General features: G+C 38.0%; 5 protein-coding genes across 7 annotated transcripts in view; 1 reads left to right on the top strand and 4 right to left on the bottom strand.

Annotated features, from left to right (window-relative positions):
• The window catches only part of LOC110837303 (uncharacterized), a 6,962-nt gene extending 4,550 nt beyond the window's left edge, over nucleotides 1-2,412 (bottom strand). Inside the window, exon 1 of the mRNA XM_022079261.2 lies at nucleotides 2,257-2,412. Within this exon, the coding sequence (XP_021934953.1) occupies nucleotides 2,257-2,268 (12 nt within the window). The 5' untranslated portion in view covers nucleotides 2,269-2,412. The remainder of the gene's footprint in view (nucleotides 1-2,256) is intronic.
• An 11,057-nt stretch (nucleotides 2,413-13,469) lies between these two features.
• On the bottom strand, nucleotides 13,470-32,952 carry LOC110835829 (uncharacterized). 3 transcript variants are annotated; one of them, XM_087346631.1, is made up of 4 exons: nucleotides 32,756-32,915; nucleotides 29,149-29,261; nucleotides 15,879-16,093; nucleotides 13,470-14,682 (listed from the first exon to the last, which is right to left on the bottom strand). In XM_087346631.1, exons 1-4 carry the CDS (start codon nucleotides 32,771-32,773, stop codon nucleotides 14,423-14,425), a joined length of 606 nt encoding a protein of 201 aa, XP_087202757.1. In that variant the 5' UTR covers nucleotides 32,774-32,915; the 3' UTR covers nucleotides 13,470-14,422. The 3 variants fall into 3 exon arrangements, with proteins under 3 accessions (XP_087202757.1, XP_087202756.1, XP_021934956.2); XM_087346630.1 differs by lacking the exons at nucleotides 13,470-14,682; nucleotides 15,879-16,093 and adding an exon at nucleotides 21,568-24,796 and having other exon boundaries at nucleotides 32,756-32,952; XM_022079264.2 differs by lacking the exons at nucleotides 13,470-14,682; nucleotides 15,879-16,093; nucleotides 29,149-29,261; nucleotides 32,756-32,915 and adding exons at nucleotides 21,568-24,796; nucleotides 25,834-26,158.
• A 5,097-nt stretch (nucleotides 32,953-38,049) lies between these two features.
• LOC110835839 (uncharacterized) lies at nucleotides 38,050-47,189 on the bottom strand. Its single transcript, XM_022076476.2, has 3 exons — nucleotides 46,947-47,189; nucleotides 42,729-42,830; nucleotides 38,050-40,841 (listed from the first exon to the last, which is right to left on the bottom strand). The coding sequence occupies exons 2-3, from the start codon at nucleotides 42,753-42,755 to the stop codon at nucleotides 39,771-39,773; spliced, it is 1,098 nt and encodes a 365-aa protein (XP_021932168.2). The 5' UTR covers nucleotides 42,756-42,830; nucleotides 46,947-47,189; the 3' UTR covers nucleotides 38,050-39,770.
• A 4,151-nt stretch (nucleotides 47,190-51,340) lies between these two features.
• On the top strand, nucleotides 51,341-55,861 carry LOC110835825 (uncharacterized). Its single transcript, XM_022076445.2, has 2 exons — nucleotides 51,341-51,501; nucleotides 55,062-55,861. The coding sequence occupies exons 1-2, from the start codon at nucleotides 51,493-51,495 to the stop codon at nucleotides 55,671-55,673; spliced, it is 621 nt and encodes a 206-aa protein (XP_021932137.1). The 5' UTR covers nucleotides 51,341-51,492; the 3' UTR covers nucleotides 55,674-55,861.
• A 535-nt stretch (nucleotides 55,862-56,396) lies between these two features.
• LOC110835824 (uncharacterized) lies at nucleotides 56,397-65,334 on the bottom strand. The gene is made up of 3 exons (XM_022076444.2): nucleotides 65,237-65,334; nucleotides 61,525-61,825; nucleotides 56,397-60,998 (listed from the first exon to the last, which is right to left on the bottom strand). Exons 1-3 carry the CDS (start codon nucleotides 65,252-65,254, stop codon nucleotides 58,432-58,434), a joined length of 2,886 nt encoding a protein of 961 aa, XP_021932136.1. The 5' UTR covers nucleotides 65,255-65,334; the 3' UTR covers nucleotides 56,397-58,431.
• Between the last annotated feature and the right edge of the window lie 6,755 nt (nucleotides 65,335-72,089).

Genomic DNA, 72,089 nt, shown 5'->3' with positions numbered 1-72,089 from the left:
GCAATGAACCTTTACAAATGATTTGTAAATGTTGCCAACGAGGTTTGTCAGTGGTAGCAGACGCAATGTGTATGCAAGACAGACGTTTTCATGCCTGTTACGTTAGTCTGACACTGTGAAGCCATCGGAAATTTTTAACGGTCGACTTCCGTCTGGAGACTTAAAAAGTATGAAATGTTTCTGGAACGGGAATTCTTTCCTATTATAGTGGAATTGTTTAAAAGAAACGGCGTTTTCTTCTGTTGAAGCTGTCTGTCTTTGGAATGTTACGCTGTGTAGCCTGGTAGAACAAGACTAACGTTTCAGAGGTGAAGATTTCCGTCTTCTGGGTTGTTGCGCTGTGTAGTCTGGTCGATGTTAACCAACGTTTCAGAGGTCATACTGCCCTTATGACGGAGGCAGTATGACCTCTGAAACGTTGGTAAACATCGACCAGACTACACAGCGCAACAACCCAGGAGACAGAAATCTTCATACTCTGATGACGGAGGCAGTATGACCTCTGAAACGTTGGTAAACATCGACCAGACTACACAGCGCAATAACCCAGAAGACAGAAATCTTCACACTCATCGCCCTGATGACGGAGGCAGTATGACCTCTGAAACGTTGGTTAACATCTACCAGACTACACAGCGCAACAACCCAGGAGACAGAAATCTTCATACTCTGATGACGGAGGCAGTATGACCTCTGAAACGTTGGTAAACATCGACCAGACTACACAGCGCAATAACCCAGAAGACAGAAATCTTCATACTCACCGCTGTGAGAACCTCAAGTCTTACGTTTCAGAGGTGCTTGCTGCCCCTATCGTCGCCCTGATAATGGAGGCAATAACATCTGTGAAAAGTTGGTAAATTTCTAACAGACTATGCCATATTCACACGCCATACGTCATCGTCAGAACGTACAATGTAACACTGAAGGGACGACATATTAAAGAAATAGGATATATAAAGTGTATTTGTCTGGTCCAAGATAAGGTTTTTGTCAGTATCGCAATGAAGCTTGGGGTTATATAAAAGTGAAGAATTTGTAGACTAGGTGAGCGACGATTAGCTTTTCAAGAAAGGCTGTTCTGCATGGATAATGGATGCACGGAATCACTAAGATTATAGCTATCTAGCAACAAATATTCAATATATCTATCTGGCCTTAAGAACAGTTTTGCCGTATTACACAATTGGGATTTCCTATGCGTGAGTTCACTTCATACACAGTTCTTACTGATTAAAATTTCGATTTTAAATTCGGACAAAACTTTTCTTTTGGCTGCAAATACAGCCTTCTTTCTCTTGGTCAGTCATTGTTTATTCAATATGACCACTTCAGAAGCCAAAATATTTTAGTTTATAAATGGGCCAATGGATACAAATGCACCATAAAACCTTAATGTATGCATCCAAATGACAGTGTTTGTCATGTCTTAGAATTGCTTAAACTTTAAAATTATTTGTTGATATAGGGGACAGGATATTTAAATTATGATACGATGATCACATTCAATACATCTGAAGTGTCTTAAAGAGAAAGGCAAAGTATGTGTAACCGTGTAACTTTTTACACGATATGAAACTTAGTTGGGCTGACTAGTATTAATATTGACACTATTTTTAAAATAATATTGTTTTTATTTTTATAGTAACGAAATTTTACAGGACTTTATGAAAAAAGGTCTGTTAAAAATTTTAGCTTGTTACTGAATACGATTTTATAAATACATTCGTCCGTTATCTAGACATAAAAATAGATTTTATAAATAAGAAATTATTTTTAAATTTCTAGTCTGACAACAAAATTTTGTTTTAGGTTTTTAAAATAATTATTTGAAGAATGGTTACTTAATTTCGTGATTTTTATTGGATCTTGTATGATTCGGCTAAAAGTCCTTCACCACCATTTTTATACGACTTTTCTGAATACGAAATAAATTAATAATGCCAATTATGGGTTCAGGTTTCTGTATTTGTTTTAATGTACTATGTTTATTGAAATAACCATACATTATCTTTCTCTCCTAATTAAAAATCCACTTTTCGAAAAATCTGAAACAGACACTGAGTTTAAAATAGTATACCTTCAAATGCAAATCTCACGTCATCTTGCATTCAGAGCGCCCTCTATGCAAGACTAAACAGAGAACAGTAGCAGAATGGGGATAAAAGGTTTTGACATAATATCTTGACATCTTACGAATCTTGCCAGTAAAGATTGGTGAAGATGATGATGGATAATTAGTAGAAGTTCACTCACCTGCCGCTTCATGTTGCTAGTGTTGTAGTATCTGATGGAATGCTGAGATTCACTCGTTGCAGCTCCGCTTATAAACTCCCCAGGTTTGATCACAATGGCCTGAATATTTCAACTTCGGCAACACATACTCGTAAGAAGATGAAGCAGTTGATGGAGAAACGTGTTCCATGGTGGGGTCTACTGAAGGAGAGGGAGTCAGGTAATAATAAAGAAACAAAAGGATGGAAGCCATCCAGGACGGACATACGTTCCGGGCATGGCATTGACACAGCTCTCAGCTCTCCCACCCGCCTTCAGCCATGTGCTTGGCGTCTTTCGTTTCGCCTTCATGCTTCGTCACAGTGAGCTTCGGGGATCTATTTCAAAGCCCACGGAATTGATTGGTGTCGCTTAAAGAACACGACCGTAAATCTTAGAGAAGACACGTTCTGAATGCAGTTTATCCAGTGATCAAATATGATCTCTACTATGATGAATGTAAGTTGAAATATCTTGAATAATAAACAGTAAAACAAATAAGACGTAATTGTAATTACACTAAAGTTTTGAAAGAAGAATATCTGACTAATAGACCAAGCACTGTAATGCGCTAGACATACATTTTTTGGTAGCCAAGACAGACGAGTATTGATGCGAGGACCATACAGAATTTCGAGTCTGTGCGTGTTTTAATGCATGTGTTGTGTCTGCATAAACACTCGTACATTGTGCAGTTTTATGTTATTTAAGTACTTTTTTAAGATTTCCGTTCGGAACTCATTTCTCGTCGATAAACCAATTGCAAAAAGCTGAAGAAAGTGAAGACAGAGAATGCGAAGAAGAAAGGAATGAGGAAAAGAAGATATATCAATTGAAAGTTTTTGTTTTCCGTATTTATCTCCTTACCTTCCCTGATCAAAGCTTAAAAATCTGTACTCCTCCCCCAATATTGTCAGGGTCATTAAGTCAAGAAGAATGAGATGGGCGGGTCATGTGGCACGCACGGATGGGGCAAGATGTGTTCACCGAGTATTGGTTGGGAAGTCTGAGGGGAAGAGACCTCTGGGGAGACCTAGACATAGATGGGAGGATAATATCAGGTGGGTTATATCGGAATTAGGAGTTGAAGGAGACTGAATTACGGTGGAGGGCTTTGGTTAATTCGGCGATGAACATTCGGGTTCCGTAAGCCATCTAGTTAGTTAGTTACCTGCCTTGATCGATGAATGGCTACTCGACAAAAACTGACTTCTTTTTTATGGCCTGGGGTTGAAAGCGGTAGGCCCAACCTGCAGAATGAAATCTGGAGAGGTTCGATTAAACGCTACTAATTCGAAGACACGTAGCTATAGCACGGCAAAATTGAAGCTGCTCTTGACAGAAACTCTTCTGAGAAGGCTGAGGAATGTTGTTTGTGTGAATGGCCCATAGAATTAACCGCTTCCAGATTCTGACGACATTGCTACCGTTGTGTTCGGTCGTAACACGGGTGCGGTTAGAACGTTAACAAAAAATGTTTATTTTATAACTAATTATGAGTGATTTATTTCTCAGTGTCTAACCGCATCTCTCTAAATTGCATTACGAAAGTCTTTGACCTAGAAGGTTTATTTTATAATCATATTTCCGGATCTTTTAAATGTCCTTCAGTTGGTTTGGGAGGTTTAATACCTGTTCCGCCATCCATTCTATACATTCTTGTTCTTGTACATGCGTTTTTACCGCCAAATGTCACATCCTCACGAACCGTAACTAGTCACAGATTTTCGGAAGATATACGCAGGTCTACGTGTGCGAATGTATACATGCATTAGCAAAAGCGCCACATTTTTGCAAGGGATTTTCTATAATTAAACTTTAATAACATTTTCGTGTCTTGTATTCTTGATTTTTAAAACAGAAGTCTTGTATCAAACGCAATACCAAAGTTAGAAGCAGCAAAACTGGTTTTGTTTCCCCATACATGAGAGACGGAGACGTCACTTATTGACTTATCATTCTAAATCGATTGGTTTACGGCACATGTGGTCGACACAGGCAGGCTCTAAATTTTATTTTAAACTGACAACTTAAGAAACTAATTAAATCATAAAAATTACTCAAGAGATGTTGACTGCAAAGTTTGTTACGTTGAGAACTTCCAACTAATTTTAATTATAATCTTATAGTCCAATTCGAGATTTGTTTGTTTGCTCATCATCAAAAGTTCACCAACGAAATATGTCTATAATTTTATTTTACCAACAAACAACTTATTTGAGTATTTTTGTTGTGAAACAAAATTCTTTCTCATAAATTTAAGCTACAGCACTAAACAAATTTCTTTTGTATTTGCTGCCAGTCTTCAGGTTTATCTGAATATGACGTAGATTATGTGGCATTCGACAAATTTATGCGAGTTCATTATTAAATGACAAACATTAGGGCCGAATGGTCTAATGTCGTGTTTTCTTTGCAATAAAGACTGAATGTTGAAGTATTGTGTAGATAAGTTTTGGCTTCAGAGAATTAAATATCCACAACATTAAAATGTTTCAAATCACAGTTATAGATTCTGATTCATCGCCCTGATGACGGAGGCAGTATGACCTCTGAAACGTTGGTTAACATCGACCAGACTACACAGCGCAACAACCCAGAAGACGGTAATCTTCAGATTCTGATTAGATTATATTTTATTTGTATCCAGTTTTTTCTGTGAACCATTTCTAAGAAAAATGACAAAGTTTGATTTGAGACTCTTGAAAATTTGGGAGATGACAGACTCATTGGATCGATACTGTCCAAAATTATATATACCCAACAACGTTCAGTGTTGTACCCCAGTACTAAATCCTCAAAATCCGTTAAGTGGTTTCGTAAGTAAAGTGTTCTGTCGGTCAGATATTCTTTTAATATGTGTTTATATTATGCCTTTTATATTATACGATAGAAACTGCCAGTGTCTGAAATTAATTTATTCTTGTAAAATCCCCCAACCCCTTTAGTTTATCCAATGGTAACCCCAACCGTCAACTTAAGGCAGTGACATAGGTTTTATTTTACGTTGGCTTCTATCAAATATCGTGGGTTGTACTCTGAAGTAATCACGTTTTTAGCCGTTACTGCATTAATACTTTAATGGCATCTTTTTATCTCGTGTCCCTTCTGTCAAGAAAATGGTAATATAAACTATTCGTGTTACTGATATTGCTTTCAGAAATAATGTCATAAGAATCCACACTACAAGGAAGTCTTTTTGATATTGGTAATAGATTACAAACGTGCTTTATAATTGATTGGTGTGCCTGTCTACCCTTCTGTGTTAATTTAGATGCATGCATATAGCAGATGTTAAGCAACAACGAATTCTGATCGAATTTCACGTCGGAAATTTTGTTCTAAAATTACGGAAACTGTGAAAGTCTAAATCAATTCCTGTTTGGTTAGCAACCACCAAATATGGCCTGTGACCGGATTGAATTTGCCACTTGTACCAAAACTCGCAGTGAAATATTCAGGACGTGAAGTGATAAACTTCACATGCTCCAGCAATAGCCGTGGTCTCCATTGGAGGCGACAGACCAATCAACTGGCTACGCGTTCGATGGCCCCTGTAAGTAACCAGGGATCTCCCATCCCACGATAGCAATTACATCCCACCAGGACGCCGGCGACCCTATCTCCAAATTTGTACAGTCTTGCCCAAAACTTTCCTGGCATGAACCGTACACCGCACTACATGTTAAGATGTCAGGTTGTCTGGAACATGGAGTGAGGTTCAGGAAGATCGAATAAACTACAGCCAAGGAGGATGAATGGGAATACAAATTCTGTTTATCATAAACATGTTGCTCTTTATGATGATTTTGATAGTTTGTAGTGGAATATTGGTCCGTTTCTTCTTGAGAAGCGTTAAATATTCTTCTTAAACCGCTATAGTAAGTACAGCTACTGAACAGTACACCCTGTTTAACTTTCGTTAATTTCGCAATGCCCATGTAAGGTATTAACAAATTTATTGTCTTAATAATATGACTGAGCTCAAGTAAATTTGGTTCATAATTCCGCTGTTACTTTTGTGTGAATGGTAATCCAAAATAAATAATTTCACAAGTATTGGAGACTCCCAACCCAGTTTTCTCAATTTATAAGGACATGCGATCATGTCTTCGCCAGTAACATCTAATTCAGTGAATTCTGTGAAGCTCCGTATGCCAGCAGAGGCCAACTGGTGTTTGAGACTTTTAATTTTCGGCCATCAATAATACCAACATAGCGGCGGTGCAATCTTCTGTTGTGGGGGCGACACTAGCGAAATAACCGAACTGCATACCAGTGTCATCAAAGTAAACGTTATTGTGAATGATGAATTTGAAAGGATGTCGAAGGAAGCGGTTGTAGTCTATTTTAGGGTTCTATCAAAGCATTGGCCAGGAGGGACTGAGTAAGCCATGAATAAAACCAGGATATCTAGCATATGGACCGAGAATCGAGTCTGCGACCTCTGTGTTAACGAAAGAAGAGACCTGAGTCTTCAGGCATACAAGCATATTCAATAAAGGAATCAACAGAACGATACTGGCATTAACTTCCTCCTCGATGCAGTACTCTGACAACTGGATACTGGGAACGAACCGTTCTTCAAGTGTCTGACCAATGCGGGTCCCAACTTTTCGTTGGCTTGATCTATTGACATTTGGTAGGATTCCTTGGACGAGGGATAGGCCCGTCGCAAGGCCTCTACCTGTACACAGGACAACGCGGACAAATATCCATGGCTTGAGTGGGATTCGAACCCACGGTCCCAGTGACCAAGCGGCACAAGGCCCACTCTGACAAAGGTGGGCGGATTACATGTGACCGAGAAATCCCCCATATTAGCTGATGCTGTTCGTTAATATTTATTCTAAATTTTTGCGTTCAATGCACGAAGTGGACACTTACATGGGATTAAAATGCTAAATGAATTTAGATGAAGTTTGGTATTTGGGAGTACAGACTGAACGTTTCTCAGCAGTAAAAAACATAGCTAAATAAAGTAAAAAAAATATAAGAAGAAATTATGTGTTGTTCGGTCGGGCCTAGCTTGATCTTCATATTTCTTACATGCATCAGGGACTGGATGGGTGAATAGGTTTTTGAAACCCACATTTCAGCAGCTTAAGATGAGTAGTAACATAAAAGTAATTACATCGCTTGCGTTCAGACGACTTCTTCTGTAAAACCATCAACGTCTACAGTTTTGTAATGATTGTAAAACTTTGTCCAAGACAAGTAAATGTATTTCTTAAGTGAATGAACTATAAATACATTACAAACTTGATTTTTAATAGGTTGCTTCAAATTCCAGTTCGATTGTCAAGTTTTTAACTTAAACCTGTTCCTGAACTCGATCACTGTACAGTTTCAGTATTAACTTACTTTGTACTCAGCTATTATACTCATTATTTTGCGGTTGGCTGTTTGTTGCTGCAGATGAAGATTGCTTTTTCCACACTTTGAATATTAATTAATTGACCTATTTTAGTACTGTATTGTTGTACACATTGTTTGGATCTGTTGATATACTGTTGATATGAATCGCCCTGATGACGGAGGCAGTATGACCTCTGAAACGTTGGTTAACATCGACCAGACTACACAGCGCAACAACCCAGAAGACAGAAATCTTCATACTCATCGCCCTGATGACGGAGGCAGTATGACCTCTGAAACGTTGGTTAACATCGACCAGACTACACAGCGCAACAACCCAGAAGACAGAAATCTTCATATTCATCGCCCTAATGACGGAGGCAGTATGACCTCTGAAACGTTGGTAAACATCGACCAGACTTCACAGCGCAACAACCCAGAAGACAGAAATCTTCATATTCATCGCCCTAATGACGGAGGCAGTATGACCTCTGAAACGTTGGTAAACATCGACCAGACTACACAGCGCAACAACCCAGAAGACAGAAATCTTCATACTCATCGCCCTGATGACGGAGGCAGTATGACGTCTGAAACGTTGGTAAACATCTACCAGACTACACAGCGCAACAACCCAGAAGACAGAAATCTTCATACTCATCGCCCTGATGACGGAGGCAGTATGACCTCTGAAACGTTGGTAAACATCGACCAGACTACACAGCGCAACAACCCAGAAGACAGAAATCTTCATATTCATCGCCCTAATGACGGAGGCAGTATGACCTCTGAAACGTTGGTTAACATCGACCAGACTACACAGCGCAACAACCCAGAAGACAGAAATCTTCATATTCATCGCCCTAATGACGGAGGCAGTATGACCTCTGAAACGTTGATAAACATCGACCAGACTACACAGCGCAACAACCCAGAAGACAGAAATCTTCATACTCATCGCCCTGATGACGGAGGCAGTATGACCTCTGAAACGTTGGTAAACATCGACCAGACTGCACAGTGCAACAACCCAGAAGACAGAAATCTTCATACTCATCGCCCTGATGACGGAGGCAGTATGACCTCTGAAACGTTGGTAAACATCGACCAGACTACACCGCGCAACAACCCAGAAGACAGATATCTTCATCGCCCTGATGACGGAGGCAGTATGACCTCTGAAACGTTGGTTAACATCGACCAGACTACACAGCGCAACAACCCAGAAGACGGAAATCCTCAGATAGAAGATATCTGGACAGGTGGTTTAAAGTTTAGTTGTCATGACTACAAATAGCGACTTTTGTGCCAATACGAATGCAACAGCCTATTGTAGGTGGAGTAATGGAGATTAGATATGTCGACAGTATCAAAGATATGTGAGGAGTACTCCTCCTACTAAGTTGGGGTGTTGCCAGCAAGTGTCGCGCAGTATACTTATACAGAATGAATAATGCACGCAATTACACGCCTAAAGGAATACGATGTATAAGATAAGGCGTTATTATTACTCTTCATGTGTCAGATTATTCAGTGCTCTTTACATTTGTAATTATTATTCTCTCTCTCCATTACTTACTCGCTTGTCATTAAATAAAGTGGAAAGGTGCAATCCATTATACAGAGATTTTCCAGATTCTTCATAGCAATTTGTTTTGCACCTCAATGACATCAATGATGATAAGTCATTAAAGATGCAAACTTGCTTCGATAGTTTATCGCACTGCAGGTATCACGTTGTGTAGGCAAGAAATTATTATCTCTTGTGTACGGTACGTAAGTCATATCTAACACGAAGAATTTAAACTAAGGAAATCTTAAATATGTCTATAGGTTCAATTCTGTGTATGATGTTTAATTTTTTTACTTAAATGGTATGAGACTGAACTTCAGTAGATCCATTAGTTTGGTATAGAACGTAATTGAACTTACTTTTAGTGTCAACCACCAATAGACTACCAACTTAATTCTAAACCCGCTGAGTACTTAAGAAATTGAGATATAAGGACGGTCAGAGAGCCATATTATCCCAATTATGCATTAATGTTAAGAATTTGATACAAAGGCATAATATGGGCCTGTATTTTGATTCGATTAGACTGAAATGTTACTACACTGCATAAATCCAGAAAAATAAATTACTTATATTTCATGAGATGGTAAAGTTGCGTCATATTGTGATATAATAAATATATATTATTTAAATCTTGTCCGTCTAATCACAATACATTCTTATTAAATAATAAAATATTACAATGATGGTCTAATGTAAATCGAATATTTCGATAAAGAATATCATTTAATATTTTAAATGTTAATTATTGTAATATTTTAATATTTAATAAGAATTTATTGTGATTAGACGGGCAAGATTTAAATAATATATACTTATATTTCGTTAAATATGTGCTGTTTTTTAAGATGGCTCAGATAGAAGTTTCAGATCATACTTATGTCTATATTTTACGTCGTAGTCCTGTATAAATTTGTACATTGAATTGTTTTTAGATGTTCTTCGTGGTTGTTTGAGAACGCGGATTTATGGTACCTCTGGGAAGCATCTATTATACCACAGTTTGAGAACCGTGTGAGTGGACAGTGGAGAGATATACCGTTGTTGCGCAACGATGTCATCGTGGATCGCGTTAGTGCAAGAATGGACTGAGGCACATGAATTTACTCCGGTCACACAAGTGCTTGATGTGGGGTGAAGACCACATTTGGATTGTTAGTGTTCTTCAAGGTGTACACCTTTCGACACTTGTTGAGAATAATGACGAAATATCAATATGTATTAATGCAAAGTAGGGTTATGTTGGGCCGATAGGACGGTAATAAGATTCTGCATAGAAGTCTAGTATTGCCGTTAATAACGCCATATCGAAATTCGGCGGGTGGTTTCTGTGGTGGAATCTTGCGGGCAGACAGAGTCTTCCTGTTGTGTATTTGTGCTCAGAGTACGCCGGTTTGGCCGCTACACACGGAACTCTCTGGGTGTCTATTATCCGGTACATTTATTCCAGGATTCGTAATTATCGTGAGCACAGAGAAAAAGCGACGTACTTAATTGAATTTCTCTTCAAGCATTTTCCGACTCCGCCCACGCGAATAGAATACCAACGGCCATAACTGTTATGCAACAGTGCAGGAATCCCTCCACATGCCAGTGTCTCCTTGGTTATGTCACCGACCTCGAAAATTCTGTACCCCGGTTGCAGCCATTGAAGTGAGTAAGAACTGTTTGTTGCCAATAGGTTTCGGTTACGATGATCCATGTTGAAATGAACATGCCACAACTCTGTGGGTCTCCAGTCGCTTGAGTATCTAATGTTCAATGTGAGTGAATACTTAAAATGGATAAAATGTTTGGTTTGTGAGACAACAATACTGCAGAGCCTTTGTGTATTTCTTATATATTTGTAAGGAAGAGAATATAACATAATTTATTTTGTACTGAATGATGAAATGCATTTTTCAGTTTATACTTGTCTTTATTTCATCACGAATTACAATTTTTGTGGTCAGATTTTATGTTTTAACGGCGGTGTTTTGATTTAATTACTGTTAATTGTAGTTTCATGACACCAGGTAATTTCAGCCTATGTAATTTGTATTTCTTGTCCAACATATGCTATAAATATCGTGAGACACGATTTATGTAATTACATTTAATTACACAAAATCGTCTTCTTTTTGTGCGTAGTTATTAGTTAATAATATGATGTTTGAAGTTTTTTCGACAAGGGGAAGTGTATTTACTTTACATCCTGAAGCATCTTGTTTCCGTGGGCTACGGTCCTTATTACCCTGTGTGTTCTTTTACGTTCGTGACACTTAAATTGATTTATAGGTATTTAAAGGGTCAATGTACCAATGCCCTGATTGCTATTTAGCTACATGCGACAGAAATGAACAGGATATAAGTATATTTTTTTACGTATGTATGGAAAAACTTTTCAAAATATTTCCAATTAGCTGTTTTTCAGCAGAATTCTTTATCTTTCGATATGCAAAAAGAATTTTCGATACAACGACCACACGCCAAGTAGAACGAATGTTTCTAAAGCTGACAGAACACTTTTCCCCTCCTATCATCATTCCTTTTCCATTGTTTCTGCTATTTATCCCCTTCCTATCAAATACGTCGTTACAGAAGGACAGTAATACAAATGTAAGACCTGTACTTGTTACATTATTTTAACGTCCTCGGGGGTGTCCGCTTCTATTTAAATAATGTACTAGTAAGCATGAGTGAGCCGGGATAGCTCAGTCAGTATAGTGACTAGCTACGGGCTGGACGACCGGGGTTCGATCCCCGACGAGGGCAGAAGATTTTTCCTCTAGACTCTGCGTCCAGACCGGCTCTGGGGCCCACTCAGCCTCCTCTACAATGGGTACCGGGGTCCTTTCCCGGGGGTAAAGCCGGCCGGGGCGTGATGCTGACCACTCACCCCATCTAGTGCCGAGGTCAAGGAAGAGAGGAGCTATACCTCCACTCACCCCAAACGCCTACATGGCGTATAGTGGGACAAACTTTACTTTTACTAGTAAGCATGAAGTCGTGAAACTATGGTCTATATAACACAGGTAACAAGATTATGTGAATCGTTACAATTAAAACATAGAATATTAAAAAGTAATGAATGTACCCTTTCTTAGGATAGAGTTTATTTTAAAAGACTGCATTAAAATTGCTACTCGATGTGATATCATACATCCTTATGCATTAACGTCGATTTCAGTATGCTATGTTGTGATTATACTTACCACTTTGACAATATTTATCATGTTTATTGTCATTTATATGAAAACTGGACGCTCATATACGCGTTATCTCTCTTGTAAGATAGTGTAACTTCTAACATCTGTATCACCGGTGACAGCATATATATTATTTTTTAAAACTTGTCAGGATCGTTATTTTAAAATCGTCATAGATTTCTGACGTTTCAAACCATACGCCATCAATTTAACTACAGCTCATGTAATGAGCTTACTCCTCACACGTTACATCATCCGCTATTAACATAACAACCAATGTATAAGTGCACCGTTGATGCAGTGCATGAAAAGTTGAAAATAAATTATGACGGTGGCAACTTTGGTAGCAAGGAATGCAAATGAGACTGATGACGTCTATGTTAGGATCTGGTGGGATTCTGGTATCAGTATCTGTGCTTTTGCCATAAATCTGGCTTTAATCGCAGCAAAGATGTTTTCAAATTCAATTTATACATGCATTTCATAAATATTGTGCTTTAAATGTGATTTGCAAAAATAATGACGCAATAAAGTGTTTTACTGTCCAACGCTAAAAAGTTTCATTCCCGTCAACTTTGACCAATGAAAGGCTGTTGCTGGTTACAAAAGAAAATCACTCTTTGACGGACTTGTCTCGTTTTTCTTACAATCTGTGTGATGCAGCTTCGTAAAAATAGAGGCCAATACTTGGATGCACATGCGAACATACAAACCTTTGAATTTTTCTCCGTTTTAAGAACTTTTAGTATAAATATATCCCTCCCGCTCCTCTGATCCGCTCGCCTCTTACTTCTAACGGGCATGGAACGCACTGTTTCGTCCCGGCTACTGTGGATTATTTGCATGTTTAGATTTCTTTCAGGAGCGCATGAGCAGGAATTTGGTGGGACTGTCGGAATGTGCGCAGAGGCAATTGATAAGTAGCGGCCAACTCCGTCCAGATTTCAGACCAATTTTAATGTATTACTTTATTTAATGCTGGTTGGTCCTGAAATATTTGTTAAAATCAGGGTTTAGGTATCGTTTATTGTTTCAAACCACTAAATAAAATAGCGAAACATATCAGTCTCTTAATATTGGAGGTAGCTTATAATCTGTAATTTTTACTGAACATCATGATCCATAATACATTGTGTACATTTCATTAAACTTACCACATAATATAAATCGAGGCACTGTATTAATAACTAAGTGTTTATTATTTTCTCTCTGTTATTCGATTTTGCTTGAAACTCCGACTACAGTGGAGAGCAAATACTGTGACATAATTTAAAGTTTTGTCATAGAGTACAGGACGATATGAAATCATTTCAAAAACATTTTCTGTGTAAATCTAGGTTTTCTTGTTGGTTCAAGGTTAGGTAGATATTTTGAAATAAATAAGATAATTTGCATTGTGCAATGTTGAAAATTGCTACACGTTTTCATTTGCGGAAATTATCACGTCTGTCGCCCGCAGTACGTCGCAATTACAAGCTGGGGAAGTGCGTATAAGGGCCCATTTTTCAGTCTGTTTCTTGTTTCCGAGGACTGTCTTTTGTGAATCCACTTTTGCAATAAACTGTTTAAAAATAATTGAGGAAACCATTTATTACGGTAAAAGAAAGATTAACACTGAACAGAAGTTCATATGGAGAATGTTCAGTGAACAAATATTTCGTCCCTGAACAAAAAACAAAAATGACAAAACTTATTCCAAATCCAATATTTGTTGGTTTACATCAAGACAGGTAATGGAATTTATATGAAAAAATTAACATGCGAGGTTAGTGAAGCATTGCATGTAAGTTTTATAACAATTGTGCGTGTACCGTCTGTCATTATGACGCCTTAATTTAAACTTCAGAGATCTGAAATCGTTAGTCCTTTTTGTCGGGAAACTCGAAATGCTTTCCTAGTAATAAGCAATGGAATACATCAGCACGGGCTGGTGACTGTACTGGATGGAGTTCAGAGCCGTCTGGGGCTGGAACCTGACGTGACGTGGTAAGTTCCTCGCTGTAGGAACAACACCATACTTGGTAGCCGACTACCTTTGCTGACCGACAGCTACGTATGTTTCTTCAGCCACCCTCATGTGTGCAGCGCCTGCGGTCTGTTGGCCTGATACCTGCGGCCCGGGGCCCAACACAGTGTCTGGAGGCACCCCGGCGATGGCTATAGCTATTGGGCGAGAGATGGCCAGTCCACCTGGTCCTACCACGGCAGTTCCGGTAGGTTTAGACGCTGCCACCCCTCCTATTCCTGCGATGGACAAACCCACTGGACGGACTTCTGCAACTGATGCATCTGAAAACAGGATTAATGAGTCCAGACATATATAAAGTCCGCTCGGAGAGTAACTGTCGTCTTCATAGTACCAGTATACTTCTTACCAGCCTATCATTTGCATTAATAAACGATAGATGAAGTAATTCTTTTCAAAGGGTTGCGAAACTTAACGACTTTACCAGCCCTTGAATTTCTCCTCCCCTCATTTTCTTCCTCGCCCTTTGTGTTTTGTTACCATATTATCGTTTATTGGCTGCACTCTTTCATTATATTGTAATCTTTTCAACAGTAGCATATTACTGACTTTAAGTTTCACACTTATTTCAATACTTAATTTTGCCTAACCGTGTGTATGTATCTAAGTGTGTCAGTGTTTCCATTTCTCTGGCTTTTGTTATTTTTTTCTCATATCGCAACATGTCACATCTGGCGTAACCAGCATTTGCATAATTTAAGATAGGTCTATATTCACTTCGTAATTATTTTAGCAAAGTTTATTTAAATTATCTACCTTTATAAGTACAAATGTTTACCTCCATTTGTTCGTATATCTCTCGCCTTTTGGGATTATTAAAATTCCTAAATATTTGCATACTTTTTTATATTTGTCTGTTATGTAAAATAGCTTACATTTTACTTACTCCAGTTAAAGGTAAATATTTTCCTTTTGATTTGTGATTTAAGTAAGTAAAGATTTCTTTGTAAACAAATTTATAATCTTTAATATGTAAGCAACCCTCAATAAGAATTTGTGGGCGGATCTATGTTCTAGTTGTGCACCGGATTATCCACGTCCAGATCCAAAGATCGTTGGTTGTCGCTGTCAGTCAGAAAGTTAAATAAGTTATAATTTGCACATCCGACAAATTCTTTTAGATTCTACAAAGAATTACCTTAATTAAGGTTGTATATTTCTTTAAGACCTATTACCGTATTCTGCAATATTTCAGGATCCTACAGTAGACAATGTATCGTCCGCAAATTATAAATTCGCACAGACGTCATTATTAATGCCAGTAAATTAAGAAGGGCAAGTCTCTTGTGACATAATGTTAGAACCAAGTTTCATGCAAATCCGATTATCGATTAAAACATTATTAGGGAGTGCAGACACTTGGACATCACAATACTATATGCGACAAAATAAGGAAAGTAGGCTATTAAGAGTTTGGCATCGAACACAATGAAATGCTTCTCAGGACATGTGACCGTACCTGGCGGAGGCAGCTGAATGGTGATACCGTCGTCTTCCACGGTCCCACTGCCACCCCCTTGTTCATCCTCCTCACCGGGGTTGCTGTATGGTCGTTGCTTCAGAACAGGCCTGATGCCCAGTGTGGGATGGTACACCAGAACGTTACCCTCGGCTCCACCGTAGTACCGCATGTTGAGTACTTCCCCGTCGAGTGGGGCCACTCTGTGCTCCGGCCTGAAAACAAACCGACAGTTAGGACGTCGGCTTCTTTATTTTTGGGACGCTTTTCTCACTGTAAAAGTTATAGTTCGTTCTTGCTTAATTGAATTACTGTCTTTCAACTTCAGAGGTTGTGACTGGTCTATGGGGTTTTTGAAGACGATGTTTCAACTTTAGATTTTATATAGCATGAGGCGATTCGTTAGCTTCACACTACGGCCACGTTTTGCATTTGACAAGTGTCCGGGAGGGTCCCACAGATGGTTTGGACTTGGTATAGAAAAGACCTGCTAGGAATCGAGCTGTCTCATTATGAAATGAACTCATACAATTCATTTGCCAGTTGTTAGAATATTTTGAATATAAAATTTCAACATATCTCCTGTTTCCCTAGTAATCTATTATAGCTTGACAATTTATAAGGGTCCTTATAATGAGTTAAAGCGTTTATTACTATAAAATTCGTCTATATTTCCTATGAAATGTTTTTCAAGCGTCTTTTATTATGACTTGCCACAATTGCATGTTCTTAATGAAGTAACAGAAACACTTTTAATAACGAAATCTATCACTGGATACTGTGCTTAGCCACTGCAGTCCATTTAAAAAATGTAAAGCCTAAAATATATTTTAATGTCATTCTCACATCTCTTTTGTGTCTAAGACGTTACTTTCCAAGAGATTTTCCCAGCCAAATTATGTGTGCATATGTTTCCGTTTTCCTGATATATTTCCTCCACAGCATAAACTTCCTAATTTGCCTTCCTGAAGACTAGCTTGTAAAAGTTTATTTTGTACACAGAAGTGGATTTTTAAACACATTTTTTTCGAATTAGCAGAAAGGTAGATGATGAAACAATTTCTCTTGCCTTGGTATGAAGATACTTGGGGAAATTATTTCACGTGCGAAAGTTATGTAGTGCTGAATGGTAAGACCACTTAGTGGTCTAGATGTTTCTAAAAGTGCCATCGTGTGGCGTTTCGAGGCTGCTCTTTCATTAACCTGGATAAACTAAACAAAATAAAAAAAATTGTCATGCGAACCGAATACAAGTCTATATTTTTACATTAACACCAGTTTATTTTGTAAACACAGGAAGAAAAATTGTCTGTCGAAGTTCTAAATAACTGCTTGATAGACTAGAAGTTGAGAATCGGCAATATACAAACGTTTAGGCATTTCTTTAATTTGTATTATGAAGCGAGGTTGATGCCAGTGAAAGTTTTGTCGCTAAATGATGACGCAACTATCTGTCGTGAAGCTTGTCTCGAATTTTGAATTATTTCCCAGAAATCTGGCAATGAGTGGAGAGTGAGCGAGCCAAGTCGCCACCCATCGGTCACCTGTGCGTTCGCTGTCACGTTTATCGACGGCCTGCAAAAGTCATTTCTGAGACGGACTATGTCCATTTCCTAGGAATGACAATTTTCTGTTCATCCGTTGTAAGACACATATTTTTCAAATGCGTTCTCCGCCATTTCGTGTACCTCATTTGAGTTCGTGTTCACTTACTGCGTGTAGAAGTTTAGAAATGGATACAAAATTTAAATCGGAACCCGGAAAAGAGACCTAGGTGTTGATGGGAGGGTAATATGCTACTGATTTGTTTAGTCAACAATTGTTTTTGTTAATATTTTAATGTTTTCCGTCAAATCACAATTTTAATAAGATAATAAAATATAAAATATTTAAAATATAATTTCACGTTCCGCATCGAATGATTGTTTTTGCAGTAAGTGAACATCGAGAATAGTAACTGATGCGTGAAATCAATAATAATTACTCTTAGACGTAGCTAATCATACAAGCAGTCAGTGCATTATGTAAAATATAAACATCGTAGTTTTTACTTCAAACATTCTTAGGTTTAGTTTAAACTTATCAAAATTCATAGATAAAGTTAATATCTCTAGGTTTTTGACCAATAGGATATATTCGCTGCAGTTTATCTATGCAACTGCAGGTGCATATGAAATAAATAATACATATATAGGCCTGCATACATATTAAAAGTCATGCGGAATAGAGATCGCAAAGAAAACATTAGGGAAATATGTGTACTCAAATTCGGAGTGTAGCTTTTTACACTTGTTACCTGTCATTGCACCATCGTACTGCCTGACTTATGAGAAAAGCATAACTGATCACTGTCTGACTTTGCTATCTAAAGATGACTCAGCTATGAAGTCTTGCTATTGGAGGATTTAGTGTTGGACTTGTGACAGTGAAACGTTTTGTTGAAGATTTCTGTCTTCTGGGTTGTTGCGCTGTGTAGTCTGGTCAATGTTTACCGACGTTTCAGAGGTCATACTGCCTCCATCATCAGGGCGATGAGTATGAAGATTTCTGTCTTCTGGGTTGTTGCGCTGTGTAGTCTGGTCGATGTTAACCAACGTTTCAGAGGTCTTACTGCCTCCGTCATCAGGGCGATGTGTATGAAGATTTCTGTCTTCTGGGTTGTTGCGCTGTGTAGTCTGGTTGATGTTTACCAACGTTTCAGAGGTCTTACTGCCTCCATCATCAGGGCGATGAAGATTTCTGTCTTCTGGGTTGTTGCGCTGTGTAGTCTGGTCGATGTTAACCAACGTTTCAGAGGTCATACTGCCTCCGTCATCAGAGTATGAAGATTTCTGTCTCCTGGGTTGTTGCGCTGTGTAGTCTGGTCGATGTTTACCAACGTTTCAGAGGTCATACTGCCTCCGTCATCAGGGCGATGAATTCATCGCCCTGATGACGGAGGCAGTTAACAATGAAATTTCATGAGAGTCCGAGAGGCGTAGCTAACTCGACAGAATTACATAAAGTTTAAAATGGTCAAAACATTGCGTGTAGTTTTCTATGAGAAAATGCCATTTATATGAATGCTTGTTAAATATTTAGCGTGCTAATTGGTACGGATTGAGATGACTGAATAGAGTTGAGTGTGTTAAGGTAGGTTCTGTGCGTGACTAACGAAAAATCCATAGATTGATACTTTATTACCATATTTGTGCATATTTAGGAACTACGGTACATTGTGTCCCGAACCCAACAAGAATTATTTCACCAGGGGTGTAACTATATCAACAGAAAATAAAACTGAATCAGGGTCATGTCTAGAGGAAAATGCATGCAACGTGGTGATAAATGTAATGCCATTTCTGTTTTCAGAAGAGAGTAAATCCGTTATGGAAGGTAAAGTGAAACTTTTCTTCACATTGCAACGACAGTTTTCGCTTGCATTTTCGCTGCAGCAAGACCCATTTATTCAGCCTAGATACACCCCTGAATATCCCTCAGTATTCTTCAAATTGTACTACGATAATCTAATTCTGTCCAAGGTCTGAGAAATTTAATTAAACTTAAAGACTGGTTATTCTTTTCCCCAGTTAAGTCTGTCAAACTAACAATTTTTCTTTTTTCTGAGAGCGACGATCTTCGAGGTGTGTGATGACGAGATCAGAATGGGCATCTGCAAAGCCTCCAGGTCCAACAACAGCGACGGCATATGGATCGAAGTGAATGTTCACTTCCTGGCCTTTCTTCACAACCGCGTGTGATATTGGCGCTGCAATAGCAATGCCTTTGGCACCTGCTACTGCCTTAGCGGCAGGTTGCAGAACTAACGTTGTCGGCTTCTTTGGTAGATTTGTATTTCCGTCGTCTTCGCCGTTTTCCGATTCAGATTCTACGGCTCTCTGTTCTTCACCGGCCTGTACGTTCGTAACTGTTATTGGTTTCGTGTCGAAACTTTTTCCATTAACGTTAAGGGTCACTTCAGTGAGAAGCTGAGAAGTTATTTTGGGTGCTACAGCTGGATCTATGTGGTTCTGAATTTCTGTAGGTGACATTATTTCCATCTTATTCTTGAGTATCCCTCCGAGGTTATCAGTTTCCGTATCTCGGTTTGGTGATGGTCCACTTTGCAAAGCTGCAGAGTTCTGAACGGAGTTATTTTCCTCCAAAGCACTCTGCATGAGATGAAGCTTTCCATATGGAAGAGAATTTAATAATGGTCGTGTATTGTACATGCCAGGAGTTATCGCAAGTCCTGTACCCCTGTCTTTAATCTTCTTAATGGTTGGTTTAAGCGAAGATAATCTTCCGTTGAATATCATGAAAATATTTGAAGCAGGTGGAGACATCTTGATCAACGGGAGACCAGAACTGAAAGATGGGTGTTCGGTTAGGTAGCTGTTAGGTCCGAGACGATGACCGTCGGCTGGTAAGTGATCGAACCATGAATTAGGAAGGTGCAGTGAGAGTGGTGTAGTCGCATGGCGTAGAAATGGCGAGATGTCGCGATGCATGTACTGAGGGGTGAAGGTGGATGTCAGGTAGGCCCACTGGTGCGGCGAGTAGTCGAACCTATGCAGAATACACAACTCTTACTGGGAACTCAAGCACGATGAAATCAGGTTATAAGTGACGCTTTTAAACTGAAGAGCGTACTTATTATATACGAGTAGCAGTATTTGGAAATAACTTATGTTTTCATGGCTTCTGTTTCTGTTTACATGGACCATAAATTTCTTCTTTGTGTTCAGGAGAGCCGGCCAGTTGATGATAGCATGAAGAAAGTGAATCTATTCAACAACTTCACATAACCGCCCCAAGACCCATTTTAGTATTTTCCGCGCATGTTGTATTTAAACAAATTTTGGTATACTTTTATGATAGTGAATAAGTTCTGTTGTTGAATATCCACAAACAGTTTACTTTAACAGGTCTCTTAAATACCAAGTAAATCCAGACCATAAAATCAAATTTCTCTGGCCGATATATCATGTGTGTAGTATGAGGTGAGAAATGTGTTCATATTTAACATTCTGAAGTTATAATCCCACATTTTAAAATGGTTTTGTCCTGTTTTGTGGTTAAATGGCGCCAAAAATAAGACGTGCAACTGAGTTTTCATGCTTTAAGGGACAAAACTAGTTTATAAATAATATTAAAAAATATAATAATTATCTCCAAGGCAGCAAATCGTATTATTAAAATGTGAGCAGGCTTATATTCATTATCTGTAGGATAAGTTTTGTTCTTTATTCTAAAAATCTAACGGAACCTATAAATATAGACTGTCAGTTTCCTGCGTTTTTATGGGGAGAAAATAGGTGGTATACAGTCACCACTGACGTAGGCGTATGAATGGTTGATTCATAAAATGTTTATAATGTTAATGAACAAACAAATTGATAGTCCCTGTGCCCACTTGAGGTTACCTTCGGTTCCGGGATGCATTGATGCGTTAGCGATAATTATGAAAGGCAGAGAGATTTATGCCAAATAGATCGCGTTATGCATTTAGCGAATGTGGTTGCCGAGCTGCAAAGAATGTGTTACTTTGTAGTGCAGCTCATACGGACACCAAACAACTGGTTATCTGACAAAAGTTAAAACATAGGGATTGCATATTATAAGATGGAAAATGTCAACAAACATAGTCATAATTCTCATCCGACTGTAATTCAGCTTAGATACATAAGAAATAAGAAGAAATGCACTGTTTTACTGTAAATGTAGGCATTTTTATTAATAAATACTCTTGCGATGTTACAACGTTGATAAATGCAGCTGCACGAATGAAACAGATGTGAGCCAACTTACAGCCGTCAACAAAGCTTGCTACATAAATAAATAAAACTGTGAAATAATACAGACTATCGCGGAAGTTTTGTTCAGTTACAAGGCAACTCTACCAAACATCTTGTGGCTTATTTTTGGTTTAAGCCGATTTTCGAGTCTTCATTTATTCGTTTTAGTACCCAGACACAGCGTTCATTCTTAGGAACAGTGCTTATTAAAACACGACATACCCGCATATATGCTGTTTGTTCCTCGGGTATCTTGATGGTCTGCGTGGCATAATTATACGTTTAAATTCATTTTCTATGTTATTACAAAGAAATTTTAAATTCAAACATCCCAATAGCATCGCAGAACCCAGGTTTATAATTTAAACGTGCCCTTTAAGGAAGAAGCCTACAATTTTTGTCATTGAATCTATAAAATATGTTTTCTGGAAAAAATTGTGAAACTGTAAAAATATATTTCATTTTACGCGTATACACATTATAAGGGTCTCCCTTCGTGTATTTAACCACAATTTAAATTGAAGTATGCAACTATATTATGTTATATTATATTCGAAGACGGTCAGGCGAGAAGTCGGTAAAGCAGCTTCGGTTTCATGTCAGTAGTTTAGAAATGTTTCCACTTTTCATGCTCACTTACACGCCACTGATTGCTCCATGTAAAGAAAGAAATTCCTTTGTTTAAAATAAAAATGAATTTATCCTATGCCTATAAAGGCGCAGAGGTTACGTATAAGTAAAACCAGACGAATTATACACTTCCGAGAGCCCCAAATTGAAGTTAAATTTGTCTCTCTGTCTAAGAGTCACGACTTGGCCCATAGGTGAACGTGGAGGTATTTCTCCACGTTTTCCACGCCTCGCCATGCCGAAACGAACTAATGTAATTAATATAACTAAGAAGTTTTATAGCGTTTTCTAGCAAATATAATTTGCTACGTTCGTTGTTAATTTAAATAAAAAATTAATTCTAATAAACGCCATACGTGTTGAGGGTATCTGCCACCACTTCGTTTCATAAATAAGAATATCCATATCGTATAATTCTGTTATCTAGCGGACAGCGTACGACACCACGTAAAAGCAACGTTGACCTTAGTTGCAGTACTCCTGCCATATGCTGCAGATATCAGTTACTCAGGAGGGTGGAAATAAACTACAGGTCCCGTCGCAAGAATTTTTCCACCTGGAGGTATGGTAAAGAATCTCGGTGTAGAACCTTCACTGTTGGAGTTGGTGGCAGTTACAGAGAGGTCGGCGCCAGCAGGCAGTCCGACTACTTTGCCGCCAGGACCGACCACAGCGAGTCCATTTGGACTCGTATAGGCAACTCCCCCGGGGCCCACAATGGCTGTGCCCCCAGATCCAGCGGTGGCGATACCTCCGGGTCCGGCTATGGAGACGCCGCCCTTCCTGACCATCAAGCGTGTGATGTACGGACCTGAATTTCCGTTTTTCTCGGTCTCCATTATGACCTCTGTATTTTGATCTTCGTCTTTATTCTTCCTTTCCTCATCTCCTCCTCTCTCACCACCATTCTCCTCTTTGTCTTCCCTTGTCACGTCGTCAGACATCTTCCTTTCCACTGCAAGTGGATTTCCGTTTTTCGAAACTTCACTCCAACCTCCGTTTTCCATAGTACGGACCATTCCTGCGGTCTCTTCATCCGATTTCGTTGTTGATTGGTCTTCATCAAACAACAAGGATCTGCTTCTCCCTTGTCTAAAGTTCTTTGTTCTTTTGCAAACGTCTGCCTCGGGACCATACTCGATCATATTCGTCAGCATATTATACATAGTGAGTAAAGGATCATTGATTATAATAGGGAAATAGCCTGCAAGAGGCCACTGTACTCTGGAAGACGGTTGAGGCCCATTGTAAATAAGTCTTGTGTTTGGAAGGTTGACAGGCGAGGAGACACCACGGAAGAGTGGTTGATTGAAGGACTGTTTGTAGGGAATAGTAGCCTCAGATGTGTAAGTACTTAATTGTGATGGGGCAGATGCGCCTGTAAAACCTGTGCTTGGGAAAGTGTGCATGACAGCTCGAATCGTTGGGTATAAAGTTAAGATAGTTACAGAACTTCTGCTATTTTCTGGATTACTTGAAGCCTGTGGTAATTCAGCAAGGTTTGAATCTACGAAATTTTGATTACCCTGTCCGTGAAGGAGGTCTACTCTTTGTGGCATGTTACCGGGAGAATCTGCGTGTGCTGGGTTGGTGAAAAACTGTGTGTTGGAAAGCGAACTAACTTGTTGCTGCTGTGCAGTTGCGTATTGCAATGGGTAATAGGCTGGGTTTGTTTCCTGAGTCTGGTACTGTTGATGAAGATAAGGGTTTGGGGGTATAATAGTTTGCTGGTGAGATATTTCGCGTCTGACGTTTTGTGGAGTGTTGACTTTGATCTCTGTTGATATTGTGTCCAGATTGTTGCTGTCTGTGCCCAGTTGTTGTCGCTTTGTGAGATGTGTGAGAATAGGATTATCGAAAGGATTTTTCAACTGTCCGGTGTTGCTGGATTGTAATGTCCTTACACCTGATATTTCAGTTTCGATATTACTTGTCTGAAAATCTGTCAGAATTGTGTCTTTCCTTTTACTTTTAAGCTCCGGTAAATGCTCCACTGTTGACAAAGTTTCTTTCTTGCTTACGTTATCTTCAGCATTCAGTGGTTTTACTTTGTCATTCGATTCACTGTTAATTTTTGGGGGAGCATCTTTGTTCTGTGTTTTGTCAAACTGCTGGTTTAGTTCTGTGTAATTATTGTTAAACCTGTCTTCAAAATTACCACCATGTACGGCGTTAGTTAATTTGATATGGTCATGCTCATTTCGAGCTACACTGAGCTCAGAGTTAAAATTGCTTGTTTGTGAGAGTGGACTCTGAAAATGCTCTTGCTTTTTATCATTGTTTGAATCTCCATGTTTGTTGAGATTGTGCGCTTTTGATATATCTGAGCTTCCCACTTCGTGTTCAACTTGTGTTGCCTTCAAACTGCCAATCTGAGCATTTGATTGTTCCCCAAACCGAACTAATGGTTCGTGTTGGTTGGCATCAGTGAATATGATATGGACAGGAATCTTATGTTCAGCATTTGCTCGGCTATCATCATATCTTTCAGAGATGATTCCAGGTGATGACCTGAAAATAAAAGAACTATTATGCCACAACGTCGCTTTTGAAATGTAACCTTTACTAAATTATAAGTATGAAAGAGTAGCGAATGAAATTGTAGAGTACAAATAACAAGCAAGTAAATGTTTTAAAATGATTCACCAATATATATTTTAATATATGAAACTTAAAAGTAGTTTTAAATACATTATGTCACATATGTTAAAAGCCACAAGTCTCGTTAAAATAAGCAGTGATATGTTATTAATTAGGACTGCCAAACGATTAAGCGACAGATTATTGTGCGAACGAGTTTTAAGGACATATAAATTATGTTGGTTTTGTTTTATTTTCCATTTTCCATAATGAACAGCCACAAATACTTGGTTTTTATTTTATAAATATTGCGGTCGAGCTTACATTCATCTGACACTATTGATAAACACCTAGCATAGGTATTTCTATCTGAGCGTTGAGCGGGTTTTCTAGAGAAATTATGAACACGAGTCATTAGTTTGGTGTGAATCGCTAGATAAATATTCAGCATTGCGGCTGTTATAGTGATCATTACACCAAGGATTCCAGCGTGTTCCTTTTCCAATTTTGGTAATAAATATGGAAAATTGTATCAAATTCGGGTAAGATTAAATGTATGAATTTTGATGAATGAAGATTTCGACAAATGTTATACCGGAACATTTATACGGGAGATTTCATTCGTTTTACGGGCTGGCACCTGAAAAACCTATATTTCATTCTTTAAGAGTGCAATGTTCCTTTCCTTAGAATACAGTTTTTTTTTTCGTTTATAGAAGGTATTTAATTTTTAACATGGTTTCTAACACAGACGTATTTTTATTGTATCACATATCGAAAATTTGTAAGCGAAAAACCGCGTTTGTGCGAAATAGATACGAATGCCCTGTTTCTGTAAAAATGTAATCGATTAATCGTGACAGCTCTAATTGCTATTTCATAATATTATCACAAATTAATATGTGAACGTGTTAATTTATTGATAAATGAATTGAGGGCATTGCTGATAATGTCTTATCTCCACTCACCTCTCGCTCATGGTTCCTTCAGAATCTAGAAATTTCTGCAATAGAGAAATTTCAACAAATAGTCTCTTCTTGTATCAGATTTTCTTTGGCGTCTGTGTTGTTTGCGTATTTAGGCTGCAACACCTTCAGTGATTGAGTTGAATATTACGGAGATGAGAATTGGGAACAAACACCAGTGTTGAAATACAATAAAATTAGGGCCAAAAATTTCGATATTGGCCCACTTAATCCTTTGTTGTTTTCCGTGCAAAATGGATTTCACGTTTGAAAATTTTTTCCACTCACAGGAATTGTAAACTATATTTCGCACTTTATAATTTTTGCATAATCTTCTCAAAAGTACGTGTAAGGCTCCTGTAACGAAAATCTATTTATAATTTGACACATAAGGGTTAATCTACGTTTTAAGAAATTAAAGTGGGATACTAACAGAATTTTCATCTTAGTCTTTAGATGTTGCACGGTGTCGAAATGATAAAAATAATTTCCGACACAACTGAGAAACTTGCTGCCTCCTTCGGGGTCAAATGCTTCGAAACCATAGACAGAGGCAGCAATAATTAAAATAAGTAGTTTTTGCCATTTTAACACGTTGCGTTACTTAGAAGATACTACAATTGTTAAGGTCCACCGTGAAAATCTCAAGTTTCTGAAACAGATCTTTGAACTTTGATTAAAATACTTTTGGAATAAAAATATGTTGTTTTATTGCCATGGTTAACATTTTGAAGTGCCGTGTCTGGCTACCTACGTAAATAACCCTAATACTTAATTTTATGGTGTTTACTAAAGCCCGCCATGAGCCAACTAAACTCACTTCCCAACTTCATCACATTTATCTCTTATATCAGTATTGATATTATTTTCACATCTGTGTTCATGCTTCTCTAGTGTCTCTCCTCTTTCGCTTTTCCTATAAAAATTCAATAAGCATTTCTCTTATCTCCCATTTGTGCTACATGTCCCGTCAATAAATTTAACTCTGACTTCACGACTTTTTATTCTTTGAGGAGTACATGTTATGAGGCTCCCTATTATGTGGTTTTAACGTTCTGTTGTTTGCTGTTTTATTACGTCCAAATGTCCTCTTCAGCAATTTGTTCTTAATCTGTTTTCTTCACTTAATATAAAACTTAATTAAGATTCACGCCCATACAAAATGGAATAGACATCCTCCAGACATGAAGAGTAGTAGCAGATATGTTGAATAAGCAGAGGGTGATCATTCAGCTTTAGGTGTTAGGTGTGAGACTAGCAAACACACTCCGCAGACATTAGTGTCACGAAATGCAGAGGGTCCTCGCTCGAACCGCGGCGGATGGATGTTATCTGTTTTACCTATAAATACATTGACTTGTAGGAACAAATTAAGTTTAAAGCATGACATTTAATTCGATGTTAATCTAAGATAGACAATTTTACCTTATGAAGATTTTCCATTACTTCATCTCTTAAGTACTAAAGTAGCACCTCGAGACGTGTCTTCGCCGTGTGTTAATATCGGTTGCCATGGCTTCGTATTTGTCAGTCACGAGTTGGCTGTTACTGTTATTCTTGGCAGGCTGAACATGTTTATTCCAAGAACTTTCCAACTTACTTATGTCTTCATTAGTAATCCAGCCGAATAAGGCTTTTCCCTTAGACAATGATATAACATTGCTATGCTCAGTCGTTTAGGAATGTGCATCCTATCTGTGATGCAGAGAGGAATAATGCACTGTTTTTTGCTCTCACACTGTATTACATAATGCCTTAATTTTTTTGCCCTAAATTCATTATAGGAATGTTAATTAATTAAATACGCAGACATGAAAGAGGTTTTAAGCGTTTTTCATTGATTGAATTCATCTAAACGCAGAGCATATCGACTTATATTTTATAAATTTTTCTGTATTCCTTACACAAATTAGTGATCTACTGGTATTTGTTTTTATTATTTACATTGGTATAAATTCTTACTACTTGATAGTTACTTGACATATCTTAAAATTTTTGCATCTTTGCAATGTTCTTTTGCGAGACAAGAAAGCTTATGCATGTTGATGTCGTCTTATAAGTCGTCAGATATCTTTGCATAAGTGCTTCATTTGTTTTTTTTTTATTTAACAGAAAGATAAACACAGGTATATTTAGGGTGCCATGTTGATGTTTCATATTCTACAAATTTCGCTTTAATGAAAGTTAGATGTACCACCACAGAGTCCGGCATAAAGTGACAGTAGAGTTGCTGTCACCTCAGAAATTCGCGCGATCCCGCGAGTGAAGGTGCAGCAGGCTTCATCGGAAGACTACAATAAAAAGAACATTGATTGGTTTATGAGGAAAGAGACATATAGACGTAGCCTTCTGTGCAAAACATATCGGTTTTGAGACCTGTCGGATCCAGCAAAATTGTTTTCTAAATATTATCATAGTTCGTTCTATCATTAAGCTGTAGGTGATAGAACTCGGTTTTCCGGAGATTAACTATGCTCTTTCCACTTTTTATCAATGCCATTATATTTTAGGTGGTCAGTAATTAAATATGTAATAGGAGAGACTGTCGTGTTCTGTTTTGTCTTGCTCCATTCTAGGAACCCGCTTTGTCGCTCAGGGAAAGGCTTACCACTAAGCTGTTCTGTTCTGAGTATATGCGGTCTTAGTGAACACAATATTTCTCTTTCATTCGTTGTTAATGCAGATTATTTGTGGCGTTTCGTTAATGGAATTTACACCCAGGTTAAAGTGGAGACTATATACAAATAGATGAATTTCGGAACACAAAGGGTAAAGAGGGTTAAGCCAGGTCTTACCATCCCAGCAGTTTTCTGATGGAATGAGGAACATCAGGTTAGCCTGTCTCTCGCAGTAGATTTACAGTCTGTAGTCTTGAATATGATAGAAATAGAATCAGTAACCCCTACATTGCACTTTTCAGTTTTGTGACTTTCAAAATGTGTATTTGAAGATTTGTATTAAAATTTAGTGTGAGACATGTATCCTTTCCGATTCTTTGATTGTCCTCTCATTCGACGCTATACAGCCTGAGCTACTGACAGCGTCGTTGAGTAAAAATAAATTATTTATTCGGATATATTCATACAAAATTAATAATTCGTGAAACTGGTCACTTTGCAGAGGACATCCGATTTTATCACTTCATAGCCGGAGATAATCGATTACAAAGTAAATTTGGTAAGAGACAGTCATTAACGAAGGCTCATAACTGTACCATCATCACGCAAAATACACTTCTCCTTGTTAATTATATTAGTGAATTACTAGTGCATGCAAATAGACAGGCAGAAACCAGCACTGGTTCGATATTCGACTTACTTAAATCCGTCGGCTGTTCGGGATTCTCGGCGTTCATTAGTGACATCAGGATCTGAGGGTCGACCCAGGACGCAGGTTCCCACCAACACCATCGCAACACCCGCTGCCAAAACCTGACATCAACACCACAGAGTTTAGAATTCATCTCTGAATTTGCAGGAAGAATGCATCATGTATTTAATGTTTTGACTGTAGGCAAACTTAAATCTCAAGTTTAATGCAAAGCGTTTGTCAAATGAAAGCATAATACAGAAGTCTTGCACGTCTTTCTACGAAACTACCGTTTTAATTTAAAATCCGTAAATATTCTCAATTTATTATCTAATTAGCATCTCATTAGACGACAATTAACTTATTAAACAGTTGCCTTTATACCAGATGAGACTGAATATTCCTTCTTAAATTTATCATTTCGGTAACAGGAGTTGCATTTAATTCTGTGAATTGTCTGCCTCTAATAAATATTGTTTTTGTAATAACCTAACAAAGTTTTTGTTGTAACTACTGTTCAGGATTAAGGATCTCCGTGTTTAAGGATGCCATGACGCCTGTTTTCTGCATAGCTGATCTAAAGTTCTGCTGCACTTGTACTGAAGTTTTATTGAAATTCTTGGCTTTTCCGACTCTGTCAAATCGTATCTTAAGACTTTCTGTCCACACTACATCCATAGTCTTTATTAAAATGCTAAAAACTATCTATGATATATCACGTACTACACACTTATAAATTATATTATATTGGCAGTGGTTGCAATGTGAAATTTCTTCCGAGACTTTTCGTATCTTATATTAGTATTATTATTCAGTGTTCTGTCTTACGACAGGTCCATTGCTCTGCCCAAAAAGAGCTCTCCAGTTTTCCCTATTCTCAGCGTATCTTATATAAAGTGAATAAAAATAATACACGCTTTTTTTCCAATATTTTTTCTTCTGTCAAACTCTTAATTGTTTGAGGTTGCAATTAGATCTACAGAAAGTCTGAGAAGGTGGGAAATTAATAGAAATTTACCTAAATTTGAGTGACGAATGTTAACCTCTGAGATACGGATATGGTCTAAATAGTTTTTCATTTATCTATCGTCTTTTATGGGTTAACCCGTGGTCCTATCGTGATACCAGTTAGGTGACCATGGGAAAAGTTGTTCAGAAAACTGTTTTTTTAAGTGAAAGACTGAGTTTCCTAGTTTCTTATTGTGTAGTTATGAGTACAGAAGACACATTTATCAGGGAGTTTGGAAACTGACGAAAATTATTTTGCCGTTGCTTAGCGACCAGCCTTGGTTTTCCTTTTTAGCAGTGACGAGATGTGAGTGACCGCTACTGACCGCCTGCTATGATTATTACGGGATGCTGTGGTACTGCTCTGTGCATTCCGTTACATGCCCCTCGCCCCGCGGGTTGTAATATTAACGTTTCCTTGAAGGGAATGACACGCGTTGAAACAAGAAATTCACAATAATAATTATCGTCGTTGATTTCATGGGACCGTTTTCAAATATGGACGGCAGACGCAAGTCGCAGGCCTCAGGTAAGGCGACTGTGAGGCTAAGTATCTAGCAATATAAAATGTTATGTTACAAAACGTTTATACAGAAACGAAGAACTGAAGAGTAGAAGAGATATTAGACAAATTTTGGAAAACGTTCATTATGTCACCTCCGTACCTCCGTCAGTCAGAAAACAATCTTTCCAAATAAACCGACATCTTTTCTGGTGGCTTGAGTCTGAAAGTGTTGTAATGTATTTCCATAGTAACCAGTAGTATATGCAAACAAGTAACAACAATAAATCGTTGTCGTACAATAAAGGAATTTCGAGCAAACAAGACGAATCTTTCTAAACGATATGTCACGTATGGAGCTTGGGAAGTGTTGATAAATTTGTCAAGTACATATATAGAGGTATATAGTGGGAACAGCTGCAGTGCTGTAAGAACAAGAATTTTACACTTTTGTTATGCTAATGGTTGTCATTACTTTCAGAGGTAGAGCTTATGAAAGGTTCATCGACTCTGAACAAACCAAGTATGCTGCAGCAGTGTCATAGCAATGCTCATTTCCCCACCCTAAAATCTGAGACATTTGCTAGAAGGAAGGCATAGCACGTCCCCAACTTAACGTCGAGAGGACTGAAACGATTGCTAGCTTATTGAAACAACGTAATGGGAAATCAATCACCCATTTTCCGGCTGTACGCTTTGTCAAACCGACGTTATATCGTTCACAAACGACGCGTATATTAATTTTGTAGTTAAGCGGACAGACTACACGGCGTAACAACCCAAAAGACACCAATCCTCATCTTAAGTGATATGTTTGTTCTATAGTCTGTAACACAATAAAAGTTAAATCTAGGCTGAGTCCAGTCATTTCACTTTCTAGCCTCTAGTCAGAATTGGGCGAAGTTTTGGCATCCTAGTCGGGTGTCACTGATCAGGTAGTTGTAATTATAAAAGAATTCCTGGCTGAGTTTTGATGCTGGGTCTGACGGGAAACTACCCTTCTTTAAAAGCCAGACTTAAATGAAAGAATACTCATTTAATGTTTATATCTGATTTTAAATAGTTTAATTACCTCCAAGTTAAATTTTTACTCTGATGATTATCGTAACGTCAGATCACGTTCTTAAGTGACTGATATTTTGCGACGCTATATCGTTAACCTTTTCCCTTTATATCGTAGCGGTTTATTGGGCATGAGCCCAGCTTCGTATTTGGTAGGTTCTGGGTTCGAATATTGATCCGGAGGTCTGTTATCCTGCTTGAAACTTTTTGTGGTTTTCTCAGTTCTTTGAAAAGAAAAGGATGCTGGGACATTGTTTTAAAAAGCATGCTATGATTGCGTCCTTCCATATTCTTTGCAATTAACCCTTTAAAGTCGAAGCTCATTCAAATAATAGGGTCTGTTTAAAAATCAAGTTCGTATCGCAAAGGAAACAGTGCATTTGCATTACAAAGATCAAGTAATTAATGCTGTTTAAGAAAGTGATTGCTGCTTACACCGAGAATAATACATAGCCCAGAAATACACTCTGCACAAAAATCAAAGTTGTTACATATTAAAGCATGTTGTACATAGTAACTGTTAATATTATGTCATCATTATTTCATTCGGAGATATGTAACCTATGCTGTTGATAAAATGTTAAGATAAACTAAGAATACTAAGAATCAACACTGTAATTATTCTGTGTTGTGAAATCATATGAACAAAGGAGATAACAGCCCCTAACAGTGCTACTAATACACAAGTAAGTAAAGTAAAGTTTGTCCCACTATACGCCATGTAGGCGTTTGGGGGGAGTGGAGGTATAGCTCCTCTGTTTCTTGACCTCGGAACTAGATGGGGGTGAGTGGTCAGCATCACGCCCCGGCCGGCTTTACCCCCGGGAAAGGACCCCGGTACCCACTGTAGAGGAGGCTGGGTGGGCCCCAGAGCCGGTCTGGACGTAGAGGCTAGAGGAAAAATCCTCTGCCCCCGTCGGGGATCGAACCCCGGTCGTCCAGCCCGTAGCTAGTCACTATACTGACTGAGCTATCCCGGCTCATACTAATACACAAGTACCATCAACAAAGCTAGCAACATATGATAGGAACATTGTCTCTTACCTTAGTACAGGAACCCATACTGCCAGACGTTCAAGTCTTCCTGGATGCCGGCGATGACGACTGTTTCTTACGTGTGAACGAACAGCCTTGGGTCGAGCGGATGATCCAGCAAGCCTTGGTGAAGATGTTATTATGTTGCATCAAGTACAGCAGTCAATGCCTTATAAAACCCGTTCTCTCTCTTCCTCTTGAAGTAAAAAAGAAACACTAACCAGGATGGCAAGGGGGAAGGGGGCAAATCTTCTTCTCTTTGAACACCCCACTCACCTTACGTTTTCTTCTTTTGTTCACGTTCTCTTTCTTTGCTATACATTTGCTTTATTCATATCTCTCTCGGCGCTCCTCGGACTGTAAAATGAAGTGGCAAATTTTGTGTCTTGCTTCATCTTAATGATGTATGTGAACATTTGTCTCTCTCGCTCTCATACATTTGTGACGAACCTTGACACTGCCAACAAACTGATAGGTTATTCACCTCCACGCCTTCATGTAAAACGCAGACACGGTGTTTCTCTGCAACACCTTGGCCAAATCAGGAGTCCGGTCGGATTAAGGTAATACACAGCTTCAGTTTCAAAATACGTTTATAATTATGAAGTTCAGTGTTAACGGAACACACGCGAGATGATTTATGTATCCTTGTGCCGGATTTACGTGTAAGCTGTATAAGCTATAGCCTCACAAAATACAGTATATTTTAATTTTAATAGAAGGTGAATTATAAAAACTTCAGTAATCTCCACGCGGAAGTGTAATCACTGTATATGTGGCGTGTTTGCGTGTTTAGTTTTGTAGTTGTACATCCTACATTTCTGAGAGACAGGTTGTTAACACCTTAAGATTAGAGGTGTCTCTTTTAAATGCTCATTTTGATGTTGGGATGAAACATAGAAGGCAAAATGCTAACTAAGTAACTCCCTGGTAGCAGAATCGGCAGGTCAACACCGACAACACCAAAGACCGCCACCGGACACGATCCTGAACCAACTCCATCCATTTGCCATCCTCACAGCCCACCCCCCTAAGATCCAACTTGATGTTATCCTCCCATATCCTTCTTGGTCTGCCCAGTGGTCGTTTTCCAGGATTATCCACCAAAATCCTGTATGCACCCCTTGCCTTCCCCTCATGCGTGCTACATGTCGAGCCCAGCCTCCTAGATTTCACTATCCTCTCTATGCTAGGTGACAGTTCAATTCACACAGCTCCTCGTTATGCAATATTATAAATTACCAACTTATTTCATCCCTCCTAGATCCAAATATTCTCCTGAGCAACTTGCTTTCACACACTTGTAATCTATTACGCCCACTTATTTAGTTTTGTCTACGTTTACTTAAATTAAAATTAAATTATTTGGTTATTCCGTCAAATCACAATGTATTTAAAATAAGATAATTAAAATAATTAAAATATCATTCTGTGTTCCATATCGAATAATCGATTATTCGATTATTCGATATGGAACACAGAATGATATTTTAATTATTGTAATTATCTTATTTTAAATACATTGTGATTTGACGGAATAACCAAATAATTTAATTTTAATTTAATAAATCACAATATGACGCAACTACATTATTCTACGTTTACTTCTAGGCCTATTTCCTTGCTAGCCTGTAGGAGAGCTTCTGCATCCCACCGGGATACTAGTTTCATCAGCATAGGCAAGTACCTGGTGCACTCCATTAAATTCGAGCCCTTCCTGATCCCCTCTGATCTTACTGATGACATGTTCTAGACCAAAATTAAAAAGTATTGGGGATAAAGCATCCCCCTCTTTGAGGCCATTGTGCACTGGGAAAGGATCCGACAGAAGATTATCTATACGAACTCTACCATACACATCTTAATTAACCTAACAAATTTCTTTAGTGTTCCAAACTCAATCAAAATGCCACACAGTACCTCTATTCTAACTGAGTCCTGTGCCTTCCTAAAGTCCACAGATACTTCCCGAATATGAGGCCTCAGTGCTAAACACTTGACCGCTAGTTTGATCCATCTTAACTAGTTTACGAACTTTTAAGTATTTCGAATCATGCTTCCGGTATGTTTCCGTCAGTAATAACTCTGCTAGTCAGTTATATGACGGATGTTGCCTAATATCTGCGTTAGTACGTATCGCTTTCACCTCATCAGTATTGATGACACAGAGTGCTCGACATCACTGAGTAAGCCGTCTTAACATTTAAATGGAACGCAGCAACAAGGGAAATATGGCTATGTTACACATCCGTTGGCAACGATTTCTTCGCCTACCGTGTTGTATTGTGGGATAGAAATCTCCACGTGACTTTTGTTTTACGCGGTGCATGTGTTCCTGCAAACTGATAGAAAACGCGTATAGCAAAAGCGCCTGTAATTAGAGTTGTATGCTTTCTAGGGCGTCTAAAATTCGCATGATCATAACCTGCTTTTATAAAGATTAATTTTAACTATTGCTACGCTGTAGTAAAATTTAAAGGAACCTCCATATGCATTTTACCTAGAAAAGTATATTTTAAGTTGATAGGAAGCCATGGCAGTACACGTTTCTGTCACTGGTTTTCCGAAACACCAAACGATGTGTACAATTTTTGTACGATGGGTGTCTTGTGAGAAATTTCATGAAGTTCAATAGAATTTTCATTTAAACTTTTCCACGCTACAAATGAAATACGTCGCCTTGAAACGGGTTTCTTCTGCCTTGATTGTCTAAACCTGTTGTCCCATATTTTGAAAATTTAAACTAACCATTTAAAACTCGTACAAATTTAATTTATAAAATATTGTATAAATAAAAAATAATATGCTTAATTTACATGAGTACGACCTATCTAATCATTGAAATTGTTCAAGGGGGATTGTAACTGACCGATAAACATAAACATTAAGTTATCCAAAGTAACTTTGATCGTAGATCCCCGGTAACGAATTTGTGTTTCTTATGGAGAACTAAGACATCCCATGGGAAAAAATACAAATGATCTTGCGTAAACCCAAATATGAACTCTATGTTTGCATCACGTCCAACTTTCGTTTCTTGCCCACCCATCACTACTCTGAGACACGATTCGTTTGGTGTATGAGCCGACAATTCGTGACCACTGAATCACTTGAAATGATATGCCACACTTCTTCTATGGACGATGTCCATATCTTCCTTTCATACAATGTTTATATTCTGGATTTATAACTCAGACTATTTGCCAACGTAAATTCATCTTACTGCAACTGACTTCCGACCTCCGCTTAAAAATTAAATATTAGATATTATAAAACAACTACGCGTTTACAACAGACTATGCAACTAGAATTTCAGTTTCGTGTACATATGTTTCAGTAATTAAGCATATCTTTTTTCTGGATCCTCTTTAAATTTCGACTTGTGTACGAAATTCATAAACCCAGCCGCAGTCAAGTTTTTCTAAGCGCACATGTCCCCGCCCCCCTCAAAATAAAATGACGTGCTGTAGGATTTGAGGTTTTCACGGCGGTGAGTCTGAAGATGGCTGTCTTCTGAATTGTTGAGCTCTGTACTCTGGTAGAAGTTTGTCGACTTTTCAGAGGTCCTTGCTGCCTCCATCATCAAGTCGATGGTCGCCCTGATGATGGAGGCAGCAAGGATCTCTGTAGCGTCGGTAAACTTCTACCAGACTTCACGGCGCAACAACCCAGAAGACAGCCATCTTCAACGGACATGCTGCTGGATCTCCAAATCGTGTTTAAACATCTGTCCCCCCATTTACCCCTATTTATATTCGTACCCCACTGTAAGAATTGTAGCTTCTTCTCCAGCCGTCACACATTGGGCCGTTTGACCTCCTCTGTTTCAGAATGTATTTTGAAATAACAAATCCTTAGTCAGATCGTAGATTCTGGGTTTGTCACTCTTTATGCTCAGAGTTATTTTGCACTTTTCTGAAAGCGTTCACTAACCTTAAAACAACCTTGATCGTGTACTTGGAGGACGTTGCTTCTTCAAGATGCTGGCCGCTGTCCGACCGTTTTTACCATGCTTTTCTTTTGTTTCTTAGTATGTTTTTTCTGCTGTGTTGGTAGCGTTCATTGGGCAGGTTAGAACATCCTGACACTTAACAGGTTGAACGAGAAACATAAAAACGGGTTTATGGTTTTGCAATTCAAAATTGGAAGTTGTGATACATTACAAATTAGAAAAAAATATGTATTTTATTTTGGGCGAGTTTCTCCTCAGTTCATATTTCTTGTGTAGAGCCGATCTTCTGTCTTCTTCCGTCCATGTGTACGTAAAATTAGTCTTATGTTATGCATTTCCGTGCCTTATTTAAAATCATGAACATGAAATACACGAAACTGTAATTAACCGGAAATATAATAAAAGTGTGTAAGTCCGTAATTTAAGAACAAAATATTATTACTGATTTAGGGCATGGATTTAAAAATGTCTATACACCTTAGCAAACGTATTACCTCGGTCTCATCTTTATTTATCAATTCTGTAATCATATTAAATATTATTATTCAAATTGTGTATAAACTTTGAAAAAACAACAACTAAATTTTGAGTGGTTTCTGAAAATTTATTTTCGTTTCGAGGTATTTTAACACTTACGCTCTTTCCCCGGGCAACGGCGAAATATAGGCTAATATATTCTTAAATGGCATGGAACTTGATGTCTGATAATAAGCAGAAAACAATTGATGGAGATGTCTCAGAAAAAAGTGCGGACAATATATTGATAATTAACGTAGGTTGTAAAAAATACACGTCATTAAACTTCATGATTTATACTTTTCGTCCCAACATTGTTGAGATGATAAAGTCAGGGATTTCAGCCATAAAGCCTCAAAAGGACAAGACTATTCGAAAGATGTACGTTTAGATGGGAGGATATTATTAAAGTGGACTTGTAATAATAAGATATGGGCTGAATTCAGCTAGCGTAGTTTAAGACCTTTGTAACCACAGTGATCCTTTCTTTGGGTCCCAAACAGGAGGTAATTTTTTGGCCAGCTGAGTATCGAAGTTTTAAGGAATAACTTACAAATTTTAGTTGGTTTGTTAGTTGGTTACACGGAATTGGTACGTGATATTGCTCTGTAATACATCCAGACTATTTTTCTGTAATTAATAAGTCAACAACAGTAATTACGACATTCTTGTTCCTAACGATTTTTATAACAGTGTAAAATTTTCGTACCATCGTTTTATCTTTATGTACTGCCAAAGACCCCTTAATCACCGCACATTTCTCTTTATTTCAGAAATGCTGGCTTAAGCCAATTAGACTTCAATTTGTAGCATGCAAAGTAAAGAATGCTGTGCATCAACATTAATAAAGTCAGTTTATTTCTGTAGAATTTTACAATTACCTTACAAGAATCTTGATCTTCCAAACTCGTTTCGTATGAAAACTAAACTTGCAGTCTCTCCGTTCTCTTGCAGGTGCGTCAGGATGTGTTTATTTATAGGAGTGATGTCAAATTTGACAGGAATTCGTGAGGGTAGTGTACGGAGTTCTGATGTCATGATATTTTTCTGGACATTAAAGCGCCATTTGTGCTGCGTCGTGTATCTGAAACCGCTTTCGTCATCGTAACCATGATTATATATTTTATTAAATTTTAATTACATAGATTGCTCATAATGTCCTGCAACATTATACTCTTTGCAAACAGACTTTTAAAACTGCAGCCTGAAAGTAACAGATTGTCTTGACCGTGAGAAAATATTAGTTTTAACACTACAAGTATTCTCACTCTGTTTTAACACTTTACTTAGTATGAACGAGATACATCGTTTTGAGACCTTTCTCTTTGTAAGTCATTGGAGTGTGACATTGTCGGTGATAAAAATGTGGACGATCTTCTGTTGACGATTAAGCTTTCCAATTGCAGCGCGATAAAGTAAAATTATATGTATGATTTGAGGTTTTCACAGCGGTAGTATGAAGATTTCTGTCTTCTGAGTTGTTGCGCCGTGTAGTAAAGTAGATGTTTACCAACGTTTCGGAGGTCATACTGCCTCCGTCATCAGGGCGATAGAAGATTTCTGTCTTCTGGGTTGTTGCGCCTCGTAGTATGGTAGATGTTTACCAACGTTTCGGAGGGCATACTGCCTCCGTCTTCAGGGCGATTCATCGCAATTCGGCGCAACAACCCAGAAGACAGAAATCTTCGTAAAATTATGTTACTTTAAAATTGCAAAAAAATATAATACCTCTGCAGCTAATACGAGCATGTGAAGAGCCAAGCGATGTGTCAGAGTTTAGTTCTGAGTTTACTGAATTGTGTAGTTCATTACGAAATTGTGGCATCCGCGTTGTTTGTGGTTGTTGCTGGACCGGCCCTGCTCTTAGTACAGCACGTAAGAGACCTTAATTTCTGCTGAACAGGTTTGATACACTCCACTCTTCTGCAGTCCATCCTCTTCTTTACTTTTTCCTGTTAGATTTATTTATAGATTACATGCACGTCTTTCTTCTCTAATTCCTTTGAACAGGTTTTATCTTACGCATTTGAGAATGCATTTGTTGTTATAATTAGTGATCTTAGGGAAATTATTGCTTGTTTGTAATATTTCCCGAATTTTAAATTTGCTCTCCCGTCAGAATTTGTCAAACTTATGTTAATGTGTTTAATCTAATTCTGGCCTCCACGCAGAAGGCACGACACAACAATTTTCCAGTTCCCCTTTGCACCTTTCAAATTCCCGGGCCCCTATCTCATCCCAGCCATATCTCCTCTTTCATTTCCATAATTTCATTTGGTGTACTAACCTCTGACACATTCTGTTTTTATATTATAAATGGAAATTAGTAATTACAGATGTTAGAGTTTATCAGTAATATATCTGGCGATCTGTCCCTTCTGATTCTTATTGACAGAGCACAATATTTTTTCCCGATTAATATTGATATACATACTTACTAATGGCATTTTAATACTATAATTTTTTGGCACACGATTTGTCAATAATGTAAGCAGATTCTCGAAATAAAATGTACCCTTGTTTCACCCAAAGAGGATCACTTGTCTATGATTTCCGTTACAGTCCCATAACTTGAACAGGCGCGATTTGAAGCAATTTTGGACTGACATGATACACCACTGGCGAGAGCTGCACTTCTTCTGTTTCCTTCGGAGGTGGGCTCGACGTCAGGACCGCAGATGAGTCTTTGGCGTCGCTTTCATCCTGAGAACCTTTCGTATTTGTAGCGTCCTGATTTTGGGAATCTTCCAGCTTTGACTTGTTTATGGATCCCACCACAATGTCTTCAAGCACGTGAAAAGGTTTTGCTTGATAAATTGGATTGATTGATTTGTCATCTTTCTTACGTGTTTCATTAACTGAAGCGATTCCATCATTGTCTGCACTTTGAACAATCTTCTGATCACTGATTACTTCTACAGTTTGCCTTTTTGATTCAGTATCAGGAACTGAGTTCTGATTTTCTCCATTTTCTTTCTGATAATTTAGGGATTTCTCATAATAATTTCCTGATTCACTGTTTTCCACATTGCCTTCACCACCTGCTGATTTCCCTTCTCTACTTTCTGATTCATTTGTTGGCTCTTCGTTTTTGTCATAAGAGTCTTCAGTCGAATTCTCTTCGCCATCTTCATTTTCGCCTGAACCATAATCAGGCTTACTTTCATATTCCTCTGCCTTCCCATAGTTCTCTGATTCAGCTTCATTTTCCTCAGTGTAATCATTTGATTCTTCTAACTCTTGATTTTCTGTAGTAGATTCTTCATAAGATTTTTCACTGTAATAATCGTTTTCTTCTGATTTTTTCCTATCAGAATAATCTCCATTTTCATAATATTCCTTACTTTCAGGTTCTTCCTTACTTTGTTCTTCGTTTTCGGTTTCTTCCTTCCAGTCTTGGTTTTCCTCAGTGCCCTCGTCGTATTGCTCAGATGCTTCTTCCTTCCACTGGTGTTCCGCAGTGGATGCTGAAGAAGCCACTACGAGCACGTGTCCTCCAATGGGAGACAGCACTAACCCTACATCACCCCGAAGAGCTTCCAGTTGAGCGTCGTTGCCAATCAGCAACGGCTGCACCACGAACACTGGCGGTGCTCCGTAAACACTGACCGTCAGAAAAGTCGACACCTGCGCGGAAACAAAAGTCAGATTCAAATAAAGGGCGGGAGTGGGTGAGAGTGAGTCCTGTGGTATTACGGCTTCAAATAGGCCGATTGTACCAGCCTGTTGTGACGAGGTGATGGTAGATTAATATTGAGATTTGATGGAATAATAAATGGCGAAAATAATCGGATAGAAACATAAAAATGCACCACGTTGTCAGCCATAAACCTCACATGGACTCATCTGGAGTAAATGGCGTGACATCTGGAGTCAGAAACCGACACTATCTACTATACTCGGCAAAATACGTAATTAAACTTACACCAACAATGTTAAAAATAGAACCCGGGAATTTAACAACGCCAATTCTAAAGATGTCATCGAACATGAACGCGACCCTGAGCCAGTTTCATCCACATCCCACCCTCACAACCTGTTTCCCTTAACATACATATTAATGATATCCTCTCATCTCCTTCCCGATATTCCAAGTTCCAGTTTTCAAGAGTTTTCCCCACAAAAATTCTCATGCATTTCTTCCTTTTCAATATTGTACGACCTGTTTTGACCACCGATTTTATCGTTGCTTAGACTAATATCCTAATTTCTCACTTATTTAATTTCTCTTAGGTTAAAGTGCGTTTCACTACATTTTGTTTTCATGCACTTATACTTGGTTTAATTTAATCAGGGTAAGACTGTACACTCCACAACAATACAACATAATTTTAAAAAATATTCATTGCCTTGAAATGCGAACGGAATTACCTTTTTCTGAGGTTTTTTTATTACTTTATATAGTGAGTCTACACATTAGATATTTGTATAATCGAGGCTAAAGAGATTTGTAGGCCTACATAATATTTATTCGAATTGCCTGAATTTACCTATTCATTTTATTGGGTTCTAAGGAGCCTAACGGTTGTATAAACTTATGTGGTGCAAATTGTAATAAGTAAACGTGGAAGTTAAAGATGCAATTTCGAAATCGCGTATTTACATATCTCATTTAATCAGGTCTGACAGTTCACACACACTTGTCATTTATATCAAACATATTTTGACGCGTGGTAAATAATACAGATACTTGATTATTATTGTCATTGCTGTTATTTTTATTATCATTTACAACTATCACTTCACGTAGAATATGAACACATGTTAAAGATATCGTCAGTCCTAATGCTTTTATAACAGGATATGTAATCCCTCGCATTTCTTTTTCTTATGTAGGCGGCCATACGTTGTAACTGTGATGTGTAATTTGCTGTCGTTTTGTTTTTCAGGATACTCTTTACAGAATGTGTAATTACCAAAATAATAGCTGTTTCATACATCACGTATTAGTGAGGCATATACGACGGTACAAGCAAGTGTTAGTTAATATTAAACAAATTATAGATTAATTATTTATTTTAATCCGTCTGATCACAATATAATTTTTATTTAAAATTTCTTATAATTAAGATAATAAAATATCATTCATGTTCCATATCGATTGATCGATCGATCAATCGATCAATCGATATGGAACATTTCTTATAATTAAGATAATAAAATATCATTCATCAATCGATATGGAACATGAATGATATTTTATTATCTTAATTATAATCACAATATAATTTTTATTTAAAATTTCTTATAATTAAGATAATAAAATATCATTCATGTTCCATATCGATTGATCGATTGATCGATCGATCAATCGATATGGAACATTTCTTATAATTAAGATAATAAAATATCATTCATCAATCGATATGGAACATGAATGATATTTTATTATCTTAATTATAAGAAATTTTAAATAAAAATTATATTGTGATCAGACGGATTAAAATAAACAATTGATATAATATTTACAATATGACGCAATTACACTATCTTATGAAATTATAGATTACTTACCAGTTGTAAATACTTCATTGTTTCCATCTGTTTGAGAAGTAAAATGTCTTTGGAGTAGAAATGAGAAACACGTTCTTGTTGGTTGATGCAATCAAACTGTAACTATAAGCGACTTCAGATAATACACTTCTTTCATATGGTTAGAAACTACAACTAAACTGTTTCTCTGAAGCTCTTGTAATAGAGGGTCGTCTTCTTTTCTTCGCAGACCTCACAGCTTTTAACTCTTATCGTTAGATACAAGTTTCTTACTCTTATTTGTCAGTTCAACCACATTTATATTGCTATTGAAGCTAAATACCTAAGAACGAAGAGAAAAGAATTTCAAGGCCATGAAAACAGCTTCAGTTCTTATTCTTATTCCTATACCTACCTCCTTATATGACAAATTCATGTATTTTTTTATAATATATTGCAGTGGCACAGATGGTCGGTCACTTGTAAGTGTAAAAGAAGTTGGCGGGAATTATTATTATTTATTATTGACTGCAAATGGGTTTATACCCGGTGGCAGTGTCCTACAATAACATACAAAACAATGAGACAGAACAGAACAATGAGATACATCAACACAATGAGACAGAACAAAACAATAAACAAAAGGACACAACAAAAACAATAAGACACAATAAACAATGAGATACATCAACACAGAGACAGAACAAAACAATAAACAAAAGGACACAACAAAAACAATATGACACCCAAACAATGGGATACATCAACACAATGAGACACAACAAAACAATAAACAAAGGACACAACAAAAACAATAAGACACAATAAACAATGAGATACATCAACACAGAGACAGAACAAAACAATAAACAAAAGGACACAACAAAAACAATATGACACACAAACAATGGGATACATCAACACAATGAGACACAACAAAACAATAAACAAAGGACACAACAAAAACCATAAGACACAACATACAATGAGATACATCAACACAGAGACAGAACAAAACAATAAAAAAGGACACAACAAAAACAACACATCCCACTCAAAATCAACCAACTCATAAATTACAAAACCATCCAACCTCAAGTACTTAACTTAAAAAAAAGAACTTAATACCACCTAGACATAAGACAATAACTGTAATTCAAGGCAAGAAGAATGTATTGACGATGGAATGTTTTATAAATGCGTGGTCTGTTATTGACGGTTTATTGAGTAGCTGGTAGATGGCAACACTGATATGGAATAAAATAGATTTACATTGTTTGTTATATATCAGGGCTTATCGGACTACTTTCAACCCTTTCTTTTTCTTTTTCTTTCTTTTTTCTTTTTGCAAAAACCTTCTTCTGTTAGAAAATTTCGATAGTAAAGTGCAAGATTTATTGTTTAAAATCCAGGAATAGCTTAATAGTGGAGGCGATGAGATAAGTGGTATTCAACCTGGGGTAGGCGTACCCTCGGGGGTACGCGAAGACATCTTAAGGGGTACGTGAAATTTTAAAAAAAATATTATTTTATGATAAACACTGAATAATCAGTAATGTAATTTATTTAATTTATTTTAAATGTAGATTATATACTATGTATAACTTGAATTATACACCAACAACTCTGGGGGTACAAATTTGAAGAGAAATTATATCTGGGGGTACGCGAACAAAAAAAGTTTGAATACCATTGCACTAAATAAACCAGGCTCGAAGGATCGGTGTTTTGAAGTGAGATCGCTCGTGCGTAGCGCGAAAAATGTTAATTTAATGTCAAAGTGGTATTAAGAATGTTCTGATTCAAGGTAAAGGTAAAGCATAAGTGGGTCGCAAATGTTTTGCCAAAATACACCTATAACAAAGAGAAATGTAAACGTAGTCGACGTACGTAACGCAGCTCTGCAAAAAATTGTAGTGATGTACAATCCGAACTATTTATTAGCTAAAATAAATAAATAAATAAAAATGTCGCTAGTTGTAAAATATAATATTGTGGCATTACACATATGCACGCACACAAACTCTACGATTTTAACTGGAATTTGCGTACCAGAATAAATTAAACCGAGGATTATCAGCGATTCGGGGCCATCCATATTGTATGGCAGTAAAACCTATGAAATGCCGGTTAGTTCCTATCACACTACGCTGCAAAAAATTCCAAAAGGTAGTCATCTTTTTGTTACACTTTATTTCTTTAATAAAAGATCGGAGTGTTAGTATCAGAATTGGTTCCAATAATCTACAAGAATATGGTTCTTTATTGAGTGTCTCGTAACTTTATAGAATGTAACATTCCTTCAGATGATTTTATATCTTTTTAATAAATGTGTCATTGCATTTATTTGTATGGAAGAAACAGCAAATCAACGTACAGGTGACTGTACCAAATATTACATTTTTTTCGTAAAGGAGTGACCAGTCCATAGATAGTATAACCTTGAATCCCGGCCAAATCAAGGTTTAGAACAGGTTTGTAGTCTGGAGCCTTTAATCTGTACAGTGTGTGCAGAGTAACAGAACTGACAGGTTCACCAGTGGATGGAATCTGAGCTGACCAATGAGAACAAATTGTGAAAGTAAATTTATTTGTTTTCAACAAATCCAGCGAATTTTTAAACATTCATCAAGTACATTTAGTAAAACATTTATCTTATACTGAAACGTCTTATTTAAGGTTTATCCTTAATCGAAGTATAATAAAAGGTTATTTTTGGGTTTATAATAAGATTTACTTCTCACATCTCTCTTCTTTTAAATTCATTTGTATGTCTATTAGTTTCCTGTAATATCGATATAATCGTTAAGAATATTTGCGGTCAGGCCTACATGATAATTACGAGACGTTACTGCAAATACGTGTCCAATTTTTATTCCCTTCACTGAATTAATTTGAACGGTCAATATGCCAAATATCATTTGATCTTCCTTTAAGTTTCGAAAGATTTTGGCCTACATACAAATAACTATGATGACTGGATAAAAGTTGTTGAGGTTCAAGATCGTTTATTTGCGTCTTCTGAAGATTTATGCTCTTGAATTCCAGACGCCATGTTGAATACGTTATCCCCCAACAATAGGACAGGCCTAGTTGTTTTTCTCAGGTCTGCTTTTTAAATAATTCCGCAACCAATCATGTCTCTACGCTACAACCGTTAACGTAGCCGCTGCAAACACTCTTTTGTTTTCATTTTTGTATTACCATAGTCTCTCCTAGCCTCGAGCGATGGGCTTTTGAAAAACGTGTACAGTCGTATCCAGTAGTTAATGCCGTGTTTCATTTTTAGTATATTTAATGATGCATACTGAACTGCTCAAGGCACGTGGCATCGAATGGAAAAACGTTTGTGAACAAGTTAATGAATTTGGAAGGATATGAAAGTAGTGTGTTCCATCGTTTAGTTATTTTTGCAACATTTGCATGGAAGGAGTAGATAAAATTACGAGAAACGTTTTTTTGTGACATGGAGTTATCTAATTACTAACAAATTAATATTTACGTAATTGAATAAAAATTTCCTTGGATATTATCCATCGTCTAATAAATATAAAACGTAAAAAACGACGTTTCGGAGATGGGACTCTATCTCCGTCTTCAGGTTCCTACACAGTTGGGCCCACTAGATAGAGCTAATCACTATCTCCGGACCAGCTCTATCTAGTGGGCCCAACTGTGTAGAAACCTGAAGACGGAGATAGAGTCCCATCTCCGAAACGTCGTTTTTTTACGTTTTATATTTACTAGACGATGGATAATATCCAAGGAAATTTTTATTCAATTGACTCTTCACCATCGTCAAGAAGTTTTAGATTTGATATAATATTTACTTAACTTTGCTCCTGTAGCAGCCTCCCATTTTTTCCCCAACATTCTTTTAATTTTCGCCTTGTTAATTCATAATGCCATACTATTTTTGCCCATGGTTTTCACCCATTCCATCCGCTCGGCCTGTCCATACCATGCAGGAAGAGGCAATCTCTTTCACCGTGTTGTTGAGCCTGTTGTTTATTCTGTAGGCCCCGTCTTCGAACCTTGGACCGGAGGTCGGATTCCCTAATTGAGGTGTTTCGCAGTTTTACACAGTCCTTCCAGGCGAATACTGTGATAATGTTTTCAAAAATAAACCGCGACCACTCCCTTCCACATTTTTAATTCACACATCATCGTACCTTTCGACGCTACATAACCTTTGTGGTTGATCAAGCTCCGCTAATATCCAAGAATTATTATGCAATGGACCGTAAGATTCTCACTTACTCAGTATGTCGTTTCTGTATGAAAGCGTGTAGACGGTTGAGAAACACCCGGTGGTGACAACGGAGACCAGGTCCGTGCCGTCTCGCCGGTCAGCCTTGTGCTCAAGACATGTACAATGGAACAGATCAGCCTCCATGTTGAGATTCGATTTGTCCAACCTCAAACTTGATCTTGCTTTACAGTAAATTCCTCCCCTCCACCCCGCCCTTGTTAAAGATTTAGTATGTACAGAACAGTAAAAGGTCGTGGGAGGAAAGCAAGAAATATCCACGCCTTGACAAATATCGAATACCACAAATCTGCTTCTTTAATTCTCTTCACTATGTAACTATAGATGTAGAAACGATATATTGACTCTTAACAGGACACTAAATCAGTGGCCTCGTGGTAAGACTGCGTAGGACGAAACTTCCAAACATGTTTTCTCCACGTCCTGTCTGTTTTATAAGACTTGTCGCCGAAGAAGTAGGCGTAATGGTGGGCCGGAGGTACGCGATCCAAGTGTGCACGGAGAGACAGTCGGTCTTTTCTTTTCTTTTCTTTTCTTCTGATTTACGAGGCACAGGACACATTTGGAAATTATTTTATTGTCCCGTTTATGAGGTGATATTGCTGCGTCATATTATGATGATTATAATTGTTTATTTTAACCGTCTAATCACAATAAAATATTTTATTAAATATTAAAATATTATTACTATAATTAACATTTAATATTTAAAATATTTAAAATATATTAAAATATGTATTAAAATTATGCTCTTTCTATCGAAATGTTCGATTTACAATTAGAGCATCATCATTTTCACGACATGTTTCGGTTTTCAATGAACCATCTTCAGGTGTATAATCGATATAAATTTGTCCCGTTTAGTCAAATTAAACCTGAAAATTGTGTTGTTAATTAAAAGAAGAAGAACAATATAAACGTCCCACAATAAACTTATCGGACCTTATTTTTAACTGGTTATAGGCTATACAGTACCTCTTGGCATTGAAACAGCAGTTGCACACCTTCTGGGAGTGTACAACACGGAACCTGCTCTGGGGTGAGTGTGCTACTACAAACAAGGCAGCGGCTGCTCCCACGTGCGTCCTGACACGCGAAGCGGACAATAATTTATTTTTAAGGGGACTGTTTTTTTTTTTAATTTTCAAATACCAGCGGTCGTGAGAATATCGCGATAAAATTCATTTGTTCAAAAACGGTTTAATATTTGCATTAACTAAACGTAATAGTGTACAGAAGTACAAAATGAATATTTTAGTAATAGGGTATCATAAACTCTGGTTGTTGTTCAGCGGGTAATTTTCGAAGCCGTAGTTTGCCCGCATTTATCTTAAGTAACCTACATAGAAATCCTTGTTTTTTCATCTGTAATCTTATGTACAGCTGCATTTCCTTCAAAATGCGGACGTTCAAATCACCAGCTTCGTAATGTAGTGAAATCAACCGAGCGTCATGTGATTACATGCTTTTTTTACGGATATCATAAATATTCTGTCTTGGTTTTCATTGCAATTTCTGATTTTAAAATTCACATGAATAGTCCTGTTATCTTCTGCAATATAACAGGTCGAAAACTTGTATTTGAAACATTATTTAAAATAATTTAAGGCATTAACGTCTCAATACGAGAAAAGTAATTTTCTAGTTACACTGCATAATTTTTTATTTAAACTGAGACTGAGGTTTTAACGGTGTTGAAAATGTCGATGGTGGTCTTTTGAATTGTGATCTTGTGAAGTCTTGTTATCGAATTTTTGGAGGAGCGTATCGCCTCCATCTTCAAGGTGAAAAGGAAATACGTCATCCGAAATGACGGTATCAGCCTACAAGACCACACGGCGTCACAACACAGAAGACGGTTATCACCATGTGTGCTGTTCATTGTCTTTGCACATGACATGTGTGTCTGCAATAAATGAGGATCAAACCAACAACTTTTTCGTACTCCATTGAAACACACGTCTGCACTCTGTTTAAGTAAACAAAACTGGGAGAATGCGAGACGAAAAAGGATGAGAAAAAATGGTACAAACGTGAAAATTAATGTTAACTAACAAACACCGTGGAATTGTCTTACTTGAAAAGCGTGTTATTTGGAAAGTCCACACATGCGTAACATTTCGTAACTCCCCCCCCCCCTTCTGAGGGGACGTTGGCTCCCTGCCCAGTGACCAAATTGGATGACCTCGTTTGTCTGCTGTACTCATCCAAAAAGTTCATACTTCGCCGTTCGCCTTTCTCAGATTGATGAAACAACGCGCTTCACAGACATGTCAAAGAAGTTGCCTATAGAGTACGGCGAACCAGACAGATTGTCTTTTCTTCAGAAAAACGAAAGAAGTATCGTTGGATTATTTCTAAACGAGGCATGTATTTAACCTTGGTTTTGATTACGTCGTGTAATTCTTGTTAAGGATGACAAAATTATAATTAGCGTGTTGAAAATTTTGGTCGTGCCATGGTTGGAAGTCGTGGATCCTGACGGCCAAAACGTCTCTCCTTTCCCGTTTAACAAATTTTTCCGTGTAAACTCAATAATTGACTGAAAATGAATTCTTCTCATAACTTCCCTGGTTATATTGATTTAAAAATATCCTTTTTTCCCCAGCGTTTCTGCATCAGAAGATCATGAACAACTGGCCCAAATGGTACAAAGTTTCTCACATTTAAATTCAATGTCTTCTGATGGTTTTCAGAATAATACATCCGAAATTTTGAAAGAAACAAACATACACACAAAGACACAAAGGAAAGAAAGATTGGTGGATGGACAGATAGACAGGAAGAAAAAAGGAAGGAGGGAAAGAAAGAAAGAAAGAAAGAAAGAAAGAAAGAAAAAAGCTAATGAAAGAGTTTCTTGATTAGCTGTTTATACCACAGTTCAGACATGAAGTAATCGATAATTGGAGAGGTGGAGTCAAAGAGAAGGGAGGGACGTGGAGGGAGGCCGGTTTGTGGAAATCACGTGAACATCTTCCACTAGCGTTGTTTCAGTTTTATAAGCGTCTATGGAAATGACTTGAGCTCACTAGTTTAATCGCTCGAGTTCTATGCATAGCGGAGTCTCAAGGTTGTCTTTGGATCAGTGCTCCGAAGTTATTGGCACCGTGTTTCACCTTGAATTTATCTCATATATAAAAAACTTTTTTTTATAATCTTCATGGAGCCGTCGTTTTCTCAAGTATGATCCATCCATTCTTGATTTATATTGTTATCCTATATGAGCTTTTGAAATTAGGGCTGTTCCCATTTTATTCATGAATTTTCTGATTTCACGATAAAGATCAGTAAAACTCCGTTTGACATAAGTATACGTTTTAAATGATGGTGATGTTGATGATCACTTATAGAATATTATATTAAAAGAACTTCACCATGAACCTCGTCCTCTCTTGTGTAAAAATTTAAGAAGGATAGATGTTGAAACTCAGATCTACCAGCGTGGTACTTTAAATTTTGTGACAAAATAAATCTTTAAAATGCAGAAAATTAGGGTTGAAATTCACATGTGAGCGCTACCACAGTTACACTACACCTCTTTTTATATTTATAAATAAATGTTTTGGTAACGATATATCACTATGGACCGAATATTATGAGTGAGTGAGCCGTTCTTCTGTTTTGTATTAAGGAGGTCCCGGGTTCAAATCTGAGCCCGGAGACCGGCAACACTAACTGAGGATTTAAGTGTTTTTTCATTACCCTCTATGCCATGAAAACTTCCTTCCATGTACCTTCCAATTCATTAATCATCCACAGATGTATAGTCTAAGCTACTGACAGCGTCGTTAATTAAGCACAAATAACAATAATGCCATGTTACTGTGTACCTTCTGAAAGGAGATTCTGGTTACAAATATAGTATTGTAGACAGAATTTTATGCTGAAAAGAGAGCAGATACTTGTCTGTTTAAACTGAAAACAAATTAGCTAAATGGCACAACTTGTATGTTCAAAATCACGTGCCCATACTTAAGAAATTAAAATGGCGACTGTTGTTATTGCCAAGAGATAACCGATGCCATCAAAATTATAGTTTCTTTTTGTTTTCAAACCGGTACTATATTCTCTTTCTGCTGTTGTTGCTGAGGCGTCCACTTCAGAAGACGCACCAATCGAAGAAGAACACCACAACTGCCATGACCTTGAAGCTGAAGACAGACAATATATGGGACCATCAAGCGTCCTTCCCCTCTGCCCCTAACCGTTCCAAACTCAGATGTCTTTAACATTAAACGTTTAAATTATTGTCTACCTTCAAGCAGGCAGAAAAGTTCTCTGCCATGTTTGTTCTGGTAACCTAGTCAAGGGTCGGTAGAAGCAGGCGTGGTCATCTTGCTAAATGTAGGGTGGTGTCTGCTCTTTTTTTTTTACAAGAGGGCTTAGGGAGAGGGAGTGATATTTTTAGGGGAGGATTCTTTGGAAAAGTATAAAAGCTGAGGAGTTTACTTGTGTCTTTGTACAGCATCAGCAGACCTTCTTCTGGGCAATCGAACACTTACCGATTTCGTCAGTCACAGCTATAGACTATTCATCATGAAGGTGGTAAGTTACGATTCTCTTTTACCTCTACCGAAAACATTACGACATTTCACTGTTTGTACTTTAGTTTATTTTCGATAACATTAATACGTACAATAATATACAACAGGGTGGTCCAGAATAATTTTCCTGTTGGACCCAAGGGCCAAGAAACCCCTACTGTCACTATTTTCTCATTGTCGTTGTCTTTGATAATACTTATTGAGAAATGACAAATTATCATTGCATATGCTGAAATATAAATGTTATTTAAATGTGCACAAATTACTATAGAGTTGTATATTATTTCAAATTTGCTCCTGCAACAGCTTGTGTCTCTCACAATTTTTGCCTGGTAAACTTATACAAATTATTTTAACTCCGCTATCTTAACAGTTTGCATCTGATATAGTAACAATTTGTACCAGTAGAAGGTGCATCTTATGCTTTTAAAGTCAATGTCTTTAGTGAGAGCACTGAAGAGAATGTTCTTTTACCAGTGACGGAATATCAACTTCGAAAAATACGGGTTTATACTAATTGGTAACAAATTAATAAGTACTTTCCCGGGCCGCCAGTTTTACTACGCTGATATACAATATAGTCTAAATTTCTTTAACATCTACAATTTTTATTTAATGTATTTTTTCAGAATGGTGCAGTATGTGTTTAAAAGTACAAGGAACAATGAACTATGTAGTTGTATGTGTAGCTTATTTAAATTTAGCAACAACAGACATTTTTCTGCAATAAATTAACATAATGATTCTTGCAGTAGGCAAAATTGCGAAGAACATATTTGGAAACTGTTCGAAGTAAACTCTTATTCTAATCTTGTATTAAATATTTCACTTATTTTCAGTTTATGTATGATATTAAAATTATCCAAAAATAAAATGTGTAGCATGGTGTATATTTTGACCGGTACTGGGGTGAAGGTGTACAAGTCGTAAGAGTTCACCAAAGGATCAGCAGTTTTGGGCAATTCTTACAATTACGTTTTTCTATATTTCCAAAAATTTATATTGATATGATTGTACAATTTACACCTAGTCATGAGGTTGAAGTGAAAGTTTTTTGAAATTGAAGGTAATATGAAGTATCAATCATACTTCTATTGTAATTTTTGAACTTATATCATTTTACCCTGGCACTGGGAATTTGTGCGGTTAATGAAACTTCTCTAAATAAAGAAAGCGGGATAATGAAAGATCAGTTTCTCCAACCACTGTTTTTGACCTTAATTAGAAAAATAATATGATCACGGTAGTGATGTCATGCAAAATCCATTATACTATTCAGTAAGTGGGTATCTCATCCACAGGACATTTTTGGATTTTGATTTGTCCTCACAAAGAGCAATGATAATTTTCGTGATTAATTGACTGTTATAGAAATTGAGTGTGTTTCCTTGGAGGATGGTAGCACCTACCCATTTTTAATATCATTTAAATAAGCTTCTAACACGCCTACTGGTTCTGTGATTCAAGGATTTGAGAAAATATTTTCTTCTTCAAAGTTATTGTAACCGGTAACAACTGAATAGAATTTCTTTTCAGTTGTTACATTAACAGTCTAAAAACATCACAGATGAGTTTTGCATTAATAGTAATGTATTTGTACCACGACGATATGTCACATAGAATACAGAAAACATTTAGTCATTTGTTATGGACTCTGTGAGTAGTCGTCTCTGTCTTCCCAATCACTCACTGAATAGGTAATAAACTGTGTATTGACATTGACATGATGACTTGAATTAGATAGAAAATATTGTATCTATCTAATTCTGCCATGTAGGGCCAGTTTTCAAAATTCCATAGTTAGACAGCTGATAAAAAATACAAAATTTTATGTCACCAAAAAATTACAAGTACAGGCAACTCTCGGTTTACGAACGCTCAATTTACGAACATTCGCTATAACGAACGTCACAATTCATTCAAAATTTCTTAAATTCGCCAATAGATGGAGTTCCTTATAAAACGAAATTCCAAGGTATAGCGAACATAATTGCAACATTTAAATAAATAGACTTTTAAAAATGTATCTATTACAATAATTATCAGAAAATTACTACTTGATATTTATAATGAACCGTTCTTGGATATTAAAACTAATCTAGCCAGTAAAAGACGTTCTACATGCCAGAATATTTTCTCGCGGGAAAGAAATAGGTGATTCCCCCTTTGCCTAGGTTATCATAGACGGTCAATTGTAGTTCTGCATTTGGTGACTTTAAAATATATTTTTAAAAATTTAAGCGATCATGGGTCCACAGCGTAATAGTAGTGCTGGTACTGATAAAACATAACGCATACATACATTATAATAAAATTTATTATATAGACCATTCGTTGTTTAGTACACGGTTTTAATGCTTTAAAATGGGTGCTAACGTATACGTATCGTAATAGCTCAGGAATGCAAGATACACATAACGAGCAGAAACGTATAACGAACAACGTCTTGGAACGGAACTCGTTCGTAAACCGAGAGTTGCCTGTACCATTTTTACAAAAGTCCCATAATTTAATCCGGTCCAAACCCTAGACCCCATTTTTCTAAGTTCCATTAATATTTTATCCTCCCATTTGCATATGCCTCTCTGTAATATTGTTGTGATGATGAAATAAAGATTAATGTGATGGATAGGACAAACACTTTTCAGGGAGATAAAGAGAAGTGCATTCAATACTTTCGTCTGAAAAAAATTGTTCGAAGGTTTTAACTATGAGAATTAGTGGTAGATGGAAGAATGATGTTAAAATGGCACATCTAGATATGTAATATTTAAAAATGTGGACTAGATGTAGTTGGTTTAAAAATAATGGACTTTTTTAACATGATGATGAATATTTTGTTTCCATAAAAGCAATTAATTTCTTCACTAGCTGAACAACTTTTGATTGTTCCATGTAGACTGTGTAACATGGAGTTTGTTACTAAATACCTGGCATGGATTCACAGATCACTGCTGAAGGAATTTCTTGTATTTTGAATATATTTATTTTGTACAGTCTATACACAAACGTTTGAAGTTTATTGGTGTTGTAAAAATTATATAATATTAAAACATTTTGTTGTGTAAAATATTATATTAGCGCTCTTAATCGTAAATACGATTTTACATTATATTTTTTAGCGCTTTTATTAAAACACAGATAAATATAACGTCTGACTACAATAAGCAACTTACCATGAAAATGGAAAGCTACAAACAGAACTACGGATCATTATAATATATTGCATCAAATATCTAATAGTTTTTAAAATATTTAAATTGATAAAAACCTAAAGACGACGGTATTACCCGTCGAAACATGTCGTTTTAATAAAAGCGCTAAAAATATAATGTAAAATCGTATTTACGATTAAGAGCGCTAATATAATATTTTACACAACAAAATGTTTTAATATTATATAATTTTTACAGCACCAATAAACTTCAAACATTTGTGTATAGACTGTACAAAATAAATATATTTAATCAAACACAAACATGACGCATATAAGATACAAATTGTATTTTGAAGTTAGTAAATTCTGCAGTTAGTTACCAAAGAACTGGCATGCTGTTACAGATCGCTACCATTCTGTGCCTTGTCGCTGCAGCCAATGCTGCTGCTGTGCTACCAGTGGAAACTTCTGTGGTCAAGTCTGATCGTGTGGGAGATAGCTTCTCATATAGCATTCTCCAGAATCAGGGTTATGCTTTGGGCGATCTTGCAGCTGTCTATCCATATGAGATTAAGAGCGACAAGATGAAACAAGTCGTCCCTGCCACTGCCTATGCTGCCCCTGTGGAGGTAAAATCCACTGATTACAAACATGTCCTCCCTGTGGCCCCACTGGATGAATACAAGCATATATTTCCTGTGTCTCCCATCCAGATGAAATCCACTGTTCTTTCTCCTGCCACTTACCTGTCAGCTGAGCCAATCAAGAATATCGAGCTCAATCGCTATGTGCAGCCCACTTATGTTTCTCCACTTAAGAACTTTGAGGTTAGGAGCTATGTCCAACCTGCGACCACCGTTGTTGCTGCTTCACCTCTTAAGAATGTTGGCTATGTTCAGCCTTCTCCTGCTTTCGGCTACACTCATGATGCCGCTGTACCCATCAGTTATGGTGCTAGTTTTTACCCCTATGCCACTTATTCCTATCCTCTCGTTAAGCCTGAGAAGGTTTATTAAAAAGGTTTTTTATTGAATCCTATAGTACCCCAATCTTCTGTCCTTTCCTTTTATTCTCTCATAATTCCAGTCATTTGTCTGAGTGATATTGATGACCCTGGCTACGACAAAGTAAATGATGAATGCATGGGATGTGTCGTTTTTGTAGCAAAACATATAAAATTATAAAATAGGTGTTTTATCACCAACTTCTGTTCTTGCATTCATTTGCACCCTTCATTATAATCATTTTCCTCATCCACTGATGTTTCTAGCAGCACAGATTCTCTTGCTATAAAACCTTCTCCATTATCTTTCTACCATGAATAATCCTCTCGCGTCTTTGCTCACTCTCTCCCTGTCATAGTTTGTATATCCTTCCTACAATACTTTACACTACCTCATTGTACTCTTTTGTGATATTATCGCATATTGGATGAATAGTAGAACTGTGACATTAGATAGTTGCCCAACCGAAAGAGAATGAGTATAATTATTCTCGTTTGTTTCCATTCCCGTTTATAATTTACAAAAACCTTAAAATTGAAATAGGTGGCTCTTAGTTTATGAAACACAAAGTTGAAAGCAGGAGTGGACTGTGCTCATAAGAAGGACGATGGGACGGGTTGCATATTAGGTACGTTCAGAAAATAATTCTCCTAATGAGATACTTTGTGTAACGAGATATTTATGTCTTTACATCAAGGAACAGAGGGGACCGATCGTCAAAATAATAACAGTCTGTTTAATAAAACAAAATATTTAATGACATTAATATTTCAATAACAAAACAATAATTCTGTTTCATACATGATCACAGATTAATTGCCCAATAAAAATGTGGTTATTACTTGCACTCTTACTTAGAGTACTAATTTTTTTATCATTTTTTTACATTGCATGAATTATAAGGATGTCACACATTGGTGTGTCACAATCTTTGTTAGTAAGGAGTGTTAGATCTTCAGTTTAAACTTTTTTTTAGACAGATAAATCAAAATCCATCATTTTCGCTGCAATACTCTTTATACTACACTTCATTGGACCCTTATACGTCACTGGGTCAGCTATTAAATTTTACTCCACGGTGTTGTATAGAAAGGAAAAAACATATTTATGAAAAAGGATGTATAGTTTTCCAAGTAAGTGAAAAGACGCTTCTTTAATTTTAACCCGTAAGACGAAACATAAGTAACATAATACTGAAAAGGAAAATTATACAAACAATTACGTTAGTGTAGAAAATTGTCTGTATTAATAATCATATACGGTTGAAAAAGGGACCATAGTTTCAGGGCTTACGAACTTGGAAATACAGCCTATGAAGAATGACTGAGGCAAGAAAGGGGAACATATAAACAATAATTTGAAATTGTAAATATACTAAAAGGTAGATTGTGAGTGGTTTATCTCTCGTTGGCTTCTTCTCTAGATAAATTCTTTTTCTTAACTGACCTTAAATTAAAAGAAAATTGTATTTATGCCCGAAAAAGAAACCGAAATGTCTATACAACAGCCTTATTCGTAATACCATTTGTAATTGCCTGTGTCATGTAGCATATGCCAGTTCAATTTACCTGGAAATTCGTGAGCAGGAACGTCAAGCTAATTTGGTCGATCCTGCTGCGCGTATAGTGAACATTTGTTGCGAACCGGGATTAAGTGGAATTATAGAGCAGAAGTAGAAAGAGTACAAGTTATCTTCGGATATAATAACTGAGATGGATGAACTTGCACTAACTACAGTACAGTGGAGTCATTCATTCACAAATGAAGTTTTGAATCACTTATTACTCTCTCTTCAGAATTTGTTTTAATTCATACTCATGGGCGTACCAGGTAATCATGAAAGTCGCAGTTCGTTCTGAGAGGCTTTAACGTGCGTGTTGATGTTCACGTAAATAACTAGTGGCGCTGAAAATATTTTAATCTTATATCAAATCTAAAACTTCTTGACGATGGTGAAGAGTCAATTGAATAAAAATTTTCTTGGATATTATCCATCGTCTAGTAAATATAAAACGTAAAACGACGTTTCGGAGATGGGACTCTATCTCCGTCTTCAGGTTCCTACACAGTTGGGCCCACTAGATAGAGCTAATCCATTTCTGTGTAGGAACCTGAAGACGGAGATAGAGTCCCATCTCCGAAACGTCGTTTTACGTTTTATATTTACTAGACGATGGATAATATCCAAGAAAATTTTTATTTTAATCTTGTTTAAAATTTATAGACAGCATGTCAATGTCTTTTAATCAGAATACCCTAAATTAAAATAAACCATATGCTAATTTTATCATTAGTTCTATTGCATTTTTAGACGCGAGCGTTGTAGTTTAATATGCAGATCGATTTCGAATAGATGCATCATACGAGAACAGCTGTTCATTTGGCAGTTGGTTGGATATCGAGATTGAAAGTAATTTACTTGTGGCAGTGAAATTAGGCAGTGATATTTCCGTTGAATTACGAGCTTCATGCAAGTTCAATTTACTCCTTTTTGTAATAATACTTTTCCATGACATGTAATTGTCTGTGCTGTTGTTCTTCCGTACACGCAATCATAGCATTATTTTGGTTGTTTAACTTTCACTACGTAAGATAATGTTACTCCTCCCACGAAGTAATTTGGATAATCAGTACCTTATAATTACAACTAACAACATTTACATTTGAAATTGTAAAATCTCTGTAGTGATATTAAAATATTCCGTCGTTGAACACAAGGTATATTGGCACGTTTAACATTTATCTCAGCAGCAGTGACAAAGTTGCAACCTCAGACTTTTGTATCGAAGATGTAACCAAACTTTCTTGGACTCTGCGGAGGCAAGTATTTTTGAAGATTAAAACTGGCCGTGCTCACATCCTGTGATTTGATGTGTGAGGATCTGGGACTTGCAGTCTGAACGTTGGATGCACCAAATCCTGACTCTGCTCCAGTTCTGCCAGCACTCACAGGTTCTGGAACGTGTTCACCTGAAACTACAAAGCCCTCATTATCCCTCGACGTGTAATGGACCCTCCTGCTAACGCCATCGCCTCCTAAGTAGGAGAAGCTTCCCACAACATTTCCCTGTGGGTCTGAGCTCTCTTGTTTCCTACTGCTGTCGGTCTCGTACTCGTAGGAATAAGATGCGTCTCCACTGCTCTGGCCGTCTTGGGACCTATCTACTGCGATTCCTTGGAAAACTGGCGACACCTGATAACCAATAGCACTGCTTCTTGAACCAGTGAGACCTTGTGTTGATGATGCCTGGTAACCAAAGGCACCAGTTGCTGAATCAATGGAGCCTGATGCTGGTATATGAGCCCCTTTCGCAATGAATCCTTTCCCAGCACCGGCTTCATAAACTACTTCCCGTGTTTTACCATCATCTTTACTGGTAAACGAATATCTTCCTCGTGTATTGCCCTGAGCGTCTGATGATTCTTCACGAGAATGATCTCCAGCGTTGAACGAGAAGGAATACGAGCCGTCAGAAGACTCTGGTATCGCCGCAATGCCAGAACCGGAGTATGGGCTTGAAGCTAATGGTTGGTTATATGACAAAACTAGTCTTGTAGCATCTGGCGCTGAGAAAGGTGCTAATGGACTCGCTGAAATGTGTGCGCCCTTAGCAACGAAACCAGTAGCTGCTCCCGCTTCGTAGTCCACACGGCGTGTTTGACCATCATCCTTTGTTTTCAACGCGAAGCTGCCATGCACGTTGTTTTGAGCGTCACCTGATTCTTGGCGACTTTGATCTGCGGTCTTATAGGAGAAGGAGTAGGACCCGTCACTTTGTGTTCCTGTAGAGGAAACGGGAGCATCGACACTGGCGGAGTAAGAGCTGGCAGAGGACTGTGAGGGGGAAGAGGAGTAACCACTTAGGATTCCAGAAGGAGATGGAGCCACAGGCAGGTGAGCTCCTTTAGCTATGAAGCCAGTTGCAGCACCTGCCTCGTAGTCTACGCGCCTGGTCTGACCGTCATTCTTAGCCGTAAAGGAGTAGGTTCCTTGAACATTATTCTGAGCATCAGCTGATTCTTGGCGACTGTGGTCACCAGCGTTGTATGAGAAAGAGTAAGAGCCATCGTTCTGAAGTCCAACTGGTGTTCGACTTCCAGCTTCTGATGAGTAGGATGTTACTGGCGTCTTGGAGAAAGGACCTAATGGCGTTGGTGCGCCTGAAGGAAGAACTTCAGCTATGAATCCTTTTCCAACTCCTGCAGTGTAGTCCACTTTCCTTTGGATTCCATCCTTTGCTACGAATGAGAATTGACCTTTGACATTACCTTGTGCATCAGAAATTTCTTGTCTAGATTGGTCGCCTGTATTATAAGAGAATGAATAAGACGCATCACCAGATGGTGCTTCTTCTCCTTCGGAACTTGATGAGGAGCCAGTGTAAGGGCTAGCAACTGAAGACTGTGAACTGAAGCCTTCCGTGAAGCTTCCAGCTGAAGATGATAGCGGATCGGGTGCAACTGGAAGGTGTGAACCCTTAGCTATAAATCCTGTAGCCGCGCCTGCTTCATAGTCAACCTTTCGTGTTTGTCCATCATCCTTGGCCTTAAAAGAGAAACTTCCGCGTACGTTGTTTTGGGTATCAGCAGATTCCTGCCTGGAACTGTCGCCAGTATTATATGAAAATGAATACGAACCGTCAGAACCAATGCCGCCTAGTGCCTCACTGCTACCGGGGGCAGACGAATAAGACGAAGGGCCTGTTTGGCCAAAAGACTGAAGACTTGACTGGCCGCGAGACGAATATCCCAATGACGCTGTACTTGCCGGCACCAAAGGGACCGGAAGGTGCTTTCCTGTGGCGACAAAGCCGGTTGCTGAACCTGCTGTATAGTCTACACGTCGAGTCTGCCCGTCGTCCTTTGCTTTGAACGAGTAACTGCCTCTCACGTTGTTCTGGGAATCGGCTGATTCTTCCCGGGATTGATCATTCGTGTTGAAGAAGAACGAGTAAGACCCGTCGTTGTTAAGTTTACTTGTGGTATCAGCAGCTTTCCCTCCAGAGTAGGATGACGATGCGAGAGGAGCATATGTTGTGGCAGAGACAGCACCGGTTCCTGCACCACTGTCGCTGCCGGTAACGACGAAGCCGGTGCCTTCGCCTGCGATGTAGCTCAAACCGTGGCTCCCACCAACCTGGCTGCTGTAGGAGTACTGACCACGGATGTTTCCTTTAACGTCGGAGGACTCAGTACGTTTGTAGTTGTCAGTGTCGATGGAGAAGGAGTAGGAGGCATCTGCATTGGCGTCGTAGTTGTCGTCACCCTGGCCACCGTCGGAGGCAAAGCCACCACTCGTGACGGGCGTCTTGAAACTTGCTACATTGTTCCCGGAACCTGTAGAAGGAACATGTTGCGTGTTCTGTTTAATGACGTTCTCTGAATTGATCAGAACTTACCATTAAGCTACAAAAGAACCATATTTATAAGATTTTCAGTTTGACTCGAATATCCTGCCCGAGATTCTTAATTGTTTTTCCCATTTCTCAGTCCGCCAAAGCAAATACCGAGATCGTAGAAACGTAAATCAGTATTTGAATTCTCCTTCCACTTATTCTTCAACCCACTGTGCACAGCTCTTCCTATCATTCGATGCTATATAATCTGAGGTACTGAAACCATTACGTGCCTGTCACATGTCCGTCTCTGGCTATTAGGCCTTCAGTGAATATAGTTCCGATATTTCGGAAATTGTCTTTATAACTTATGATGACATTGTGCGTTGATACATCTGATCTCCGAAGATGCTTTAATTACATTTAGTCACCTATTAAACTTTATATTTTGTATTGCTTAGGCTACGTCCATCACCATGACATGGTGACCGAAGATACGTCTAATGGAATTTGCTGGAAGTTCTTGCCTGCGAACCCCGCTCTACCAGCCACCGTCTGTCCCCCTCCCTGCCGGGGCAGGAACCCGGAGTCACCGGCCGTGTATGCGACTCTGACCCTCTTCCCTCCGTTGTCCACGTAGGAGTACTGGCCCTGCACCTGATTGCTCTGGTCGGCACTTACTACCGCGCTTTGGCCTTCCCCCGTGTCGTACCCGAACCTGTAGGCGCCGTCGTCTTCCAACAGGTAGTACTCTGCGCGACGACCCGCTGGGATTGCGGGCAGGTTTTCCCAGCCCAGCGCTGACACTGCCAGAACCAGTAGCATAACCTGGAAAGTACATTTTACTTAATGTTATATACTTATAAGGAAATTGACTGAATGAGAATAGCTTTCTATAATTTTCGGGATGTTTCTGATTTGACTGTTCTCCGGGACAAAGATTCTCTTGAGTTTTACTATTTTGTTTAGTCCTTTCAAGAACGTCTCTACAAAATCTGATAGTTGATTCAAAATTCGTTAGAAAAGCAGAAGCACAGACAAGATATTACTAGAATTATGCTAATATAATGACAAGTTAGGTAAGAAACCTTTGTTCCATCAGAAGGAAGAGGTTGTTTCCTCTTGATCTTGGCTCGTTTCTCAATGAGTGGAAGAGTACTTTTAACTACTTTCCCTCGCTTTCATATCCCACAGTGGATATCAGTACTTTCCTTTCTCCGTAGTTCCTTAATTGTCCGCTTGTGATGTAGAAATATCGTTGTTCGTTTTAGTAAATGGCTTGTATTTGCAGCTAATGTCTAAAACCGTATTTGAACTTTTGTCAATATATTCTTAATCGTATATTTAAACGTAAACAACCTGGAGACAAACTAATTCATTTATTACTTTCACAAATCCTTCGCGATGAAAACGGTGGAACCTGTTTCCGAATTTACTTTCTTTCCTGTATACCGCATACTCGCAGGTTGGTGTGGCGGCAACACTCTGCAGGAGTTACTATATTCGGATCTGAGCCCGTCCTGACTAAGAATTCTCGTGGTTTCCCTATTTCTCATGAAACAAGCCACGATCAGCTCTTGCCATATTCAGACCTAGTCATCGCCTATTATCATCTTCTATCATTCCGCGCTGTGTAGACTTAATACCTTCTGTTAAAATAGCGTCGTTAAATAAGGTAATTATTTTCACAGCTTTCCTAGCCAGATGGAAGTGGCAAAGTTGTTGACACAGACTTTATGTAGACTTCTGGGTTGTTATTCCGGAGGGACCTGTTGCCTTTGTCTTCAGCATATTAGGTTATGCTGTCTTTAAGAATGTAAGAATGATACACAACCTGTAGTCCGCGGGCTGAATTTTGCTTTTTTCTTTGCATATTATTCTTTCTTGACGTAAATTGCTGACAGTGATTTTGATGTAGCTTAGGTTGAAATCTTAAGAGATAAGGTTCTTGCATTCTCCTTGGTTTTATCACCGTAATATTATTCTGTGTGGTGAAAAGTGCAGTTAAAGAAACTCCTCGATAATACAATTTACAACAAACTCTTGTTTAGGTCCAGACATTGTCAAGAATTTATCTGATATAAAATTATATAAGTGGCCAACAGTTAACAACTGATTAGACAAATACCATGTGATAAGACAAAATGGGGGATTTTTAATCTGAATAGCATGATTTTTTTTAACCAAGATCGTAGTACGTTTAATATAATTTTTCGGTTTACAGGCTTTCATCATGATCCGGGATAGCTCAGTCAGTACAGTGACTAGCTACGGGCTGGACGGCCGGGGTTCGATCCCCGACAGGGGCAGAGGAGTTTTACTCTAGCCTCTGCGTCCAGACCGGCTCTGGGGCCCACCCAGCCTCCTCTACAATGGGTACCGGGGTCCTTTCCCGGGGGTAAAGCCGTCCGGGGCGTGATGCTGACCACTCACCCCCATCTAGTGCCGAGGTCAAGAAAGAGAGGAGCTATACCTCCTCTCACCCCAAACGCCTACATGGCGTATAGTGGGACAAACTTTACTTCTGATCAGATAGGGAACTGTTTGATTTTAAATACATTTCCCCGATAAAGGGCTTTGTAAAAGTGTGAAACTCACAACCACCGCCTCCGAAAGTCTGATGTAATGGGCGTGACTTAGGCTCGGAGGCACTAGGTTCGTACTTAGTTTTGACATTATGATTATTTACGTGTGCAGTTAAACAGCATTATCAAGGGACTTAAAATTAAACACATCCTACTAGAAGCAGGTTTTCCTTTTTAGACAGGATTTTACATTTGCTTTTGGTGAAAGTTCTGTCACCGACGGGAAACTGGGCGATCTAATTGAGAAAAAAGTAAATAACTAATTAGTCCCGATTTTTTGTCCTTTTCTTGCCATAAATGAAATTTGACAGCCTCACTCCCAACTTAGCTGGGATTCAGTTTTCTCCATCTTCAGTGTTCTATTTGTTTAGTCTCTCGTTTTCTCTTAGAAAGTCCTTGTACAGTGGTTTAAAAAAACAGTGTCTACTTGTTTACCAAATTCCGGCAGTTTTAGATCAATAATTTTACGTAAACATACTGCAGCGCGATCTAAGGCATGTAAGATATTGATTCACTCGAACATTACGATCACGGAGTCAAATCTCTATTAACCAATTGTATATGGTATTTGTTTAACCAGTTGTTATTCTGTTGGGCAGTTATATATTATATTAGAACGCTTGTAGGCAGAGGCCTTGCGAAGTGAAGGTCGCCCATCTACAATTATTAAACGAAATTAAAAAAATTAAACTTCCTTAATTAACATACAACGTAAGTTTATATCACCATCAGACTGAGAACGTCGTACATTTATGGCAGGCAGAAAAATAAATATACGAGCATGAAAGATGTAGAAATACATTAATTATGCATAGGCTTATACAAACGCGCGCGTGAGCGAGTGAGGGTTTATGACTGTCATCTTTATTACTTTAATTTTATAAAATCTAATTATCTTATGCTTGTTTTCTTGAATCAAGAGACAATAAATGAATGGACATTGATTTGCGGAAGGAATAAAATAGTTATTCGGCAAATTGAAGAAAAGACATGGCGATAAGTTCGAAGAGGTCTGAATGAAAATGAACAAATGGCAATCAGGGAGGCTGAAAGAGGTCCTTTTTATAACTGAGGACAATGACGATTGTAATACCAACTTAAGTATGAAATACTTTGAAATGTCGATTGCGTTTGAAAGAAATGTTTTCATATAAACATGTCGTTCGATATAATGCTGTACAGATTTATACATTTTAGGAGAATTGTGCTTCGATGTATAGATCCATACCTCTTGTGTTGTTAGATTTATCGAACTACTAAAAATAAATTAAATTTTAAATTAAGTAATATAGTGCTATACTTAACTATAAGTAATACAGAAACCATATTTCGACACATACACACCTGAATTGTTAGGTCGACTTTTTGCATAAAATTAGAGAAATTTAGAACTTGTAAACATTGTTTGATACAGTGTCAATGTTAAAAATAAGATGCATCGATTACTTCGAAACGATTATCTCCTTTCTTTAGATGCTTTACACTTCATCCAAGTTGCCATTTTCTAAGACGATTACCCAAGAAAATTTTATATGCATTCCTTGTTTCTCTCTCGTTTATTCATCCTTCCCCGTGTCTGAGTATTACGATGATTGTGTTTGTGTGTTACATTTAAAAAACTATGTAATTTTATCGAAGAACACTCTTTACTCACAGTGACGTAGGCGACCATGGTGGTGATGCCCGTTTAAGGATGATGATAACGTGTCTCACCTGCCTCCACTCTTGGCGCTCTGCTTTATATAGAGAAGCATAACACGGGATGCCCTTGTGTAGCGGAAGATGCAGTGATGGGATGACTGAATGAGGAAGGGGAAAGCGGAGACGGGACAGACATTAGCATACTGATTCTTTTTATTTTCACAAAGAGACAGTAAAATACGCGAATGACTTGGACGTGGGTTTGAAATAATGAGGGCTATTTGACTAGAAGTGAGGTACAAGAGAATTTTGTCATAGTTTTGAAATTTGCTAAAAATATATACCGGATATGGTCCCAAATATAATTCATTCGTTAATTATAGTGGCTTTGTGATGGAAGGTAGTATCTTACATAGAACATTTTGTTTTTAATTTGTATATAAGAAGCAAAAATATAATAATGGACTATGAAAGATATTAATATATTAAACGCAGTTGAAATTAAGTTACTGCGGAGTGCTAAGAAAGAACAGTGGTAGATAATTTATGGTATAAATATAGAGAAGAACCGAGGGTAGAAGCCACAACAGAAGTTTGTCAAATTAAGGATACAGTGGCATAGACGTCAGAGCGTCAGTAGTGAAGACGGAGAATAAAGAGCCCTTGTGAAGATCAACATGTTGGAGGGACCAAATGATGAATTGACGGAAAACAAAACTACACGCGCGTGTAAACACACAAAATAGAAGAATAGGGAGAAGTAACCGCCACGGTGGTCTAGTGGTCAGAACACTAGCCTTGTAATCCTGGGGTCCCGGGTTCAATTCCCGGTGGTGCTCAGATTTATAACTTGTGTTGGGCAAGACCGTGGTCTAGGTATCACGGAGTTTTCCTCCGGGGGATCCCCGGTTTCTCCGTGGCATCCCAACAATTACTCCATTCACACACACAGAAGAAGGCAATGGCAAACCACTTCTGGATCATCTGCCAAGAACGTATATGAACAGGTCCCAGTCCGAGAAAAGGATGAAGGATCCCGTTCATATGGACCTGTCGTCAGACAGAACACTAATAATAATAATAAAAAAGGGAGAAGTGGACACAACTAGAGGACCACTCTGAAAGGATGAAAATCAACGGATAGCGATTTGCAACCCACCCTCGTAGAAATATAAATGGATGGTGATGATCACATGGTACGCAGAATTATTTGAAAAAATGTCTTTAATTTTTCAGTAGGCAGCGTTATGTATCGACCTTGTAGGCACCTGAACAGGAACAGGCAGCGAAGACCTGTAGCAGTTATTCTTACGGTGTTGCTAACGTAACACAGACATTTATGCAAATCCCTACAAAGAGCAAGGATAGGAATTTGTGTGCTAATAGATCCATATTTACGGGACTATGGAATTTTTCTTCTCCAAATTATCCCTTGGGATCAAACAGCGCACACTTCTGGCATCGACATGACGGTCTAGGTCCTTCGCAGAAATGCAGAAATCCTTAAGGCATCCTGATTATGAGAAGAGTGTAGTCTGTTAACATTGCAGACAGTGGCTGACAAATTTCTGAACTAGGAACTCCCTCAACAACCAGAAACTTCATGGTAAAATTCTGCATTGTTCTACTGCGCATTTGAACATTCCGTTACCATAGAATTATAAATAACTGAATGATAACTTTCATATTTCTACCGTTAGATATTAGATGTATTTAGCATGTAATAAGGCGAATGTAAAAATTTAATTCAAAGAGCTGAAGAATAAAAACAATAAGCCACTTTCAACGTCCATCGTACTGTACTCTGTTCGGTGAGTGTCTGAAGCAGACCCATCAAATTACTTTGCACGATCATCAATCTTCATTGTGCAGGTACATTTTTCTTATATTTTAAAAGCATAAATTCCCGTGTATGTCAATATCACACCATGAAGCTATTGAAGGAGGACTTGAGGTAAAGTTCCATGCGTTATTATCTGCGACAGATGTGGGAGTGTTTAGCTTCACACTCTGGCCACGTTACTGCCAGTACGACAAACTCCAGTGCCATTTTCATAGCAGATTCGGTAAGCTTCAGAATCGGTCTGGACGTACTAACGAATTGAAAAAAATCACTGCTGATACATAACATCGAACTTCGGCCATCCGTTCAGTACTAAGTTACTTTACTGTGCTAACAAATCTAGTAGGAGATGGGCGAAACATGTAGTTCGCACAGAATTTTAGTCCGATAACCTGAACAGAAGAGACGCGATAGCTATGGAGGATAATAGTAAAATGGGTCTCATAGAGATAGGGTGTAGGACGTGCGTAATATGGGTGGAATCTCTTGACGACATGTGCAACCGTCATCTCAAGAAGGATAAAACTCAGTGGAGTTGGTAAGAAAATTCTTTGTATGTCAATAATAGTCTTGATTTGCGGACGATTTCATTGGCATCCCTGAAAACTATAGCACTATAACGGTTGTTAGGGCAAAGTATAAAATGTTGCTATAGTTGTTAACTGACACTGAGATACAGGAAAGAAGAGAGAAGAAAGGTATTTCAGGGTGAAGCCGTGGTCACAGTCTGAGGTGAAGACATTCTATCTGGAGTTATTTGAAACTTGGACGCAGCAAGAAACATTTTTATCTGTAAAAGTAGTAAGGCAGCTTCGGATGCCTGTTAAGACTTTGTGAAACACATCACAAAGTTCACACATGCGTCCTCTGCACCTCGGAACTCTTGCTGCTCTGAGCTGTCAAAACATGTTTCGTATAGCTGATGATTTTGCTTACTCACATCAAGGCTAAAATGTGAAGTGATAATTCTTCACTCCTGCATTGCACCAAATGGTGACCGGTGTCTGGGTTTAACCCAGTATCCATCGCCTGATTGACTGCTTAAGGATTCGTATTATGAGTGTCAGGCGGTCGTGCATAATCCACGAGAAAGATATTCGTGTCTGAGCAAGGATTCATGATTTTCTGCACAATACAAGCATAAAGACGATTGCCCTTATTATGGAGGCAGCACGTACGTCGGTAAACTTCTCCAGACTACACTACAACCCACCGCCTTTTCCATACGGCTATCAATTAATAAATAGTTTTTCGTGTCTCGCTGTAAAATGTGATGTCGTGAGTGATATGATGTGGCCATCTTGTGACGCCGTGTAGTCTTGTAGGTGCTTACCAGTGTTTCGGGGAAACATATCGCCTTCGTATTCAGCTCAGAAATAACAGTTGGTCCGATGTCCGGGCAGGGGTTTGGACCCTGGAGCTTCTGAATACGAAGTAGGCACATCCTAAAACGTACGATCCGTTGCTGGTTATTACGACGCTTGTGTTAATAAACTCCATTGCACAGCATTTCTTGATTAATGGATCGTTGGCCCTTGTTCCGAGCCATTATGGGACTAACATCCATCTTATAAATTGACAGATTGTAGCTTATGAACTGAAGAATTTGTGCTTTGAATGGAAGTAACAAACGTACTGACTGCTTGGGTCTGAATGGTTCCGGCTTCGCTTCGTTACATAACAAGAATCTCCAGCCAGAGAGCAGAATGTTTTGCGGTCTGCGGTTAACGTAGGGCGGTGTCGCAGATGGTACAGCTACGCCTCGCGTTGATACGTCAGAACACGTCTGCTCCAAGGCCTCCCCCCGTTGTGTTCGTCCAGTCTGCATAACTGATGTGTGCTGTGGAGATCAGAGGTACTGCAGAAACAACACATAAGCTGCTGAAGTACAATACGCTTCTGAATTTGATGGTAACAAGAGTGATCATAACAAAGACGCTAATCTCCTTGCTATGAAGTCATGTGGGAACTATGAATATGTGTAACTGTCCATACATTACAGACTTCGGCACTAAATTTGGGTGTTTTAACGTAATTGGCCTAAAACGCTGTCGACTGTAAGTACATGTAAGTGAGTGACCAGGTTCACTTACCGGAAATATAGTTTTCACTGGGTTACCTGGGTGGTCTGGCAGACATTGTCATTTCAAGAAGAAAACGGCTGCCCCTGCCAGATATCTAACCTTGACCCTCCAGACCGTCCATTTTTTGAGCTATCCTACCTCTCATGCCGTATGCATTATTAGCCTGGTGGATATCACACCCGCAACGATTGGTACCGAACGTCAAGGTGGAGTGGTTAGCGCGAGTTCCTCGTACTTAGCATGCCCAGGGTTTGATTATAGTCCCGCAGACCGGCTATTCTGTTATGTTTGTGATTTTCCTCAGTCGCACCAGCAAAGTGCTAGGATAGTGCGTTAAAACAGGTTAAATCCCTGATTTCTCCAGCGTATTTTTCAGTTCGCAAATAATCCTACCAGTCGATACTTCGAAATCTTTGCTGTTGAAAGAGATTTGCTATTAAAAGCCAATGTACTAAATCAAGACGAATAAAATTGTTCTTTAACAGACTTTCTAATTAAGGTGTAGGGTATGTAAATATGTATGTCGGAGGTTAGGCCAAGCCTCTACTGGCGGACACATATACGATCATATCCCTAAAATAGTTCCAAGGCTGAAACTACTTTTCTGTGACATCTACATATACTCCACACTTACTTACTGCAGAGACAGAACAGGATCACAGAGAGAGAAAAAACTGTTTGTTCATGAAATTTATTGTGCTTGTAGTGTGAAGGAAGGTAGGAAATGAAGCAGAAGCTGTCCAATTAGTCTGGCACTGTTAAATAACATCTTAAAAGCAAAATAAAGGTCTTTCCAAACAAGACATCTTGGTTTTAGCTTTGAAAGATTTGCAAGTTATATCTCTGTAACGTGTTAACCAGAGCCAATGCGGTTTAGCGGTTAGAACCTTGGCCTTGTAATCCTGGGGTCTCGGGTTCGATTCCCGGCGGTGCCCGAATTTATAACTTGTGTTGGGCAAGGCCGTGGTCTAGGCAACACGGAGTTTTCCTCCGTGGCATCCCAACAATTACTCCATTCACACACAGAAGAAGGCAATGGCAAACCACTTCTGGATCATCTGCCAAGAACGTATATGAACAGGTCCCAGTCCGAGAAAAGGATGGAAGGATCCTGTTCATATGGACCTGTCGTCAGACAGAACACTAAATAAATAATAACGTGTTAACCGATGCCACGCACTGGACATTAGTCTAAAGCCTGTAATTTATTTGTGCACTTAGTTAATACATCAAGTACAATCTTATCGTAGTTCCATTACTTTCTCAGTTGCAACGCACAAAGCCAAATTGTCACGTATTGTGGTGCAGTTATAATTCAGAGCAGCGGTAATAATTCGTGCTAGGAATGCAATGCAATAGCTGCAGACCAGAACTGGTTCTTCATGTAGGTGATATTGATTCACTGTCTGCATCTGCTACTCATCCGTTGCAGTTGTGGGACAAAGCAAGCAGGCTGATGTTGCGGTAATGCTATAGTCTCCAGTTGGGTCCTTAAGGACTTTTTCCCATTAGAGTAAACACTCTCAGAGAAGGTTTTGGTACTTAATCCCTTAGGTCGAAAAAGTTTATGGAATATCGTATTTTAAATCATAAAAGCCATGCTCTTTTGTATACATAACGCAGAGCTGTCTTGTTGAAAAGTAGCTTGCTCTGGTATCATCTTCAAAAATAGAAATGATAAAATTTTAAAATACACGCTTTTACATTCCAAGAAAGACAGCACAAAAGAAATTTAGTCCAATTTATTGTCCGTTCTTGGTAATCGGTATAATTTCAGCTGAGAAAAAGCACTAATCCGGGATGATTAAAATATCCCCGCGACCTAACTAAACCGTTATTATAAACATTTAAAACGGAATTACCATAACTTTGGATACATTTCAGTAGAGTCCGACTGTGTTTTGTGTTTCAAGTATGTGGCGCCATGTTTTGTAACAGCCGCCTTATGAATTCAAATGTCTGAATGCAGTAATGTGAATTTGGAACGTTGTTTGCCTTGCGTTTTATCTGTTTTGCTTTTATTTTAACAAGTTGGCGAAAAAGTGATAGGCAGGCATTCTTAATTAAATCTATTTTAATTTATTTTATGTTGCTTGTGAAACAATTATTGCCTGTCACACTGCAATGTTGCTACCCTTTAACTGTCAAAGATACTAAATCCATTCGTTTTATTGCTAAGGATGGAAGATGTAAATTTGCGTTTCTGGGAAGCGGATGTCGTATCTGCAGTATTTAATTGAAATATTTCTTGTTCTTGTTTTTCTAGACATATATTCTGGAAGCACCCGGTTCGAATATCGATCGGTTCTCCGACTAGCAGACAGGTTATTAGGCACATTTGTGATTAGAAGATGCTAAAATGCTTATATTAACTTTGCCACATCTGTTTGTTCGTCCAACTGTCAGCGAGCAACAATTCGTTAATTGCTCAACGGATTCTCATGAAATTTCATAAGAGAAGAACTACTGATATTGATCGACTTTTTCAGTTTTTATTACATTTGGACGATAACGGACATTTTATGTAAAATTCTATGCTTCTTTCTGCGACCAAAAGTGTTTGGGTAACTCACTTGATTACTTTTACGTTACCATGGATACTTGAAAGTTATGGTACGTTTGGTTAGGTTAGGTTAGGTTAGGTTAGGTTAGGTTTGGTTAGGTTAGGTTAGATGTAGTTAGGTTTCGTCGTTTTAGTTTCCGCTAGGAAAATTTAGGTTCTGATAAATGTTGAAAAAAAATTTAAGTTTGAATATTGGCACTTCGAATATGGAAATTGTGATTTTCTGATTCTGGGGTTTTAAAGTCTGAAGATTGTGTTTCTGTATGAAAGGATTTTACTGTTGTACCAGGACATCAAAATGCTGAACGAGTTTAAAAATACTGTTGATTTCTTAAGATAGCAGAACGTTATCGGGTCACAGACAGTTATGACAGCA

Source organism: Zootermopsis nevadensis, unplaced genomic scaffold (assembly GCF_977971745.1).
Source record: "Zootermopsis nevadensis isolate Lab colony 2312 unplaced genomic scaffold, Znev_1.0 Znev_ptg000010l, whole genome shotgun sequence".
Classification (NCBI taxonomy): domain Eukaryota; kingdom Metazoa; phylum Arthropoda; class Insecta; order Blattodea; family Termopsidae; genus Zootermopsis; species Zootermopsis nevadensis.
Note: the sequence above shows the minus strand (reverse complement) of the source record. Positions and strands in the feature narration are given on the sequence as shown.

Excerpts from the sequence above, each read along its gene's own strand:
- LOC110835824 (XM_022076444.2), bottom strand. Across the intron at positions 60,999-61,524 it reads TGGTAGAGCGGGGTTCGCAG|GTTCCGGGAACAATGTAGCA; the intron begins GCAAGAACTTCC and ends TTCCTTCTACAG.
- LOC110835839 (XM_022076476.2), bottom strand. The coding sequence starts at position 42,755 with ATGGAAACAATGAAGTATTTACAACTG. Across the intron at positions 40,842-42,728 it reads CAATGAAGTATTTACAACTG|GTGTCGACTTTTCTGACGGT; the intron begins GTAAGTAATCTA and ends GTTTCCGCGCAG.
- LOC110835829 (XM_087346630.1), bottom strand. Across the intron at positions 24,797-29,148 it reads CGAACAGCCGACGGATTTAA|GTCATCACCTGGAATCATCT; the intron begins GTAAGTCGAATA and ends TTTTATTTTCAG.